Source organism: Ornithorhynchus anatinus, chromosome 16 (genome assembly GCF_004115215.2).
Source record: "Ornithorhynchus anatinus isolate Pmale09 chromosome 16, mOrnAna1.pri.v4, whole genome shotgun sequence".
NCBI lineage: Eukaryota > Metazoa > Chordata > Mammalia > Monotremata > Ornithorhynchidae > Ornithorhynchus > Ornithorhynchus anatinus.
Window position 1 is genome coordinate 14,819,105 of NC_041743.1, and position 72,089 is coordinate 14,891,193.

The 72,089-nt window shown below is 40.2% G+C and overlaps 1 long non-coding RNA gene across 1 annotated transcript; it reads right to left on the reverse strand.

The window, feature by feature from the left end:
* Positions 1-22,330: 22,330 nt before the first annotated feature.
* Positions 22,331-53,003, reverse strand: LOC114817494. Its single transcript, XR_003765357.2, has 3 exons — positions 52,929-53,003; positions 24,791-24,828; positions 22,331-22,454 (listed from the first exon to the last, which is right to left on the reverse strand). It is a non-coding gene; the product is annotated as an uncharacterized LOC114817494 (long non-coding RNA).
* Between the last annotated feature and the right edge of the window lie 19,086 nt (positions 53,004-72,089).

Consider the following 72,089-nt stretch of genomic DNA (forward strand, 5'->3'; position numbering starts at 1 on the left):
ATTTTCAGATAGTTGGAATAGGGTGAGCCTGAGATCGGCAAACAGGAAAGAAGGTGTCCAGAAACAACTATCTTTAGGTCATGAAGCTTCTATCCCACAGTGAGAGAAAATGGCAGCATTCAATCAACCACTGATGTTACATTTATTGAGTACTTATTGTGTGAGCAGAGGACTGTACTAAGTACTTGGAAGAATCCCGACTCTGCCCCTTGTCAGCTGTGTGACTGTGGGCAAGACACTTCACTTCTCTGTGCCTCAGTTCCCTCATCTGTAAAATGGGAATGAAGACTGTTAGCCTCAAGTGGGACAACCTCATTCCCCTGTATCTACCCCAGCACTTAGAACAGTGCTCTACATGTAGTAAGCACCTAACAAATACCAACATTATTATTATTACAACACAGTTGTTAGACCTATTCCCTACCTACAAGGAGCTTACAGTTTGGGGTGGGGGGGAGACATATATTAAAATCAATTATGGGTATACATGAAAATATATTTTAGATGTGTACATAAGCACTATCCCAACTATCTGAAAAGTGAAAAGTGAACATTTCTTCAAGAAAAGCACCCCAGATGCTCCACATATAGTATTTATATGTCTAATATTAGAACAAGGATCGGTCTTACATCAATTATATCCTTGGTTCCGTGCATGTTGCCTTTCCTACATCTTTCTCTTTACTTTCTCTGGGATTTTTTTTGTATTTATAGTAGCTTTTTAGGGCTGTGTCTCCATTAGTCCAAGTAAGCAGACAAAGACTGCATGTAATTGAGTTTTGTGTCTTAGAGTTCACTAAGGGAAGGAGCATGAGGTAGTTGATAGAGCAAGGCCCAGGGAGTCAGAAGGTCATGGGTTCTAATTCCCGCTCCGCCACTTGTCTGCTGTGGGGCACTGGGCAAATCACTTCACTTTCCTGTGCCTAAATTATGTCATCTGTGAAATGAGGATTAAGATTGTGAGCTGTATGTGGGACAGGGCCTGTGTTCAACCCAATTTCCTTGTATCTACCTCAGCGCTAAGTACAGTGCCTGGCAAATAGCATGGCTTAGTGGTAAGAGCCCAGGCTTGGGAATCAGAAGTCATGGGTTCTAATCGCGGCTCCACCACTTGTCAGCTGTGTGACGTTGGGCAAGTCACTTAACTTCTCTGTGTCTCGGTTACCTCATCTGCAAAATGGAGATTAAGACTGTGAGCCCCACATGGGACAACCTGATAACCTCGTATCTACCCCAGCGCTTAGAACAGTGCTTAGCATATAGTAAGTGCTTAACAAATACCATCATTATTAAATACCATAATTAGTATTACTGTATTATTATTGTTTATTATTATGTTATTATAACAAGTGGTGATTATGATGATGGAGGTCGCTACTTATTTCTCTACTGCCAAATGAAATGATGCGGGTCTTTTCTTTCTTCTTTTTTTTTAAAACTATAAAAGAACTTAGGCTTTCCAGGTATTAAGATTCAGTGATCTATTTAAAATTTAATAAAAGGCCGGTCACCAAGCAAGCACTCTGTTGTCCAAGCCTTTAGTTAGATTTCTAATGGCTAAACGGTGCTTGTTTAGATTTGACGGTTATTTTTAACCCATTGAATCACCTAGGATGAGAATCAAATAATAATGGGCTTTCCATTATTTGAAAAGGATTTCATTTTCCTGGGAGGAAACAATTTCGCATATATAAGGCATTACTACATCATCTTTGCAATTGCTTGCCTTCAGCTGCATAATATATCTAAAATCTCAGTTAAGAATTGCATATGGATTTGGTGGCAATTTTATTACCTAAACAGTAATTCATTTTCTAAGACTAAAAAAAATTAATATCAAACTTCCAACAACATTTTAGTTATTTTAGCACTCTCACAAGTAGAACGGTCATAAATAATCTGAAGATAAATGGATGTCTGTGACCTTTAATGATGAATGACTGTAACTGCAAGTTAGTTAAAGTGAATGCAAAAGATAATTACCACAAACTATCATGCTCTTTTTACCATCTTGAGCTGTATGCTGGGATAACTCTAATTACTAGATTTATCTTGTAAAATATTATCTCATTTGGGAACCCTTGCTTATTTTCCATAGTAACAACATAGATCTAAAACAAAAAAGTCATGCTTACAAAACAATTACTTTTCTTCTATCTTCAGAACTGTTAACCTGAGCTGTCAAGAATCCTTCTAGGTTCAATGTAACACAACATTATGTAAAATGACTATATTCTATACTATTTACTCTTAATCTTACAATCCCGAACTCAAAACTTCAATCCAAAATGATTTCATTCCATACTTACATGATTCCACCTTGCTTGGGGATTGGGGTGGGAGGAAGAATTTTTTTTGTTTTCTCTATGGAAATGAATGAGATTTTAAATGAGAGCTCATCAAAAATCATGAAAATGCCCTTCTGGGTTGTGAGAGCCCTTTATTTAACCTATTTCTTCTTTGCCTAACCTATTACCTTGGTTGCTTTAATCTTTAACTATCACTACTGATCTGTTTCTTTATGTATCAGAAACACTTTGGTGCAAGTTGTACTGACATGTTATTTTATGATGGAGTTGCTTGGTAAACTATAAAATCTAGGCTCCAGGCCACTAAGTGAACTAATTTCCTAGTAAGCAGGGCCTCTGTGGCAAAAACACTTGACCTGATTCATTCATTCAATAGTATTTATTGAGCACTTACTATGTGCAGAGCACTGAACTAAGCTCTTGGATTCACAAGGGAAGTGGGGAAAAGTGACTGAATCAAAACAATCTACTGAAGGAGAAGCAAAACAAGTCAACATCTGATGGATCTTGGGAAATGGCTTTGATAAGCCTATAAACATTCCTCCAAAGAAGCTCAATAAATACTATTGAATGAATGAATGAACTAGCTTATGATGTGTTAATAATCATTCTGTTATAAAGTCATTCCTTCAATTGTATTTATTGAGTGCTTACCATGTGCAGAGCACTGTACTAAGTACTGGAGAGAGCACAATACAACAGTGGACACATTCCCTGTCCACAACTAGCTTACAGTCATCCAGTCATTCCCACTTCCTTATTGGTTTTGTCTCCTCTCTGCACAGCATTCTGCTGGGGATAATGTTGGAGAACTTTCTCTCATTTCTGCAGCTCAATCAGTTAATCAGTAACGTTTACTGAATGCTTTCTGTGTACAGAGCACTGGGTTGAGCACTTGGTAGAGAGCAATAGAGAAAAAAGAGACAAAACCTGCCCTCAAGAAGCTACCTAGCTGATCCAAGCACCTTTCATATCCTGCTTTGAGTATTGCATTAGCACCCTAGCTGTCCACCCAGCCTCCCGTCTCTTCCCTCGCTATTCCATATTTCATTCTGCTGCCTGGATCATTTCAACCTAGCCGAGACCTTGTAATAACACCTACTCACCGTAAGCTGATCTTGTCTATCTTGCCGCTGACTCCTGTCCCACATTCTCCTTCTGTCCTGGAACTCCCTCCTCTTTCGTTTGAAACAGAATTCCACTCTCTCCACCATCAAAGCCTTATTAAGATCACACCTCCTCCAAGAAGCTTACCCCAGATAATCCCTCAGTTCCCTTCATCCCATTCTCTTTTACGTCACCTAAACAGTTGGATTTATATCCTGTAGGTACTTGATATTAACCCCCACCTTTAGCTCCACAGCACTTATATCAATATTGAAAATTTATTTTAACGTCTCTCCGTCTCTCCCTCTAGACTGTTAGCTCCTTTTGGGCAGGGAACATGTCTACCAAATCTGTTGTATTGTGCTCTCTCAAGCGTTTAGTACAATGCTCTGAACACAGTAAGCCCTCAATAAATACCACTGATTGATAGATTGGTTGAATTAAAATTAACCAGGAAATTGTACAGCACTATCATTAGATTTTGTAAAGCAGCAGTACAGGTGAAACAAGGTCAGCAGGAGATAGATACTGTGTCCTCATACCTAGATAACAATGTGATTTCAAGTAGAAAATGTTATTTTTCCTCCAGAAATAGCCCATGAAGCTATTAAAATATCACAGTGAAGACTATCGAGATGATAAAGATAAAAGATAAGTTAAAATGTATATAGATCTCTATTTCCTCTTCTAAACAGTGTCTGGTTTGCTTTGCTTTAATTCAAAAGTGAAAGTTTGCAAGAAATTTTTTCTTGATTCTAATGTAACATTAATTAAATTCATAGTGTATTTTTAAATGTACCACAGATTGAATCCCATCTTCATAATCTCATTTAAATAATCCCTCCAAAAGTGGGAAGAAAGCTGAAAATAAAAGAATAAAATGCACCTCTTACTGTGGCTTTTAATTCCTAAGTCATTCCATTTCTGTTAGTATTTCTATTTATCCTTATCATTTGAATAAATTACTGAAATCTTACCTTTTGTAATAATTTTTTTTTGTTTGGGGTGGTTTTTTCAGGGGTAGCCTGCTTCTAAAGCATGCAATAGTTATTTCAAAGATGGGGATTCTTTATATTATGGAAATACTTTGGAACTTGAGTGCCCTGCTGTGTGGAGTTTCAACATACACTTAATAAAATTACGAAGGTTAAAACAGCTAACTTCTCCTAAATTCATGAGTCTCACCTAAAGTATTAAAATTCAAACTGAAGGAATTCTCAGTGTTTTTGAAATAGTTTTTCCCCCAAATAAAACCAACTCTTGATGTCCTAGAATACATGTTTTGCAGTTCATATAAACAGACATTACTGGCATTAAAGTTCCAAATAAAAATAAAGTTACAAAGTTAAAACTTTAGAAATGGTACCAAGTAATTGCTTCTGACAATTCCAATAGCTATGCTCCTTAAAAATTTTAACGACTTCAGCTTAAAATCAAGTTCAAAATAGTCTATTATACTACAATTCCATTTTCATTCTTTTGGATAGGCTTTTCAAGGGAAGGACACAACTTACTGAAAAAGAAAAAAATAATAACCAATCAATATTGGTATTTATTGAGCACTCACAGGGTGCAGAGCATTCTAATAAATACTTCGTAGAGTAAAATACAATAGAGTTGGTAGACATGAAGCTTACAGTCTATGGGGGAGGTAACTATTCAAATAAATGACAAATAGGGGATATAGTAGAATAAAAAGATTACTATGAATGCACATAGTGCAAGAAAGGCATCAGTGAAGATAACAGGGACTATATTTGGCTAAATCATTAATGGAATTTATTGAGTGCTTACTATGTGCCCAGCACTGTATGGGTCCAATAAATGCATGTAGAGATGTACAGTCATCCTCTACAATATAACTTGAATTTATTGGCAGATTTGGAGGACAAGTAGAGTCTTAATAATAATGGCAATAATTGTGGTATTTATGAAGTGTTTACTATGTGGTAAGCACCATGCCAAGCACTGTGCTCAGTCCTGGAGTAGGTACAAAGTCAGATCAAACACAATTCCTATCCCACATGAGTTTCACCATTTAAAGGATTGGGAGAACAGATACTTAAGCCCCATTTTACAGGTGACAAAATAGGGACGCAGGAGTCAAGTGACTTGTCCAAGGTGACACACAAGGTTGAGAGTGTCTTCAGACTAACTTATAAGAGTTCAGTGATGAAGAATCATAATTTCATAAAGTACAGCATTTATTGAAATGCTGTGTCCAATGGGCAGTCATTGAATACGATGGCTGACTGACCCAGAACTGAGATTTTTTTTAAAAAAAAATCTGTCATTGATTTGTAAGATAATGCTGAGGAACTTGCCTTCTTAAATCAGATTTCTGTTCATGACCACCAAGGCCTCAACTTTCAGGTGCGAGGAGGGCGTAGAAAAGCATACTAAATATGACTACCTAAGGGTCATTCTGAGTAAATGTACTGAAATAGAAACTTGACTTACTTTCACCCCACTTTCCAATACAGGCTGACCCTGCCTTGTGACCACGTCACAATATAGGCAATTCAGAGATACCTCAATTTAGCCCAGTTTACATAATCCCCAATCCAACATAACAACTGATCCTAGCAGTTTCCAATACATTCCCTATTAGAATTTGTATCAAATATTTACCTTGGTCATCAGGTGTACGGTACTGTGTCGAACATCACTGACATGCTGTGGTCACACTCTCAGGACATACGTAAGGTATGTAAAATCATTTTGTGCACGTCACACCTCTGTCCGTCCACTCAGTAGTATAAAATAGTCACTCAATTAGGCAGCAGTGTTCAGTGACAATGATTCTGTATCTGGTGGTAAAAATATATTTTTGTACATTACTATACAACTGCAAAATAGTCTCGGTTTGAAGGTTAGCGTTGAATGAATGCAGAGATTATTTCTTCCTTGCATATCTAGTCTTTGCTTTGCAATCAAAATGAAATTTTCTGCAAGACTTCTTATGAAATGAGAAAGCTGGATCGCTCTGTGTGTTTGATTTCCATTTCTCTCCTTTTCCCCTGCTCTTCAAAACTGTCCCTATAAGGAACCTCAGCACAAAAGTTAAATGGACTGCAGGAATCATGATACCCGGTATAGATACTTGGTAAAATATTACATGCTATAAATGTTTTATAAGCAATCTAGCAGCCAATAACCCCTAGTGTCATTGGAGCCATTTTGCGAGGGAAGACATGTGGAACCAGATATGCATAGAGTTGTGGGAAAATATACAGCTCAAATAAATAGAGCCAATAGGATCTAGTGAATAGGACATTGTAGCAGATGAACCTTTTGGAGGCAGCTGTAACTCAGTTTAGCAACTACTTCACTAGGCCACTTTAACCCCAAAGCTTTCATTTCTTTGCCCCTCAGTTTCATTGTCGCAATATATCTATCTAGGTCAAGGAAGCTAATTGGCAACATAAACACTGTCAGTGACTCCGGCACAAGCATATCCTTTCCTGGCTCTGTTCAGAGTCCCTAAATTCAGCCTTCAAATTCTGTAGTTTCCTTTAACGATACTTAAAGTGACCAAACTTTTCCTAAACCTTATCAACATTTTAAGTGACTGAAAATCCATGTCATTGGTGGGATCATTCTACATTATAGCAAAATTGATATAGCAGGATATTTAAGCCCCATCTCTCCTAATTTCGGACAAAGATTAAAAGAAAAGTTTTTCTGTAGTTTTGGCCTGCAAAATTATCTAAGCCTCCCTTTAACAAGACCTGCTATTTAAAAGACTCGGCTTAAGGCAAACTTCATTCTGTAATTCTTCAGAATTTAATGGAAGAATTTTCCTTAATAATAAGGATAACATTAATGATAGTTATTAATAGATACTGATTAAATGGTGGTATTTGTTAAGCGCTTACTATGTGCAAAGCACTGTTCTATGCACTGGGGGATAGAAGGTGATCAGGTTGCCCCACGTGGGGCTCACAGTTTTAATCCCCATTTTACAGATGAGGTAACTGAGGCACAGAGAAGTTAAGTGACCAGCCCAAAGTCACACAGCTGGCAAGCGGTGGAGCCGGGATTCGAACCCATGAACTCTGACTCCCAAGCCCGGGCTCTTTCCACTGTGCCACAGATAATTGTAAAGCATTTTCCCTGTGCTGGGGTAGATATAAGATACAAGTCCCTGTCCCACACGAAGCTCGTGGTCTAAGTAGAAGGGAGTACCAAAATAATATCTGACCAAACTTCAACTCAGGCCAAACTTCAACTCTTACCTTCCTTTATACTCCTCCTCCATTTTTCGCTCCTCTTCAAATCAGCCCCTTCTCCTGCAAGCCCAAAAATCATTCTGCCAGCGACTATCCAGATTTAGAGAGGCCACATAGTGATGTGCCAGTCCATAGAGAACAGAATTTCTCCCCTCACCAAATCTACTGCTGGAAAAATAATAGGGAAAACAAGGCAGATAGGTAGGATTGCCAAGTTAGAGAAAGCAGTGGAAGAATGAAACAAGGCCACAGGTCCATATTGCCTTTGAGACTGTGTTACACTCCCTGCACTTCTCTGGGTAGGATTTGGGAGAAGGCTAATGGAGGAAGTAGGAGATAAGAGATGTGGAAGACACTAAGCAATCGATTGCATTTATTGGGAGCTTACTGGGTGCAAAGACTGTACTAAGTGCTTGGAAGAGTACACTATAACAGACCACCCACATTTAGTGAAGGAATCCCCGAGGACCATTCCAACTCTCTCACTTCCTTGGCTCAGAAAGAAATGCTACCCCACAAGGTGTAAGAAGGGCCCAGTGAAGTCCAAATCCACATCTGTATCCAATTTCAGAGACTCATCAAATCACACTGCAGTCACCTCTGGAAGGGCAGCACTCAGTTTTACTCAGCGTTACTTGTAGAAAGATTTCAGATATTAAATTGCAAGGCATGTAATAGAACAGGAAAGGAACCTGGATTTTTAAAAAATTGGATTCACTGCTCCACAGTGTGCTGAATTATCCTATTTAATTTTAACCTCTGTCTCTCCCGCTAGACTGTAGGCTCTGCGAGAGCAGGAATCAGTTCTACTTGCTCCACCGCATGCTCTCTGGGCTTAATAAAGTGCTCTGCACAGAACAGTTGCTCAAAAACACCACTTATGGATTGCTTGATCAATCTTTCTTGATCTCTAGAACCTGACGCTTCTAAACAGAACGCCTTCTAACATCTTGGGACCAATTAATCCTTAAAGATTCACCGTAGCCATTTTACCCAGAAACTCATTTCCTTCCTCCTTCTGATATTATGATGGAATGCTGCAGGTCCTAGCTCTGATCTGACCCAGCAGTTCTATGGATCCTGGTGGGTGGGTAGAAGGCAAAAGGTTCTGCTGCTCCAATTAAGCCACTCTCCAACTTTAAGCTGTTGCTCAGAGGAGCTCTGCTGAAACATCGTTTTTAAGTACTCCTTTTTAAATAGTAGATTCAGGCCAGGGCAGTCCCAAAGGAGGTGAGTTTGCTTTCGTGCATTTGTTTCAGGGGCAGGAGCTGGTTTATATATTTATATCCAGGTGACCGCATGTGGGTTATTTACTTTTCATTCACAATTTATCCATACCCTCTTTGATCCTGTTATTTCTGGCCTGCACCACAAATTGTATATATCTACCATGCATTGGATGACGATGGGCTTATTTTATTTGTCATAAACTTACCCCCTTCAATTATGTGCCCTAATCTTCTTTCTGGCACAGATAAGAATTGACTGTCCTTACAGAATGACACCAGAGAAAGATTTAATGGTCAACAGCAGGAGGTCCAATTTTTTAAGCTTTAAATGAACTGTTTGAGTGGGTTTCATAGTTGCATGGGGCAACCAGAAGAGTAAGTAATTTCTCAGTTTGGTATATGTGATGATTATAATTCTTTCTTTTTCATCTCTTTCTCCCCCTAAGTTTTCTCTATATTTTTGACAAATGTTAATGAGTTTTAAAGTAGAGAAATATATGAAATAACTAGAAAGGAGGTGGATTAAGTACTTAAGGAACAGATTTGGCAGACATCCAAACAGTGGACTTCAATTTGCTCCAAATGGAAAGGTTTTGAGTCTACATGAATGGTTTCTGATACTAGTTGAAATTTGATCTGAATAGCTCAAAGTGGATAATGAAATGATCTTTTATTTTCTTTGACTACTGGCAGGGAATTTTTCCTTCTTTTTGAGTGGGATCTTGCTCTTTATATGATTGTGAGAATATTAGAAATCACAAGAAAGATGTATATGCTTAAAGCTTTACAGGAGTGCTTTGAAATTGCAGTGGATTTTCATTTCAGGTGACTAAGAATGCGAATGTCAAGATTTTCCAAGTTCCTTTTAGACAGTCTATGGCATATGATCGAATGGAATTCATCCACGTTAAAATACACTGTCAAGGCTATCAGAGGAGGAGAAGGTATAAATACCTTTAATTACCTAAACTATGAGCAAAACTGTGCATGCAATTCAATATCCTAGTGAAGTCATCTACGATGGGTTTTCAGAACTTTATGGGGAGTCTCATCATTCTGTTATTAAGCCTAAAATATATTTTGATATCTTTTTTTAAAAAAAGGATAAAAATAAGATTGGGGTTTGATTCTTGTGTATTTGATTTATAGACAACAGTGTGCAACTTTGATAATAGGATGCTACTATATGATGATACTGGTATATACAGCACTGTTGAGGAAACCATACTTAATTAAAGTCAAGGACATCTGTCTAAAACCTGAACTACTCATCTTTCCTCTTAAATCTACCCTCCCTCCCAACATTCCTACTTTCATGTTGCTGGCCGTCCCTCCAGTCACAGATTGCTAAATGCTTGATGTTATCCAAGACTACTCATTGTCCTTACACTCTTACATTCGATCTTTGGCCGAATCCTGTCAGTTGTTTCTAGTAATAGTAATGATAATAGTAACTGTGGTGTTTTTAAGCCCTTACTATGTGTTGAGCGGTGTACTAAGCAATGGGGCAGATACCAGAGACTGGGTTCCCTGACCTATACATGGCTGCTGGTCTAAGAGGGAGGAAGAATTCCCATTTTATAGATAAGGAAACTGAGGTACAGGTAACTGAAGTCATGCAGCACGTAAGTGGTGGAGTCAGGATTAGAATCTAGGCCCCTTAACTCCCCGTTTCTATTCAAATTCTCCTGGGGCTTCCTTTCCATTTCACTCAAACATCTACCACTCTGGTACAAGTTCTGATCATAGCATGGTCGGAGTATTATATCAGCCTTCTCCTTGGCCTTGCTTCCTCCAGCTCCTCCCTTCTCTAATTGACGCTACCCATTGCTACATGATCATTTAGCAACATGGCTCAGCACACATCTCTCTTCTCTTCACAATCTTCCTCTAGCTCTCCACTTTACTCCACATGAAGCAAAAATGTCTCACGAAAGCTATCAAGGCTCTCCACCGGTCCATCATATATTATTTACCTGCTCTCGGCACCTGCTACTCACCAATCAGCTCATTTCTTCAATCAGTCGATCCATCAGTCATATTTATTGAGCATTTAATGTGCGCAGGACACTGTACTAAGCGTTTGGCGGAGGACAACCCAACAATACAACAGACACATTCCTTTCCCACACCGAGTTTACATTCTAGAGGGGAAGATGAACAAACAGAAACACTTCTCCAGGTGCTCATAATGTTCATCATATTGACCGCAATGAGGGATTATCTAGGGCTGTCAATCTGAACTCATCAAAAAGTAAGAGCACTCTATTTAAAAACTAGAATTAGTCCGAAAAATCCAAGCGAACATGTGTGTGTTACAAAACTCACATACTGTCAATGGCACAGATATTTTCTTGGCCATTTCTCTAGGTTCATAACTTCCAAAAGCCTTAGAGTAATTTAGGAAGCTTATCTTACAAACTGGCTAGCAGTCTTATAACTGTACCTTCTCTTGATTCTCCTACATCTGTCTGCTCATTTATCCTTCCCATCCCCAACCCCATTTGGAAACCCCCTCCTCAAATATAGCAAACTACAGCCATTCCCTCCTTGGACACGCCTTCTCCAATTAATTCCACGCCTTCCCCGAGGTTCAGCACAGCAGTCATCTCCAGCGTTAAAGTAATTATTTAGACTCATCCTTAAATCTGTGTTTATTCCATTGTCAATCAGTCACTGATTAATTTGTAAACATTTCTATGTCTGTCTTCCTCATGAAAACTACATATATTAAACACTTTCTACGTGCCAAGCACTGTACTAAATACTCTCCTGATAGAGCATATGTTCCTTGGTGACAAGGGATGTTGCTACTGTCCCATTTTGTATTTTCCAGGCACTTAATACAATATATTCCACCCAGTGGGAGCTCAATACCCTCTATCACTATTCATTCGTTACATCGTATTTATTGAGTGCTTACTGTGTCACTAGTATTTCATGAAGCTAGTTTGAATCCTGTGTCAATCCAAAAATTAATACAGTCCAAATTTTGAACTTTGTGGTGAGTTTCTCTCTCTCCCTGTCTCTTTCCTCTCCATAATTTCTCTTTGTGCCATTACAGAACCTCTCAGTTTCTGAGTTTGGTTTTCTGTAAGCCGATTTTGGAAAAACCTCTTCTCTAGGAGAGCAAGGCTTCTCATAGTTGCCACCTTCCGGGCTGGTCAGCTGGCCAGGCTCACACCGCAGTGGTGGTCTTCCATCAGGACCCTGGTCTGTCACACTGTTTGAGCCTGAGCTTCACTATGCATAATCAGGTAGGTCATCCTCAATACACACATGTAGGGTGTGTTCAAGCTCTGCCAGATTCCTCCAGCTCTCTGAGATATTCATATTGCAACTCCCATCTTATAAGTCTCCTGAGATAATAGCTTTAGACCTACAGAATCAGGATTGGGACTCTTCCGGCTATTCCCCCAACCTATACTCCAGAACCCAAAGAGAAGCATGTGGTCCTCCCTCTTCCTTCATATCCTAGAAGCTGCGCGGCTTAGTGGAAAGAGCCTGGACTTGGGAGTCGGGGGTCATGGATTCTAATCCCAGCTCTGTCACTTTTCTGCTGTGTGACTTTGGGCAAGTCACTTAACTTCTCTGTGCTTCAGTGCCCTCATCTGTAAAATGGGGATTGACTGTGAGCCCTATATGGGACAACCTGATTATTTTGTATCTACCCCAGGGCTTAGAATAGTGCTCAGCATATAGTAAGGGCTTAACAAATACCGTTATTATTATTATTATTACTGACAATCAGTCTCCCAGTGTTCAAATCCTTATTGAAATTGTGTCTCCTCTAAGAAGTTTTCTCTGCTTAAGCCCTCATTTACACTGCTGCATCACTTATGTACTTTTTTCTGTACCACTTGAGCATTTTGATATCCACCCACAGCATGCCTATACATATTGCTATATTAACTGTGGTATTTGTTAAGTGCTTACTATATGTCAAGCACTCTCCTAAGCACTGGGGTAGATTCAGTGTAATCATGTTGGACACAGTCCTCGAAACTTGTGGACCTCACAGTCTGAGTAGGAGGGAGAACAGGGATTGAATCCCCAATTTACAGATGAGAAAACTGAAGCACAGAAAAGTTAAGTAACTTGCCCAAGGTCACACAGCAAGCAAGTGGCAGAGCTGGGATGAGAACCCAGGTCCTTTGATTCCAAGGCCCATGTTCTTTCCAGTTGACTATACGGTTCTGCCATTTCCCCTCCCTGCAATACTGTTTAATGTCTGTCTGTCTAGCCTGTAAGCTCCTTGTGGACAGGGATCTGGTTTAATGAGTCAATTATATTCGGCGATCCCAATTACTTAGTACGGTAGTAAATGCTCAATAAATATCATGGATTGATTGATTGACTGGTTCTCCCACAGATATTTTAAGTCACCTAGAGAGAGGTTTCTCCATTAAATAGCTAATCTCCTTGCTCTCCCATTGAAATTTTCATCCAGTGGGAATAAGGTTGTAAACATAAATAAGACTGATTCAAATGAAAATGTATAATAATAGTAATAATAATAATGCTATTTGTTAAGTGCTTACTATGTGCTAAGCACTGTTCTAAGCACTGGGGTAGATAGAAGGGATTCAGGTCAACCCATGTGGGGCTCACAGTCTTAATCCCCATTTTACAGATGAGCTCAGAGAAGTTAAGTGGCTTGCCCAAAGTCACACAGCTGACAAGTGGCAGATCCAGGATTAGAAGCCATGACCTCTGACTCCCAAGCCCGGGGTGTTTCCACTGAACTATGCCGTGCAAATGAGTACTAAGGGTGGTTGAAGGGACATTCGGATTAAACATGGAATGGCCTCCTAGAAGAGGTGACTTTTTAGGATGGTTTTGAAGATGGAAAAATAATTGATTTGGCAGGTTTGTAGAGAGAGGGTTTTCTGAGACGACAAAAGACGTTCTCAGTTCATCACAGACCTGAAAGTAGTGTGGGCTGGCCCACAGGGACAAAAGGGTTCAGAGAGGTAAGTAAGGAATGGCAGGTGGAGAGCCTTCAAGCCAATAATTGGGATGGTTACAGCTATTCCTCCACACAGCCATAGACTAACATATAAAATGCTTTCAGGTCCTCAGTAGAACACAGAATCTAAATTCAAAGGGAATTTATTTTCTGTCGGGATAGTTGATCAAAATGAAATGCTTATACTTTAGCAACATCTGTAGTGTTCCTAAACCCAGGGAAATGATCTGATATATAAGTACAAGTAGTGTGCCACCGAGTTTGGGGAGATAGATATTGTAGACATAGTATAATCATGAATGATGCCTGTTTACATGCAACCGTATGAGAAGTAATGGACTTGTATCAGCTTTACCAGCCCCAAAAGAGGCATTCAAAAGGAAGGATCTCTATTTCTTTATCTTCTATGGCCCAAGTCGACAGCTAGAAGGCCCGTGAGAGAAGCCAACAAGTGTGGCTCAGAGAATAGAATGAAAAACAGCGTTCAGAATAATGAACTCCATGGTGTAATGCTCTTTTGGTTATTCTGTCAAGCTCTCTCCATTTGCCACAACAACGTTTTACATTATCTAGGATTTTTCAATAAGTCAACCCTTGTTTTCATTTTCTGCTTCTAGAAGGTCAAAGTAGAGGCTTCTGTTCTTTATTCATTTTTATGCTTCAAACCCAAATTATTTTTTGAGTTCATCCATGTCACTGTTTTACATAATTATCAGATGAATCCACCCAGATACATTAAAAGATAGGTTTAAATTGGCTTCAGTTGAATATCGCAAATCATATGCAATACTTGACTTTATGTGACATTAGAAAGTGGAGTGGTGAATTTGAATTTACATGGTATATTTAGTAAGTATGAATTGTTCCAAAAGATTAATTGATCGGTGGCATTTATTGAGCATTTACCATGTGCAGGGCATTGTACTGAGTCCTTGAGAGAGTAAAGAGTAGGCAAGATCACTACCCACAATCTAGCAGGCGAGACAAAGATAAAATAAATTACAGAAGAGAAGAAAAGAGAATATGAATATGTATATATGTGGTGTGGGAATGACTATATAAGTGTTTAGAGGGTGAAGTTGCATATGCATAGGTGACAAGATATTGAGGTAAACAGGCTGGGATGAGAGATTAGTCAAGAAAGGCTTCCTCTGACGAGATACAATTTTAATAGGTTTTTGAAGATGGAAAAGAGCAATAGTCTGACATGTAAATGGGGAGAAACTTTCAGCAGAACAATGGCAAAGGGGTCATATTTATTGAACACTTGTTGGTTGAAAAGTAGTTCACCGGGTTCTCGGGGTAAGTCTGGGGTATTAGTAGGCATGACTCTGGTCATCAAGTAGCTTCGAATCTAGTACGCGAGACAGGCACTAAAATTCCTTACAGATCAGAAGATGTCAGAGAACATAAATATCTGTTTCTGGGGAGGGGGATATTAATGATGCAAATGCTTTCGTGGAATGGAAGTTCAAGAAGAGGGAGGAAATAAAGTGGGAACAATAGAAATTGTGAGATCTCCAAGGAAATGGAGGCTAATTGAGAAGAGAAGGGGGACCTGATACTGAACGTTGAGGAACACTAAGAAGTAAGGGACACAGGAAGAGCAAGTTAAGGAGATGAAGAAAGATAGATCAGAGAGGTTGGAGGAACATTACGTGAGAACTGTGTCAGAAAAACCAAGGTGACTTAGATTTCAAGAAGAGCGAGTCTTTCTCAGTGCCAAAGGGGGCCAAGAGGTTGAGGAGGATTAAGTAAGAGTAAAATCTGTTAGATTTGGAAAGGAGACTTTAGAATGACTTGAGATGCCTTAGAGAGACTTTCAAGACCTTAAAGAGAGTTGTCTCAGGAGTGAGGGGTTAAACCAGATTGCTGAGGGCCAAGAAAGGAGTTGGTGAAGATAAAGTGGAGGTTGTATATACAACCTATTGAAGGAGCTTGGGTACAGAGTGGAGGAGGGTGCTGGTTTTTTTTTTTTGTTTGGTTTGGTTTGGTTTTTTTTTTAAGGATAGGAGAGACGTGTATGTTTGAAGACAAAAGAAAAATTTTCATCAGAGAGTGAGTGGTGGAAGACGGCAGTCAGGGAGGGAAGGAAAGTGAGTATGCAAGTGCTTTAAGATGGTAAAAAGGGAAGGAATTTTGAAAGTAAACTATCAATTGTATTTATTGAGCACTTGCTGTGTGCTGTGTGTACTAAACCCTTGGGAGAGTATAACAGAGTTGGAAGACAGATTCCCTGTCCACAAACCGCTTACAGTCTAGAGGAACTGTATAAAGAATCTCTTCAGCCTAGAGATCTCTTGGCCAGAAAGCTGGCAGAAGAGCTCTACTTGAGAGATGACCTCAAATAGGAGAATAAAATATAGTTTCAACTTTCTGCTTCCTGGTGTATTCAGATTCTCCCCAACTACCCTAGCAGTAGAACCCATTTTCCTAGATCTGCCCCTCATCCTCATTCCATACACCCTGGTTTAAATACTCATGACAGCACAAGAAAATTACTATCTCAGCCTTCTCTCTGGTCACTCTGTGTATATTACACTTTGCTGCCTGAATTATCTTTTAAAACTCATTGGACACATTCATTCCCACATTAAAAGCCTCCACTCGATTCTTCCTCATTAAACAGAAAATCTTTATTACTGACTTCAAGACTCTCTAACACTTTCAAAAACACAACTCCATATTAGCTCTCTTCAACAGCCCCTCATCAGCTTCTCTGACATGCTTCACTTTTCCCAAGTTCAGCTTCTAATTGTTTCTCAATCTACCTTCCTTCCTCTGATACTTACTCTGTCTGGAGTTCACTTCGCCCTGAAATATGCCAGAATAGAGCTCTCCCCATCTTCCAAAATCTATTAAAAATGCCATCTACTTTGGAAAACCTTCCCTAATTAGTTCCTGACCCCCGAATCACATTAATGCCAACAGCTACCCTAATTAATGATGCATAGATGTATGTGCAGATTCAGTTGTATATTGTAATTTCAATTACAGATGTGTTCCAGGCTGTAATCTAATGCATTCCTCAAACATGCAGCTGAATCATGAATTGGCATAATGTGGGGAACATTTTCCCCTATGCCAAGAGCTAATTAGTTCCAAACCATTCTAGAGCCATCCCCCAAATGATTACTAATCCCTAGGTGTAAGTAAAAGCAGCATTTCATATCTCCCTATACCTTTTCCTTTTCCCTCCTTTATCCCTAGGGACTATTATGATCCCTGGGCATCCTAACCTTAGTTCCCTCCACTCCAATCTCCCCAGCCTCACTTCAACTTACCTATATTTTATTTATTTATGTGTAAATGAGAGATGTGGATGGGGCCCCACCAAAACATTATACTGCCAGCAGGAGAGGGGAAGCTCAATGCTATCAGACCCTCCTTCCTAGTAAACAGATACTTGGTTTCCAATCTCTCCTCCTTACCTCAAGTAATGTGCAGGATTCTCAGTCTGAATTAGCTACCATGCCCGGTATTAAGTGGCTAGATGAGCTCCCAAAATCATGATGCTCTGGAATTTAGCCAGTCTCCTAACATCCACACTATGCTCACCGTAACACAGCTACACTGGGTGGAATGTGGGAGAAGAAAGCAGGACAGCAAGGTACCAAAACAGTTGCTCTGTAGGGAGCTGAAATTGGGAAACAGAAAGCAGGGAGGGCAGAGAAAAGTTCTGACATTGCAGTAATCCAGCTGAAAACTGGGGTCAATTCCTGAAGGTAGACCTGCCATTAAGAAGGTAGTGGCTGTCTTTGAGTAATAGCTTTGCCTGGAAAAAAATATTATTATTTAATAATTAATGAATATTAGATAAGGACTTACTATGAGCCAAGCACTCTACTAAGTACTGCAGAGAAGAAGCACGGTGTAATGGATACAGCACTGTTCTGGAAGTCAGAAAGTCATGGGTTAATAATAATGTTGGTATTTGTTAAGCGCTTACTATATGCCGAGCACTGTTCTAAGCGCTGGGGTAGACACAGGGGAATCAGGTTGTCCCACGTGGGGCTCACAGTCTTAATCCCCATTTTACAGATGAGGTAACTGAGGCACCGAGAAGTTAAGTGACTTGCCCATAGTCACACAGCTGACAAATGGCCGAGCTGGGGGTTCTTTCCCCAACTCTGCCACTTGTCTGCTGTGAGACCTTGGACAAGTCCCTTCACTTCTCTGGGCCTCAGTTACCTCATCTGTAAAATGGGGATTGAGACTGTGACCTCCACATGGGACGGGGACTCTGTCCAACCCCATTTGCCTTTATCCACCCCAGTGCTTTAGTACAGTTCCTGGCACACAATAAGCACTTAATGAACACCACACTTATTATTACTGGGATAGATACAAATGAGGAGGCTGGATATGGTCACTCTCCCTCATGAGGATGACAGTTCAAGGAGGCAGGAGAAAGGGTGTCTAATCCCTATTTAAGAGTTGAGGAAAGTGAGGCAAAGATAACTTAACCAATAACAGGTAACTGGCAGAGCTGAAATCAGAATCCAGGATGCTGAATCACGGGCCCGAGTAGCACCAGGAACTGCAAACATAAAGCATAACAACACAGTGAGACAATATTTTTGTGGTTTCATCCAAAGATACATCAGTCAACTTCACCATCAACAGTGACTTCTTTGAATATGAAGGACAACTCTACGTGTCCCTATAAAGATTAGCATTCATCTTATAAGGGTAATTTGATAAAATGTTCTCAAAATTATATTTATGCAATGAATATATCACCTACATTAATTATATAGTTATCTAGAACAACTACCAAAACTTGGAATGAAAAATCTTTTTAAATTATTTAAAGTCTTCTCTTCCGTATGTATCTTATGTCCAGATGAAGTGTATGTATAATACCAAGTCAAGTAGCCAGCAGCTAAGGTAGGCGGACAATTCTAAGGAATCACCATTTGGAAAGTTATTTCATTTACTACGAAATATGAATCTTTTCAGGGAGCTTAAAAAAGCGCAGGATAGACTCGCATTATTAATAATCTAGGTGGTTATTTTCACATAGAATAACCACCCAAATGACAAAAATAGTCATTGCTTTCAGTCCCAAATGTGGAAATCTAGATATTTTTGGAATTGATTGCAGTATTGATCAGCTCAAAGAGCTTGAATTCTAACTGTTCCTAGATGAACTGCACCCTTGGAGACAACCAGGTGCACATGACATAGAGAAATCAGGACTAGACAAATGGGAATTGGAAACTGACCAAGGAAATAGCAGGTCTAGTAAACTCACACCTCTTCCTGGAAGCCTTCCCTGAATAAACTCTCACTTCAACACCTAATTTTCCCACTACCACATGACCGGCACACTTGAGTCCTCACTTGCCAAGCTCTTAGGTAATCACCCCATCCCTTTTCAAAGCTCTTAAATACATATTGTTATACTTATTATTCTATTGAATTCTCCACTATCATTTAGTGCAGTGTTCTGCATGAAATAAGCCCTTACTATAATTGTTTTTGGCAATTTTTGTCTCGTCCCCATTCCTGAAAACTTACACTCAGAGGGAAAAGACCAATTTGGGAGGGTTTATTTAAAAGGGTGAAGCAGAGCTAATGTGCCGCTATAAGAACAGTCCTACTGAGCTGGGTAATAATAATTGAGGTATTTACTAAGCAGCAACTGTGTACCAACCACTGACGTAGATGCAATACAATACACTCAGACACAATATTTGTCCTACATGGGGCTCAAAGTATAAGAAGGAGGGAAAACAAGTCTTTAGTCTCCATTTTAGAGATAAGAACACTAGGCAGAGGGAAATAAAATGACTTCTCCATGGTTACAAAGCAGGCAGATGGTGAGATTAGAATCCAGGTCTCATGGATACCTGTGTTCCAACAACATGCTTCCACTCCTTCTGTATCTGACAGAGGTCAAAATGATCAAACAGAGGATGAAGGAAGATGTTTCCAATGCAGATTTCACAGATAAAATATCATTTTTATGGGCACATTCATCTTTGAAAAGTGATAATCTACATAACAGATAAAACAAAGAGGATGGCAACAGGGCTTAGTGGAAAGATCAAAGGACTGGAAATTAGGATACCTAGGTTCCAGACCTGGGTCTAGCACTTGTCTCTCTGCTGCTGGCCTGATATTTTGCAAGTCCTTTCTGGGTAGGACCTGGGCTGTGTCTTATCTGACTCTCCTGTACCAGCCACTTAGTAAGTGCTTAATATTATCATCTTCACATAGTCAGTGGAAATGGTAACATTGGCATTCCCTTTTTGCTATTTTTCAACTGATAAAGAAGAGGACCGGTATATTTTTTGGAATCAACCTTGGAATCCAGTTAGGTAGATTAAAAATCAATAAGGCACATCCAAGTATAGAAATTTTATTTATCTCCACTATTAAAACCGAAGCCTCCTAGAAAGGAAATAGTCCTTTTGACAGTGATGTCCTCTGGATTGATTAATGGCATTGATGATGCTGGCAATTATTTCACCATGATTGTCCTATATTGTTTGACTAAGTTTCAGTAAAAAGGAATAAATTGACAAGTGCATAATATTAAGCTTCTTTCTACCGGGCTGAACTCTTGCTCCTTAGTTATTGACTAGAATACTAGGGGAAAACATAATGAAAGCATTGTCGACAGTCAATGGTGATTATAAATGTATAAACACATGCAGCACAAGGAAAACATGATGAAGAAAATATTACTCTACATGAAATGCATTGGACATCTTTGTACAGAAGTCCTAACACAGGTATGAGGGAAAAAAAAGCCCAGATATCTTTCATCTGGCTGACACCTTTCATTCATTCATTCATTCATTCAATAGTATTTATTGAGCGCTTACTATGTGCAGAGCACTGTACTAAGCGCTTGGAATGAACAAGTCGGCAACAGATAGAGACAGTCCCTGCCGTTTGATGGGCTTACAGTCTAATTGGGGGAGATGGACAGACAAGAACAATGGCAATAGAGTCAAGGGGAAGAACATCTCGTAAAAACAATGGCAACTAAATAGAATCAAGGCAATGTACATTTCATTAACAAAATAAATAGGGTAATGGAAATATATACAGTTGAGCAGACGAGTACAGTGCTGAGGGGATGGGAAGGGAGAGGTGGAGGAGCAGAGGGAAAGGGGGAAAAGAGGGTTTAGCTGTGGAGAGGTAAAGGGGGGGTGGCAGAGGGGGGAGAAGAGGAGCTCAGTCTGGGAAGGCCTCTTGGAGGAGGTGAGTTTTAAGTAGGGTTTTGAAGAGGGGAGAGAATCAGTTTGGCAGAGGTGAGGAGGGAGGGCGTTCCAGGACCACGGGAGGACGTGACCCAGGGGTCGACGGCGGGATAGGCGAGACCGAGGGACGGTGAGGAGGTGAGCGGCAGAGGAGCGGAGCGTGTGGGGTGGGCGGTAGAGAGAAGGGAGGAGAGGTAGGAAGGGGCAAGGTGATGGAGAGCCTTGAAGCCTAGAGTGAGGAGTTTTTGTTTGGAGCGGAGGTTGATAGGCAACCACTGGAGTTGTTTAAGAAGGGGAGTAACATGCCCAGATCGTTTCTGCAGGAAGATGAGCTGGGCAGCGGAGTGAAGAATAGACCGGAGCGGGGCGAGGGAGGAGGAAGGGAGGTCAGAGAGAAGGCTGACACAGTAGTCTAGCCAGGATATAACGAGAGCCCGTAGCAGTAAGGTAGCCGTTTGGGTGGAGAGGAAAGGGCGGATCTTGGCGATATTGTCTGCTGCTCTATGTGCTTCTAAGTTTGAGGACCAAGAGCAGTTCTTAGTAAAAAAATAAATTGCAACATTTGAAAAATGCTTACTTTAAGCCAAGCACTGTAGATAGCCCCAGGGTAGACACAAGTCTCTGTCCCACATGGGGCTCATAGTTTAAGAGGGAAGCAGACAGGTATTTAATCCCTATTTTAGAGATGAGGCAAGTGAAGAGCAGAGAAATTCAGTGACTGTCCCAAGTCATACAGTAAACAAACTGAGGAGCTGGGTTTAAAACCCAAGTCTTCTCATTCCAAGGCCTATGATATTTCCACTGGGAAATGAATCCTCAACATCCTGATCAATGAGTGAGAACATTCTGTAATATCTCATTTTACAGCTGAGGGAACTGAGGCACAGAGAAGTTACGTGACTTGTCCAAGAGCATACAGCAGGCATGTGGTGGAGCAAGGATTAGAACCCATAACCTCTCACTCCTAGGACCATATTCTTTCTACTAGGCCCTGCTGCTCCTCTGGTAGTATTTTTCCTTCTACTTTCTGACTAAATTATATATGATTTTTCCAAAAGACACTTGTGGAATTAATAATTGTGGAATTAAGGGCTTACTCTGGCCCAGGCACTGTTCTAATCGCTGGGGTAGACAGAAGCAAATCGGGTTGGACAAAGTCCCTGTCCCAGATGAGGCTCACAGTCTTAATCACCATTTTACAGATAAGGTAGCTGAGGAACAGAGAAGTTAAATGATTTACCCAAAGTCACACAGAAGACAACTGCAGAGCTGGGATTAGAACTCAGGTCCTTCTGAATCCTCGGTCCATACTTTATCCAGTAGTCCAGGTTGCTTCTCTAAGATGTTTAAGATCCAAAAGGCCAAGAATAACTCCACTATATCTGAGTTCCCTATGAAATCAAGAAGAGGAACCTCTTTAACCAAGATGATATATTGCATGTACACAGAGAGGAGAATTGGGGTGATAACCTCTAGGAGGCTTTGCCATCCCCAAACTAGAAGGAAAGTCTCAGATGTTTACTGAACCTGCCACTAAAACTACATCCAAAACTCTCACTAATCCAAGAAGTCAATGTAGCTTTTTGTTAGTTCTCAGAAAGGTCATGGATGCAGGAATCAAATCACTTCCCTGACATACTCCATCCATCACGTGTGGAATTTTGGTGGATGTGGTAGCAGAAAAAAGGGTGTTGCTTTCTCTTAAAAATCTGACCCAACAGAACCTACACCATGGCATACAACAAGAAATTATCATCTGGAAAAAAAAATCCCAATTAGCACGATCCTAGCAGCAGTACCCGGAAAGTCAATCACTTGTTACTGGAATAGATAAGCCAGGAAGGTCCATTGAAAGTACTAGAGAAAAAATAACAACAAAGAATCTACAAAGAATCCACCAAATGACCTCTGAAAAAAACAGATATATACTTGGCTAGAAATGCTTTGGAAAGTTCCACCTTTCATTGTTGGGAAAGCCTTTTAGGGTATTTAGGATTGACTGATTTTAATACTCTAAACTATCCATCCAAATGGAATAATTGATTTTTGCATTAAATAGAACTGAGCAACTCTTGGCAGTAAATATAAATTGGTTCTGGATATTCTTTTCTAAAGTTTTCCAGTGGAAACACGTATTTATTTTAGTTGATCGATTCCCGCCTAAGGACAATCATAAATGGCTGGGTTAATTGTATCAGAATTAGGGTTAGGCTCATCCGTGTATCAAGAGGCTTGCTGTTGGATGTGCTGTATTAAGGTCAGTCTTTGGAGAGAACTGTTCAGAACATCGAAAAAATCCTGCTGCTGGTTGTCAAGGGAACTGAAGGAAGAAAATGAAAGAATACAATTCCCAGGGAGTGAAGAGACTGACTCATGATCTCTTGGTATTACACAAGTGCGCTGTGATCCTGGTCAGAACCAAACACCGGAGTTCTCTTGGTAGTGAAGACAAAGAGCAGGAGCTGCCTCTTTTCTCCCCAGACAGTGACCAGTAATCGCTGATCGCGGTACAGAGGAGCACTTAATATTTACTATTACAACCACTGATCTTTATCTACTGATCTGGATCTACACAGCAGGTAACTCCATATTCAATAATTAGACCAATGGGAAGATAGGCCAGGGAAATGGAGGTCCGAGATCTATTTTGTAGGTAGTCCAGTGAAATATTATTGAAGGTGGCTTTAAATCTCTCTCCGAAATCATATTTTCAATTGTATCTCCAATTCATATATTACTTGTGAGCAGCTATGTCAAATCAGAGTTTTAAAATTCTTGAAAATGCTCAAGCCGAGTTTCCTTTTGGTGTCTGGTTGGATTCCACATCTCTTTTATTACTTTTGATTGCCCACTTTGGTGAAGGATGAATAATACATCTCATTTTAGGTATTTTAGCGAGGGGCCTCTTGTTTAGCGAGGGGCCTCTTGTTTACCACTTCTGTCAGAGTCATACCAGCAGCTCAGCCACAGGTTTGGCGGAGAGCTCGCTCCATCTTACTTGCTGACTCTCCTCTCCAGAAATTGCTCTACTTAAATTAAGTCTCCACTACATTATAAACTCCTTGAAGCCAGGGATTTAATCTGTTAACTCTACTGCATTATGATCTCCCAAGTACAGTGATCTGCTCAATGAATACCACTGATAGATAATTTTGCCCCAAGCCCAATCCCTGGCTGTATCCCACTCTAATCGTAGAGGCCTCTGACCTCCCCTTGCTCATATCATCCCAAGAACTTTGAAGTCACTTCCCTTCCTTCCTGCCAGACTATAGCCCTTCTCATCTTCGAACCCATTCGAAAATTCTTCCACCTACGGGTCTTTCCTAACTAATCGTAAGTACCCCAAATGTTATCCAGCTTCCTCTTTCACTTATACATCAATTTATTTTTTTCCATTCTCAGCCCATGACTCTATATACATATTCAATATTTATATATTTTTCTCTCAAAGCCTAAGCCTCTTTTGCACAAAAACACAACTGGAGCTTGTGTGATATTTCCTAAGATCTCCATACAGTGCACTGCTCTCAGCAGGTGCTTAATAAATACCATTATTACTTTATCTACTAGAGACTTGGTCTTGGATCTTGTCAGATATGGAGGGATAGGCTCTTGAGCAACGTATTTTTTCTCTAACCTGGGTCCTGTAGAGACTGGTTATTTTATACCACAATATAAATTTCAAGAGATATTTTGCCGGCTGTAGGTGTTTCTTGAAAATACTTACTGTTTTCAGGCTCCCACACCACAGCTGAGTGGATATTCCTATTTAAGAAAAAAGAAAAACTATGAAAAGCTTCCAAATTACCTCACACATCATAATAATAATAATACTTATGGTATTTGAAAAGCGCTTACTATCTGCTTATCAGGCAGTAGTCCCTTAAAATAACTTTTATATCAATATTATTAGTAATTGTTGTACAATTAGAGCCTTACTTACTTCAGGAGATTGTTGGGAGGTGAATCAAATATTGAGTGGTAAAATGTTTTTGAAGTTTAGGAAGTAACATAGCAACATTACAGTCCGTATTTCCCCCGTTAGATTGTAAACTTGAGCACCAGAATCATGTCTTCCAATTCTATTATGCTCCTTTAAGTGCTTAATACAGTGCTGTGCATACTCTAAGCACTCAAATAATACCATTGATTAATACCATTGATTGATGGACTGCCTTCTATCTCTGTTTTTATTCCTTCAGTCAATCAATCAGTGGTATTTATTGAGCACTTACAGTGGGTAGAAAACTGTATTAAATGCTGGGAAAGTACAGTACCACAAAGTTGGGTTCAGTCGTAGTTACCAATATATGCAGTTATACACCTCCTTATTAAATAGTAATAAGGCAGGAGCTGAATTATTAGGTAAATTTGTTAGGAGCATCTATAATTTTATACATTAATAATAATAATAATGCTGGTATTTGTTAAGCGCTTACTATGTGCAGAGCACTGTTCTAAGTGCTGGGGTAGATACAGGGTAATCAGGTTGTCCCACGTGAGGTTAACAGACTTAATCCCCATTTTACAGATGAGGTAACTGAGGCCCAGAGAAGTGAAGTGACTTGCCCACAGTCACACAGCTGACAAGTGGCAGAGGCAGGATCGAACCCATGACCTCTGACTCCCAAGCTCATGTTCTTTCCTCTGAGCACGCTGCTTCCCTACAATAGAGTTCGTAGACTCGAGCCCTGCCCTCAAAGAGCTGTGTGTGGTTTTTCAACCAAAGCATGCCTTTCCATTAAAGTAACCAGTGACACCGAAGAAATGATGGAAGAAAAGACGATTTTTGAAAATGAAAAAATTCTCATCCTTTGAGGCAAAACATTAAGTGCTATTAGAAAGTTTTCAGTGTAGGAAATCACATAGAATTGGAATTTCAATTAATAAGTCTCCCTGTTGTTTCACCATTAAAATCCTATTGTAATTCAATTGGATCCATTTTACAAACAATTGCATTTAAATGGATAGTTTGTGGGGAAAGCATCCACTTTGTTGCATTTGCAATCTAAATGTTGAAGCTGTCTCCTCTCTAAAAATGTACATTATACAAAAGAGTATTTTAAATGATGATCTATTGTTGGTGAACAGTTAAATTCTATTCTTTAGCTCTGAATTGAGAAAACACACTTAAAGTCGTTTATTTTTAAGCATAAAAGGGGTAATGAATTATTATAGAGTGAATTCATGTTTAAAAATTGGGCAAACATGTCTCAGTGGTATTGAAGGAAATTAAAATATCGACATTCATTACCTCTCAAATTCATACTCACAAAGAGAAAAACCAAAGAAAAATCAGGTATTTAATGATACTTGATTATATGACATGACTGATATTATGATAATTCCCTTGGACTGCGAGCCCCCTGTGGGACAGGGACTGTACCTATTTTTTTTTTTACTATGCTGCAACATTTGGCACAGTGTTTGTCAAATAGCAAGTGCTTGGTAAATAGTTACCATCATTCTGATTAATGCAGGAACAATACTCTTGATACCCTCTACTATCTATAATATTTTGATGAAAAAAAGTTGTTTCCATTTCATTCTTTTAGAAGAAATTATGTACTTCATATTCCTTCTAAACAAACTACTTGTCATGTCAGTCAGTAATAACTACTGCACATTACTTTCCTAAGAAAAATGATATAGGATCTGATCAATAAATGCAGGGAATTAAAGTAACTGTTGCTTAATTTGATTTCGAAAAATACTAGATTTTTTTACTGAAATTAGAAATGTCACAAATGAACATTAACTCTTTTCTATTCATCTTGTTGGTAATTTAGTTCAATTCATTCATTCAATCCTATTTATTGAGCACTTACTGTGGCAAAGCACTGTACTAAGCACTGGGGAGAGTACAATAAAACAATAAACAGACACATTCACTGCCCACAGTGAGCTTGTGGGACCCAATCCGTGTCCCACAGGGGACTCACAGTCTTAATCCCCATTTTACAAATGAGGCACAGAGAAATTACGTGACTTGCCCAAAGTAACACAGCGGACAAGTGGCAGAGCCAGGATTAAAACCCATGGTCTCCTGAATCTCAGGCCTGTGCTCTACCTCCTAGACCATGCTGCTTGTCTTGTTTCATTACTTCTCATTACTTAATGCATTTTGGGACTCGGTGTTTCATTCTCCCTTGTTATTCAGGTAGTGTCAGTTCGGGTTCGTTTCTGTGTGTCCCTGCGGGTGGTAACCTCTGCGTCTGTGTATTCCGTTTTCTGTGTATGCGGCTGTTTCCTTTACTAACGATGTTTATGATGGAATTAGTAAGTGGCAGGCAATCTGCTACAAGACAAAACTCACCTGTGCTGGGCAGCAGCGGCATGGGAGAGAATCGAGGGCGGACACTCAAATTTACTGATGGAAAGAGGCAGTGGTAGACCATTTCCAAATGTTTACCAAGAAAACTCTATGGACCCACTACCGGACCGATCGCAGATGAAGGTGGGGCGTTCCGGGAGCTATGTGTCCGTGGGGCTGCTATGGGTCGGACACGATCGACGGCGTAAGACAAGATGATGCAATTATTTATAATTATGGCTTTCGTTAACTGGCTATTATATTCCAAGCAATGTGATAAATGTCAGGGTATAAACAGGACAATTAGATTGGACATAGTCCCTGTCCCACACATGCTTTACAATCTAAGAGGCAGTTAGACAATATAATGTACTATATGTTATCTACATTTTACAGGGGGAAAAAAATGAGGCTCAGAGAGGCTAAGTGACTTGTCTAAGGTCACACAGCAGGCCAGTGGCAGAGCTGAACCTGGGTCTTCTGAATCCCCGTCTGCAGCTCTTTCTAGTAGACCACACTTGTCCTTGTGCACGTACCGTGTATTTGCCTGTTGGTATGTTGTTTTGTTTGTGGTTCTGTGTCCATGTGCTTATATGATCTCTTGGTGACTGTTCACACATGCCTATCTGTGCAAATGTACGTGTGAATTCGGCCTACGTGACTTTCGGGGAATGGATGTTTTCGGAGAGTTTGTCTACTGCGTGAGTGTTTACTTCAGTGGCCGCTAAGAAGGGCCCCGTTTCCTCTGCCCACTGTTACAGCTGGAAACTTCAAGCTGAGGCTTTTGTTCATTTCCTAATGCCAAAATCAGGAACTACAGAGAATTACTGTTCTTTCCAACAAAACTAGGCTTCCCCAGTGGCTTTTTCAGTTCGTACATGGGGAATTCTGCCAAGACCAAATCTTTAAAGCCAAATCTGATAAATCCTTGGCAGGAGCAACATAAAATCTGCACCCTAGACAGCATCTGCCAATGAGATAGCTCCCAGGAGAATTGGTTGTATATTGGTTTATTTGTTCTACTCATGAATTCACTGACTTAATTCCTTGGGTTTTTTCATTGGTAGAATTCAGCAGTTTTAGAATTAATAATAATAATAATAATGTTGGTATTTGTTAAGCGCTTACTATGTGCCGAGCACTGTTCTAAGCACTGGGGAAGATACAGGGTAATCAGGTTGTCCCAGATGAGGCCCACAGTCTTAATCCCCATTTTCCAGATGAGATAACTGAGGCACCGAGAAGTTAAGTGACTTTCCCAAAGTCACACAGCTGACAGGTGGCGGAGCCAGGATTAGAACCCATGACCTCTGACTCTTAAGCCCGTGCTCTTTCCACTGAGCCATGCTGCTTCTCTAGTAATGCTGGTATTTGTTAAGCGCTTACTATGTGCAGAGCACTGTTCTAAGCGCTGGGGTAGACACAGGGTAATCAGGTTGTCCCACGTGAGGCTCACAGTTGATCCCCATTTTACAGATGAGGTAACTGAGGCACAGAGAAGTGAAGTGACTTGCCCACAGCCACACAGCTGACAAGTGGCAGAGCCAGGATTCGAAACCATGACCTCTGACTGCCAAGCCTGGGCTCTTTCCACTGAGCCATGCTGTAAATGTATTGCAAAATGGTATTCTTCGTGCAAAATTCCAAGAAAGAAACACATGGATGAGGTTATAGATGAGAATTATGAATGTTTGTAGGTTACCATTTGGTGCCTATGCCCATCTTCTTCTTTCTTTATGCATAGAGTACCATCTCCCTACAGTAAATTTTTAAGACTTAAAGGAAGGTATGGTGTTCTGCTTTTCATGTGTAGACCTAGGCACCTGATACACCAAAGAGATCTCCCACTGATCATGATTATGATAATGATGATGTTTTGAAGCTACGTCTGTATACATAGACTTACAGGAAGGATTAGGAATCTGGTGAATTGCATCTTTAAGTTTTATTTTATTGGGGATTTTTTTGCTTTTTCTTCCTTGACATTATTTTTCTTGGATCCATTTTTTTTCCATAGCATAAAAGGTATGAAAGTAAAACCTTTCTAATTCTGTTTAATAGTGAAGAAATTAAATTCTATTTTCTACCACTGAGAAAATCCTGGCCAGTGGCTATAATGGCTATAAAGGATGGAATTTTTTTTAAAGAAAAACCTATAAAAATGACTACCTTGAAGATAGAAGCAACTCTAACCCAGCACCGTGATATAAATGCTAATACATCATTACAATTGCATACTCTCCCATATTAAAGTGAATTTTAAATTCATGCATGCTACCAATATTCCATCGCCTCCTTTTCTGTATGAACCTCAAATACTTCAATCTAAACTTGTATATTTATTTCCCTTTATCTTGAGGCAGATTTTTGGATCTAACACTGCTCAACCCTGACTCTTGACTCCACTTTCCAGGAAAGGTAGAGCGATAGCTTGGATAAAAACCCTTTCCAGTTTTCAAAACAACAATGCCACATATCATAGCCATGATAGGGATCAGTAGGAGAAACAGTGACCTTAAGGAACCTGTGAATTTGCAAGAAGGATTGTGTCCTAAAGTCCTAGCGTTCTACTGGGTACTAATGAGGGATGAAGGATTAAGCAGAATTGCCCAGAGTTATTTCTGCTTCTGCAGAGAACAACCTGCATTCCCAGATAGGTTTGTTGCTGCTGTGTTTTGGTACTTAAAAGAGAGGCAGTGCTTTGCAGACATGACTTATTGGGTCTGAAATAACCAAAGAGTCCTTTATCTACAGATATGGAAGCTTCAGTAAGATAAAAAAAGAAATGATGGTGTTGGTCACTTACCATATACTCTGGCTTCATCTCTAGCCCTTTTCCAAGCACAAGGTTTGGGTTGTCCTATTAATAATGTTGGTATTTGTTAGGTGCTTACTATGTGCAGAGCACTGTTCTAAGCTCTGGGGGAGACACAGGGGAATCAGGTGGTCCCACGTGAGGCTCACAGTCTTAAGTCCCATTTTACAGATGAGGTAACTGAGGCACAGAGAAGTTAAGTGATTTGCCCACAGTCACACAACTGACAAGTGGCAGAGCCGGGATTCGAACCCATGACCTCTGACTCCCAAGCCCGGGCTTTTTCCACTTAGCCATGCTGCTTCCCAAGGCTACCTGCCCTTCCCTCAAAGATTTGGGGATGAAGCGTGGCTTGGGAAGCAGCTTGGCTTAGTGGCTAGAGCACGGGCTTGGGAGTCAGAGGTCGTGGGTTCTAATCCCAGCTCTGCCACTTGTCTGCTGTGTCACCTTGGGCAAGTCACTTCACTTTTCTGGGCCTCAGTTACTTCATCTGTAAAATGGGAATTGACTGTGAGGCCCACGTGGGACAACCTAATCATCTTGTATCTATCCCAGTGCTTAGAACAGTGCTTGGCACATAGTAAGTGCTTAACAAATACCGTTATTATTATTACGGTTAGTTACTTTGCCCAATCATCGCCAATGCCATGAGGCCCATATCACTCGTCTCCCCCATAGCGTTGGTACCTATGGCGTTGGGCAAAATTTCTTGCTGGCAAATCTGTCTAGCAGGGCCACTCTTGTGGAGGTCTCTAGAGTTGAGTTTCCTTCTGGGTTTAATTCCTACTCCTGGTAGACCCATTACACAACCACAGAACCTACTCTGGCATCAGGGAGGCTGAGTTAAGGAACACAACAGGACAATTAAATACCTTTCAATCCCACTCGGACTCCCTGAGAGATAATACCAGTGGCTTCTTCCTGAGAGCACAAACAAGCAACAAAATGATGCTGCCGTAATCTACTTGACTTTCATTCAATCGATCGATCAATAAATGCCATATTGAGCACTTACTGTGTGCAGAGCTTTATACTTTGTGTTTGGGAGAGTACAATACAACAGAGTTAATAATAATTAATAAGAATTATGGCATTTGTTAAGAGCTTACTATGTGTCATGTATTGTTCTAAGCTCTGAGGTAGATACGAGGTAATCAAGTTGGACACGATCCCTGTCCACCTGGGGCTCACAGTCTTAATCCTTATTTTACAGTTGAGGTAACAGAGAAGTTAAGTGACTTGCCCAAGATCACAGAGCAGGCAGATGGCACAGCTGGATTAGAACCCAGATCTTCTGACTCCCAGGCCCTGCCTCTTTTCCGCTAAGTCTTGGTGCTCCCCTCCTCTTCCCCTCTTCCTCACTTTCTGTCTTCTTTTCTTCCCCTTCTTATCTTTGCTTCAGCCCCTCAACGTAACACATCCAGTCCCAACTGCCTCAGTTATTAACCACCACAAATGTCACCTCAGCCCTTCGGTCAAAAGGAGTAGCTGGCAACGCTGTTTACTCCCTACAAATTCTGCTCATACTAATTCACTTTGAAGAAAAGAGGAGTCATATTGGAAGGCTCAGATTTTTTTATCTTTTTTTTTTCATTGGGAAATTGTTTACCTCCCTGAAGTTTTCTTCTTGATAAATCACCTTTTTCCACAATATGATTTCTTAAAATAGCAATTACCAATCATTCAGAAAACAAATGAAACAAATATAATGTTCAGTAATAAAGATAATGGTTCAGCTTAAATGAAAGCAGTATAACACACATTTGCTAGAGGGAATATGTTGGAGAGAAACTCACCCTTCTCAGTTATAAAGTGTCAGAGAAGGAAAAGTTGGAAGGTATTTCAGTTACTTTTCAAGGCCCCTATAAAAGGTGGGTCTTTTTTTCAATAAATGCCAAAGATTCGACTACATACATAACTTGGTTGATTAGTTGAGGGTAGTTGGGATTCATCTCCATTCCTACTTTATCTCAATTCTCAACTATCCAGCCTACTAGGGGATGAAGATAACAGACAACAGAAATTTACAGATAAAAGGAAACTTTACCTTCCTAAAGTGCTTTAACCCTCTCCTCCTTTTCTAAAGCTGAGTTGGAAAATGATGCTATTGATGGGGGGCATTCTCACTGATGTGTGGGTCAATATGACATATTTAATTGTACATAGTTATAAAGAGAGTTCTCTCTTGAATATGATACCAAAGCATCGAGAAGGTGGGGACTTGTGATCCAGTGGAACCTGAGTTTTAACTTTTATCCAGCCCTGCTTTGTATATATTTATGACTATATTTGAATTTATATGGGTGTATATATGGGAGGTCTGGGTGTGACGTCACATGCAGGTATATGTGATGCCATCATGGTGGCTGTATAGAGCGCCATTACGATCGTGGATCGCATATGGCACCCTACAAGTTCCAGACTTATTCCAAACTTAAATAAGTTCCAGACTTAAAATCTAGCTGAAGGGGCAGACACTTAAATCAGTTACAGGCGCGTTAAAAATCAATTAGAGAATAAAGATATGAACGTAAATGCTATGGGGAAAGGGAGCCTGGTGAGTAGTTAAGCACTTAAAAAATGTCATTCAAATAGTGCTTAGTACTGCGCTCTGCACACAGTAGGTGCTCAATAAAGATTTTTGAATGATTGAATCCCCTTTGTTGTTTCATGAATCCTCAAAAGTCTCTATTCCAAAACACTATTTCTGACTGCTAGGTCAAGCAAATGGTGAATAAATACACACTCAGTGAAATTGGAAAATTTCACTGTCAGAGTTCCGTAAAAACAGCATAGCTCCCCAGTAAGAGTTCCTCCGGGGTAAGAATTGTTTCTGCTATGTTAAATTTCTAAGAATGCTTACCTCTACTTTCAATCGTCTTGCAAGAAAAGAAAAATTCTTAATAAAAGCCCAACTCCTCCCTTCTCCCATAATTTATCAATCATCTTGGATGGCTTTTCCTCCATGTAATGCATTCCTTCCTTAATCTACATCCTAACTAGAATTTAAGACCTTCCATGTTAGTGCATTTTGGGCAGTTGTAAAGAGTTCTTTTGATCACCTTATCAATGGTACTTATTGGGTAGGTACTATTTGCAGATCACTGTATTAAGCTATTGTCAGAATACAATGTAATAAAGTCAGTAAACATGTTCCTTGACCACAATGAATTTACAACCTCACATCAGTAAGCACACTGTTTGCACCGTAAATAAGACACATTAGCTGAGCACATTTTGGTTTTCCTTTTGGCCACCGTCCTAAGTAATTTCATGGACATGCAAATGTTATTTGCTTAAAATTCCATGACATTTAACTTTTTTTTTCTAGAAAACTGTATGAAATTTTCACTTTTCACATCAAATTGCAAAGATGAGTTATTTTTATTCATCTACAGATTTAATCTAAAGACTCTAGCATGTGCTGCTAAACATTTATGAGGTTTTGAAGTGCTGTGAACACGGGGAGTACTGTTGTCTGGGAGATTTGAAAGAGGAGGGAGGTCTAAGCAAGGGTGAGAGGTGGGAAATGGGGGAGAGGAAAAAGGTGTAGTGGGTAGGTTAGCTTGAGATGATGACAAAAGAAAGCAAGAGTGGAGTGGGAGAAGAGAGTAGATAATTAGGAGGGTGTGAACTGATCGAGGGATTCACGTGGCCTGGGATTCGGAAGGACGTGGGTTCTAATTCCAGCTTTGCCACCTGGCTGCTGTGTGACTCTGGGCAAGCCACTTAACTTCTCTGGGCCTCAGAGGGAGCTTCTCTGTAAAATGCAGAGTAAATCTCACCCACTCCTTTTAAATTCTGTGAGTCCTATGTGAGTCAGGGACTATGTCCAACCTGATTTGCTTGTATTAACCCCAGTGTTTAGTACAGTGTTAGACACATATTAAGTGCTTAACAAGCACCAGAATTATTATGAAGCAGCATCTCCTAGTGGATAAAGCATGGGCCTGGGAGATGGTTGACCTGGGTTCTAATCCCAGCTCTGCCATGTGCCTGCTCTGTGAACTGAGACGAGTCAGCTAAATTCTGCGTATCTCAGTTAACTCATCTGTAAACTTTAAATTACATCTTACTCCCTCCTAATTAGACTGTGAGCCTCATGTGGGACAAAGAGTGCGCCCAGACTGATCAACTTGTATCTTTGCTAGAGTTTAGAACAGTGCTTGGCACATAGTAAGTTCTTAACAGGTACCATAGTGCTTAGTACTGCGCTCTGCACACAGTAGGTGCTCAATAAAGACTTTTGAAAGATTGAATCTCCTTTGTTGTTTCATGAATCCTCAAAAGTCTCTATTCCAAAACACTATTTCTGACTGCTAGGTGAAGCAAATGGTGAATAAATACACACCCAATGAAAATGGAAAATTTCACTGTCAGAGTTCTGTAAAAACAGCATAGCTCCCCAGTAAGAGTTCCTCCGGGGTAAGAATTGTTTCTGCTATGTTATTAAAGCCAACGGTCAAGAGTTTCTGCTGGATGCAAACAGGACTGAGTAATCGTTCAATTAGTCAGTCAGTCTTACTTATTGAGTGCTTACTGTGTACAGAGAATCGTACTCAGCTCTTGGAAGAGTATGATATCACAATAAATGACACATTTCTTGTCCACAGTCCAAAAGGAAAACAGATATTAAAATAAAGAAATTACAGATATGTAATTTATAAGTAACTATTGAAGACTTTTGAGGAGCTGAGAAATATGTACAAATGATGTATTAGAGTAATGAACCTGGGCAGCAGCGTGCCATACGGACTGGAGATGGGCGAAACAGGAAGCAGGGAGACCAGGGAAACCATAATTTGACAAATGCTTGGACCAGGGTCCTGGTTTTCTGCAGAAGGAGATATCAGGATATTGTACATTTGCAGATCTCAGAGACAGGGAGGATGGTGACGCTGTCAACTGTGATGAGAAAGTTAGCGGGATTACAGAGGGGAGATGAGAAGTTGGGTTTTAGGTAAACTGAGTTCAATGTGCTGGTGGCTTAGCTACGTTAAAATGCCAGGAACCAAGAGGAAATCTGAGATTGCAGTAGAAAGGAGGGGGTCAAGGCAATCAAAGCCAATATGGGAGCTACTTGCAGAAAGATAGTAGTTGAAGCCGATGGAGTTCTCCTAAATAGTGAGTGTTAAGTGAAAAGAGAAAGGGAACCAGACTGAGGGTGGATAAGTAAAGAAAACGAGTGGGGGATACCAGAGAGGTAGAGTTGGATCTTATTAATGATGAGGAGGAATAATTGGATTGGGAAAAGGTCAGAGATTTCCCAGGCCACAGGTAGCCAGGGTTGGAGGACCAAACCAGGAGTGTAGAAGGCCAATGTAGATTGTCTGGAGAGGAGTAAGCCGATGGGGTGTGTTGCCGGGATGAGTGAAACACGATAACATGGCTTTAGGTCACAAAGGAAATTGAGAAGGAACTAGGTAGCATGGCCCAGTGGAAAGAGCATGGGCCTCGGAGGCAGAGGACCTGGGTTCTAATCCTAGTTCCGCTGCTTGTCTGCTCTGTGACCCTGGTCAAGTCACTTAACTTGTCTGTCCCTCCCTTATCTCATCTGTAAAATGGAGATTAAAACTGTGAGCCCCATGTGGGGCAGGGACTGTGTCCAACCTGCTTATCTTGTATCTACCCCAGTGCTTAGCACAGTCACTCATGAAATATCATTAAAAATAAGTCTTTTATGTTGTTTTGTATTTATATCAGTTCATCTTTCCAAACTTTTTTCATCAACCCCTTAATCATATTATTTTTGGATTATGGGTCCCTGCAGAGGCAAGGACTGTGTCAAACTGTTACCTGTATTTCTTTTTTTACCAGTGCTTAATATAAGGTCTTGCACACAGTGCTTATTTAATGATTACTCTTCCTATAACTAGAGCAAGAAAGAAAGTGATGTAAGGGATGGAATGTCATCTGACCACATTCAGTCTGAAGACCATAACCATCTTATAGCACGGGAAGAGTGGATTGGGCACGGACCTGAAAGTCAGAAGGTCATGGATTCCAATGCCAACTCCACCATTTGTCTACTGTGTGACCTTGGAAAAGTCACTTCTCCATGCCTCAATAACCCCCTTTCTAAATTGGGGATTCAGACTGTGAGACCCACCTGGGACAGGGACTGTGTCCAAACCAATCAGCTTGTATCCACCCCAGCGCTTAGTACAGTGCCTGGCACAGAGTAAGCACTTAACAAATACCCCAATTATTATTAATGCTATAATCATTATTATTAATCATTTTTATTTCTTGCAGTTTATAGTTTTAAAAAATATTTATTTTAAGTCTATATATTGAAATATATGTGGAGAGCATAAAAGGAAAACATTAACTTTATAAAGTGCATTGCATCACTTTAGCAATGCTGCTGACATTTGGGTTTGATGGGAAAATGTGAATTTTGAAGGTAGCATATTATGGGGAAGTTAACCTCTTGGGATCTCAGAATACCTCTCTTAAAGGGGGAATATTTAAAACACAAAACTGCTTAGGGCTGACAAATACAATTACCCACATTAATGCTAAATAATAAAAATGATAATAACTCATATGAATTCAATGGAAACACATGAAAAAACTCAAATCATGTAAATTCTGCTTTAATGAGGCATGCAGAATGGGGACAGGCAGACATTAAAAATCCTTCAAGAGAAGATTTGAAATGATAAATTATGTCTGATGAAAATATACAATTCCAAAGCATGCATACCATGGAATCCAGTTATAGGTTTTAAAGGATTTGAGAAAACTCATATTTCATTGAATATATATATATGTATATGTGTGTGTGTGTGTGTGTGTGTTTTCAGTTAAATTACACCTTTCTGGAACATTTGTCTCGAGTTTATGAACAAAAAGCATAATTACTACATCAATACTCTGCACTTATATACCAGTCTAGAAATGGTTCCAGAAAGAAACACGGTAAAAAATAAGGGGTAATAATTTGAAACTTCATACCTCATGACATACTTTGGGATGGTAGTTATAGAATTGTCCACTCCTAATCTAAAAAAAATGGGATTTTCTTTTAAATCGGGCCCCAATATGCTGGGATTGCACTTAAGTTTGTTTGGAATATACAGGAAAATTGGAAAGGTAATAGATTGTTTCCCTGTTGTTTGTCACATAGTGATGTCCGGGTAAGGTTAAATATTCTACTTAGATATTTACATCTGGATCTCCTGGTCGTCATCTTACCAGAGTAGCCTTTACTGACTTTAGATCAGTAAAAGCACCCAGGGTTTGGGGTATCACTACAAGAAGGGACCACAGGAGAATCTGCTCACTGTTCTTTTATGGCTCCTGGACCACACTCCACATTCAATGGATCATTCGATTGATCAGTGGCATTTACCGAGCATTTACTGTTTGCAGAGCATTGTACTAAGTCTTTAGAAGAGTGCAAAAGACGAAGTAGACATGATCCCTGCTTTCATGGAGCTGACAGTTTAGCGGGTTACAAAATACTTAGGGCCACAACTTCATGGCTAGTTGGAGAGTTTTGTTGGTGAAAACAGTAAAACAACAGATTCCAACTAAAGATGACTTTCAGGACTACTTCCATTTTCTTTTTTCACTGAGACAATTTCCACCAAGTGGTTGCACACCTTGGAAAAAGGGTGAGCATATAAAATAGGGAGAAAAAAAGGGAAAGGCACTAACATATGACATCTGTAGGGAAAACTGCTGTTATTAAAGCTGATGTCACGTGTTGTGGAATTCCAGGTATGGGACCCCTCTGTAGGTTTACCACCCACTAGGCAGAATTGCAAAGGCAATCTCCTAATTGTCTCCTCCTATCACTAACTTTCATGATACCCACATTAAAATTCTCATCATTTCCCTGAATCCCGTATCAATACTGCTGGAGCGAGGCCTAGATACACCCTGGTCCCTAAATCATGCTTCTGCCAATTCTATAAAATGGAGGCAAAACAAGGGAGGGAAGGAAAGTAGATATTTAATTTGCTAGTCATCTCGCTTGCGATATAGAAGAATATTCCCTGGAACTCTCGGGAACTCCCTCCCATTTCACAACTAACAGTTGCTCTCCCCATCTTCCAAACCTTTCTGAAATGACAACTTCTCCAGAAGGTCTTCCCTGGTTAACCTCTCATCTCTCCCCACTTTTTACTTCCCTAATGCCACTTCAACAGTTCCAAATCACCTAAGGATTTGAGGGCTCACTTCCCCACACCTCTCTTCAAATAGCATTTATGAACATATCTTTAAACTCTATTTCTTCTTATTTTGTCTTATGCTGTTGAGTCATTTACAACTCATAGCGAATCCATGGACCTACTTGTGATTATGGTACTTAAGTGCTTATTATGTGCCAAGCACTGTTCTAAGTGCTGTGGTAGATACAAATTAATCAGATTGGACACAGCCCGGTCCCATATGGAGCTCACACTCTTAATCCTCATTTTATAGATGTGGTAACAGAGACCCAAGAAAGTTAAGTGATTTGCCCAAGGTCACACAGTATGTCTTCCCTACTACGTGGTAAAATCCTTGAGGGCAGAAATTGTGTCTACTAAGTATTTTGTACTCTCCAAAGTTTTTTAGAACAGTGCTCTGCATGAAGTAAAAAAATACTACTGATTGATTGCTTAATATTCTTCCTTCTCATACAAATTATTTAATAATTGATTCAAATACCTGAAACAAAGTGTAGAGAACATGTCTACCAAGTCTATTGTATAATACTCTGCACACAGTAAGTTTTCAAAACCATTGATGATAATGATGATAAAATCATCAACTTCATTTCAACACATTTTAATGATGTGGGCCTAGGTATTATTTTTCATTGTTTTTATGTTATTTGATGACTAGATTAACCACTTGAAATAAGCCATGATGATAAAATGTCCTTTCACAATCCAGAGCAATTGAAATTGATGAAATTGATTGAAATCGGTGTTCCTTTGGTGGCATGCCATTCTATATACTTAGCCAATTGATGTTAGACTGCCATACTATAATTTTCAGAGATGGAAATGGCAATCTGGAAAACCAAATTTTAAATTTATGTGAACGAAAATTTGTTCAAGTGTAATTCAAGTGTAACCTGAACAATCAGAAACTTGAACTCATAGGCCTAATTTAGAGCTCTCTTGTGGGTATTTGACATTTTTACCTGAAGGTCATGAGCTCACTGAATTCTTTGAGGTATTATAATTCATCTGGGTTGCTGTTCACAGACAACATTGTTCTTGCCCACAGAATCTATAGTAACTAAAATGTGAAAAAATAATATTGTTTCAGTAGAAAGCATGACCCACTACAGTTCTCGTCTCTTAAAAATTTCACAATCACACACTGGTCACAAAACTGACTAAAACATCCTAATCGATCAGCTATTAGTTATCTGACCATAATGCTGGTTCAGTCAGGAAGGCCCTGGATTTCCTTAAGCGACCAAACAATTTGAGAAAAATAAAATTATCCCTGAAAAGAGGCCACCATAGCTGATCTAATTAGCCTACTTTGCATGATGCTAGTTACTCTTGCTCTCTGTAAAGACCTGATCATCTATGTTTGGGCACAGTATATGTCAGATTTAGTTCCTGAAGCATTCGGGGTAAGGCAAATCAGATATCTCAAAAGGCTGGCAATATTCAATACTTTAGCTAGGTGATGCGATGGGGAGTGCTGTTGAAGCAGTCAAGCTGAAGGATTGGAGAAATTGCACAATCACAACCCTGACCTTTTTGACCTTAACAGAACTTCCCCTAGCTCTGTCAGAATTGATGGACTCTTGTTTGGCCTTTACTTTCTATCCAGCATATTAAGCAGGATTGTAGAAGAATTTCCATTTGGTTTATTTCTATTCTAGAGGATGCAGCTGATGATCTGTCAAGTTTCCCCTCACTCGCAGTGTTCTGACCAGCACTGGCTGAGTCCAGATGGGGCTGAAAAGACCCAAGTTGGTGACTTTCTGGCCTGTTGACTCTTAAAAGCCAATTCTCCGAATGTCTGCTCTCTTCTATCCCTACACTGAAAATGAAAATTTAGCACATGCCTTGATACAGTGCTCTGCACACAGTTAACTATCAATTAATAGGACTGATTGAATGACAGGATCTAACTATTAGTACTTATCTCAAAAAAGGACAGCTAGATATTCTGTTACAAAAACAAGAACCAAAGACTAAATAGGAAATTGGATGGGCACCAGTTTAGTTCTCCCCTGTGCTTGGTACAGTATTCTGCACACACTAAGTGCTCAGTAAATACAGTTGATTGATTGCAAATTGTTTTGCAGAATGAGGATCATTTGTTTCACTTGAAGACTTACTGCATTTCCCAAGCTAGAGAGGTTGAAACATGTCATTTGATGCTGTTTTCCTGATATTTGTTGAATGCTTCCTAAAGTTCAAGCACTATTCTAAGCACAGGGGTAGATACAAGTTCTTCATGTCAGACGTAGTCCCTGACCCACATGGGGCTCACAGTTTAAGCAGTGGGGTAACAGGTACTGAATCCTATTTTGCAATTGATGAAACAGGCACCGAGAAGTTAAGTAACTTGTCCAAGGTCACACAGCAGGCATGTGGTGGAGCTGGGATTAGAACCCATGTCCTTTGACTCCTAGGCCCACAGTTTTTTCATTAGAGAGTTTATGAGGACTGTAGGACTCCCTCTGAAATGATGCTTCAGTGTAATATGGAAGAGTTTGCTTTGCTGGTTTACTCTGTAGAAACTGTTTTTACACATTTCTTATTTATAATTGTAACCCTGCGTGAGTCAATCAGTGAAGGTTTTGTTTTGATTGTACTGCCTTATTTTTTCTCCTTGAATTTATTGTTTTCTTGCTTTTTGGTTATTAGTGAGAAATATTTCAGTAGAAGTCCAGAGGTTTTGAATGTCAGAACAATATAACACTTTGCTAAAATTTTCAATTTACAATGGCCCACAAAGCTTGTACCCAAATCTGCTTTGTTGTACTGTGGCCAGAAATATATATGAAAAGGAAAATGAAAAACCTGTTTATACTTTTCTGGTTTTTCATTTTGGAAATAAAACCAAGAAATTGTTATATATTAAGTTTTTCTCTGTGGTTCTGGTATTATTTTCAAAGGGAAGAAAATAGTTTCCTATGTTCTTCGTGTCAGTGTAAGCATGCACTGAGGCAGGTGTTCAATTACTCTCTAGATTATGGGGAGTGGTGGGGGGGACTTCTCCCCCCAGTGTTTAGTACATATTTGACTATGGGCAAGTCACTTCACTTCTCTGTGCCTTAGTTCCCTCATCTGTAAAATGGGGATTAAGACTGTGAACCTCATGTGGGACAACCTGATGACCCTGTATCTACCCCAGCACTTAGAACAGTGCTCTGCAGATAGTAAGCTTTTAACAAATACCAACAATGTTAGTGTTAGCAAATATTCTCCTGGGGAACAGTTTTCTGCTGTCCATGGATCTAAAGGAATGTTTAGGATAACAGCAGCATTCCTAGCTGAATTTTCTCCTAGTTTCCTTTCCACTGGGCTAAACTAAGACTGATTAAATAAATGCTAAAGCTCCCTGCCGATGCTTTCAATTTATAATTTTCATAATGAACAATATCACAGTGGCATTCAGTAAGACCTACTATGTGCTAGTTGCTGGTATAGTTTCTGAAATTGGATACAATACCTGCCCCACATATACCTTACTCTCATTTTTCAGATGAGGGAACTAAAGCCCGGAGAAGTGAACTGACTTGCTCAAGGTTATAGTAGGCTGGTAGTCTTCTGAATCCCAATCCCATGCTCTTTCCACTAGCCTACACTGCAGTTTGTTTTGTTATTAAATGGTAGTTGTTAAGTGCCTACTATTTGCCAGGCTCTGTACTAAGTGCTGGGGCTGATAGAAGCCAATCAGGTAGACACAGTTCTTGTCAGATTTGGGGTTCACAATCTCAATCCCCAATTTACAGATGAGGGAACTGAGCCACAGAGAAGTTAAGTGACTTGCCCAAGGTCACACAATAGACAGATGGCGGGGCCGGGAATAGAACCCAAGTCTGTGCTCTACCCACCAGGCCATGTTGCTTCTCCTACCAATTTGTATTTTCATGTTTAAAGGAGATCTGTCGTAGACGAGGAACTGCGGTCCCCTGCCGTGATGGTGACTAACATAGATTGCCAAGTTATAGTGAACAAATCACTGGAGAAGCAGCGGGGCTCAGTGGAAAGTCCCTGGGCTTCGGAGTCAGAGGTCATGAGTTCGACTCCCCGCTCTGCCACTTGTCAGTTGTGTAACTGTGGGCAAGTCACTTAACTTCTCTGTGGCTCAGTTCCCTCATCTGTAAATTGGGGATTAAAAGTGTCTGAGCCCCACGTGGGACAACCTGATGACCCTGTATCTCCCCCAGAGTTTAGAAAAGAGCTCGGCACCTAGTAAGCACTTAACAAATACCAACATTATTATTATTAAGTGCTAGGTTAATTCAGTGAGAATCTCCTCAGGGTCCCTAGCCTGACGAAGTCTCACAATCTACATGGAGGTGGCTGAACACATAGAATTGGAAGAGAATCCAAGTGATAATGAAACTAAAATTCAAATCCCGCCATCACAATCATAAATCCCAGAGGCAAGTTCTCTCCATTAGGCCACGCTGTTTCCCAGCTGCTCTCCCAAGCACTTAGTAAAGACTTCCACACAAAATAAACAATCAGTAAATAGTGATGGATTATTGGTTGATTACTCATAGCTCCAAAAAGTCAATCCTCAGGAAGAAACTCCACACCTTTCCCAAGATGACAATATTGGGTGTGTGGCTCACCCAAAGCACCTATTGAGCATCTTTTGTAGGCAAACTAATTCCTGAATAAGGCACTTAGAGAAGGAGTCTGACCTATTGGAAAGAACACAGGACTGGGAATCAGAGAGACATGAGTTCTAATCTCAGCTCCACTAATTGTCAGCTGTGTGACTTTGGGTAAGTCACTTCACTTCTCTGGGTCTCAGTTCCCGCATAGATAAAATGAGGTTTAGGACTGTGAGCCCAGTGTAGGATAGGGACTAATCATCTTGTATCTACTAGAGCACTTAGTACAGTACCTGGCACATAATAAATGTTTAAGAAATACCATTAAAAAATTAAAAAACCACAGAAATTGAGTAAGCTCGTTATGGGCAGGGAAGGTGTTTGCTAATTCTGTTCTATTGAACTCTCCCAAGCACTTAGTATAATGTTCAGTACATAGTAAGTGCTCAATAAATACAACTGATTGATTGAAAGCGCAGACCCAAATATCCTGTGTAATCATTTTGGGAAAGAGCTGACTCAAATATTCTTTTCAATCACCTGTATTTTCATAGACCTTTCATTTTTCCAATATGAATGATCACATTTCATCCCTGCATCATCTCTGGGAAATAGGAAAGGGCAGACATTATATTTCCTGCTTTACAGATGAGAAAACTGAAGCCCAGAAATATTAACCCACACAACAGGGTATGAGACTGGGCTCGGACTGATATCCAGGCTTTCTGACACCCTCTCCTATGACCTTTGCTCTGAACCACCTTGATTCCCTTAATTAAGAGCACAAGCAAAGAGCTAAACAGACACAATGAACAAAGTAACTCAATAAGAAATAAGCAGTAAAAGTGGCATACAGTTCTTTGTGAAGATTGACCCTTGTTGCATCTCTTTTCAGATCCTCTGAAGCTTTGCCATGTTTGTTTTCTACAACAGTTACACCGACATTATCTTCCATTCACTCATTTCATGTATTTATTGAACGCTTACTTTGTGCAAAGAACTGTGACTGAACGGTGACTGATGGTTGTGATGATTCGGGAAATACATGTTTCTGTCATTTTTCAAAAAATAATTCTGAGATTTTTTGAAAAGAGAGCATTCTCTGGTCCAAATGATCCCCAAATTCAGAAAGTGAGTTCAAATTGATTCACAGTATCTAAAGCCTATGAACCACTTGTAGTCATCACCATTTATTCTCTTGAATGAAGCTTCAAAGCTAATTACTTGGCTTATTCAGTAACATAATACGTTCCAATTAAGTGAGGGATATCAGTGTCGCCCATCAGTAACTAGAAAAATGGGTTCAGTGCTGACGGTTACAAAGCTGTGAAGATTAGATCAAAATCCTTCCCTCGGTTAAAATAAACAAAATGGTTATGATATATTCCATTAGCAACAACAGTGAAATAACATTAAAATCATTTTTCTAGAATGCTCGCCATGTGCAGGGAGCCCAGACTTTCTGTTACATCTCAAACTTTATATCCATATGTTCAGTGTGAAATTGAACTAGGTTTTTTTTTTTTTTTTTGCATGTGTGCATTTTTCTGGCATCAACAAGCTGGAATGAAATCACTTCAGACTTAGAGATGTGCTGTAGTCTGATTACAAACTTGCAAAAACCTGACTTATAAATCATATTAAAAATTAAACACCGTTTAGAAGAACCTTTAATTTGAAATACTCAAAATGATACAGAGGAATTCAAACACATCGGTAGGAGCTACTTGGCTCAGTTTCCATGTGATTTCAAGTTTTTATCATCTTGTATCTGCAGCCAAATCCCCTTAGGAAACAGGTTGAACAAAATAATAACACCAACCTAACCTTGGCTTCCATTCTGTATAATAGCTGTCATCTATGTACCAGCTGATTGTCAAACCAGGGTGTAACTACTTCTACTTAGTTACGGGAGATGAATTTGAGAAAGGATTAATGCTGTTTAACAACAAACGCGGTACTTTAATGCAGAAATGGAAGTACAGAAATACGCAAACCCAAAGTTCATTCTTGGCTTTGACTTGAAACTTGAGCAGCCTATTGTGCAAGGAAAAAGTGGGGAAGGAAACTGAGGAGGGAAATGAAAATGAAACGGTGTCGCCTAAAGGATAGAGCACGGGCCTGGGAGTCAGAGGGACCTGGGTTCTAATCCTGGCTCTACCACTTGTCTGTTTTGTGACCCTGAGCATGTCACTTCACTTATCCGTGCCTCAGTTTCATCACCTGTAAAATGGGGATTAAGACTGCGAGCCCCATGTTGGACAGAGACTCTAAGGGTATCTACCTCAGTGCTTAGTAGAGTGCCCGGGAACAAAATTTATAAGAAATTAATGATCACAGGCTGTCAGACAGGATCTCTAAGGAAAGCCTCTAAGAACTGGTGCTCTTCAGCATGGGAAAAAAGAAGTCAGGAAGGACCCTTAGCAGAACATTCAATACTGATGAATGTATACTACAGAAATTATATTGACCAAGTTGTTTGTCTCTATGGCATAAAGAGTAGTAGAGAATTGACCTAAAGCTGAGCCACGGAACGTTTAGATTAGCTCAATAAAAATTGTCCTGAGGGAGGCTGTCATGAGTGAAGCACCTTAGCCGTAACACTGCTTCACTTTGCTGAACCACAGGTTAAAAAACTCTGTGTGTGTGTCTATTACTTCTTCACGGATTCTGTTTAGATTGTGTCCCAAGGGGAATGAAGCTCAGTGTTCAGGAATGGTGTCGAGTTTGATTAGCTTCTATGCCTCCCAGTGCTTAGAACAGTGTCTAGCACATAGTAAGTGCTTGGCAAATACCATAAAAAAAAGAGGCTGATGAGTTGACTGGATGACAGGAACTCCAAGGTAATGATCTTGCCCTGCCGGTGCAGGTTGAGTACAATGCGAAGAAAACCCTTGTGAAAGTGCTCAAGAGGCTGGATGTCTCTTCTATGGCAAGAAGGGATGGACATGGGTTTTTCACTTTCATTATCAAAGATGCTGATGGTGACATCCCGTCATGTCTGAAAAAACTGATGCAGGAATAATAATAATAATAATAATGTTGGTATTTGTTAAGCGCTTACTATGTGCAGAGCACTGTTCTAAGCACTGGGGCAGATACGGGGTAATCAGTTTGTCCCACATGAGGCTCACTGATAATCCCCATTTTACAGATGAGGTAACTGAGGCACAGAGAAGTTAAGTGACTTGCCCACAGTCACACAGCTGTCAAGTGGCAGAGCCGGAGTCGAACCCATGACCTCGGATTCCGAAGCCCACGCTCTTTTCACTGAGCCACACTGCTTCTCAGGAAGAACACTCCCTCTGATTGCGCATCCGTAAGAACAGATAGACCCTTGTTACGCTGAGCGGTTTTGTTCCATCCAGAACTTACTCCTGATCTCTGTGAAGTCGAAGAAGAACCAGTCCTCTGATTGCTGCTTGAGAGGTTTGCAATTTTGCATTGCTGCTACTGTTTTGGTCTAATTCTGTCGGGAGACGTGCAGACAAAATAAACCAAAAAGGACACAAGGATGGTTGTCCATTTAAGAATCTCAGAGACCTGGGTCCTAATCCTTGCCCTGGCACTTACCCACAGTGTGACCTTGGGTGAGTCACTTAATTTCACCATGCTTCAGTTTTTTGGGCTGTAAAATGCAGATTAGTACCTGTTCTCCCTCAACCTTAGATTGTGACTATGCATGAGACGGACCGTGTCTGCCCTGTTCATTCTATATCCACCTGAGTCCTTAGCACAGTGGTTGGCACAAATACCATTACTGTGTGCAGTGCACTCTATGAAGCATGTGAGAGAGTACAATACACTAGAGTTGGTAGGCATGTTTTCTGTTCACAGACTAGAGGAGGAAAGATACATAAACATAAACAAATAAATTATAGATCTGTACATAAGTGCTGTGGGGCTGAGGGGTGGAGTGAATATCAAGTGCTTAAAGGGCTCCGATCCATGTGTAGATGTGATGCAAAAGAGAAAGGGAGTAGAAGAAATAATGGCTTAATCAAATAGAGATGTGATTTTAATTAGTTATTATTGCATACTATATTGTATATAGCACTAATAGAGTCAAGCACTGTTTTAAGCCCTGGGGTGGATCAAAGTTAATCAGGTTGGACACTGAACCCTGTCCCACATGAGTTTCAGTCTAATTGGGAGGGAGAACAGGCACTAAATCCCCATTTTACAATTGAGAAAACTGAAGCCCTGAGCAGTTAAGTGACTTATCCAAGGTCACAAAGCAGGCAACTGGCAGAGGTAATATTAGAACTCGGTTCTTCTGACTCCCAGGCCCATTTTCTTTCCAAAAGACTATGCTGCTTCTCCCTATCAATAAGGGAGACTTCTAGAGACTAATCCTTCTTCAGGTTTATGAAAATCAAATGTAGAAAATGAGACACCCTGTTTCTGAGTACTTGGATACTACTGGAATCTGGCAATAATATTTTGGTAGTTCAGTACTCTCTTTAGTCAAATAATTGGCTCTTGCTGAAAATCCCAAGGGTATTGTCTGAGAAAGATCATAATCCACCCCTACTCCTCTCCCAGAAATGACTTGGTTCAGAGTGGGGATCTGGATTTCAAAGGAATGATGTGAGAAGTGTTCAGAGTATTCATTTCTCTATTATAGACTAGGGAGAAAAGTTTTCCCAAATGCTTCAGTGGGAATTAATGACCCAAGGGAGATGGGACAGTAAACAACTTAAAGGCCAGGGATCATGTCTACCATCCTTATTTTATTCTACTCTCCCACGCATTGTGTACAGTGTTTTGCACACAGTAAGTGCTCAAAAAATGACACTGATGAAGTGATTGGAAGAGGGGGCAGAGCTATATTCTGAAGTGGCCATTTCTAATGTCAGAGATAGTACCTGTTTTTTTAAAACCTTTCAAGAAGCAGCATGGCCTAGTGGAAAGATTTGGGGATGGGGATCCAGAAGATACAGATTTTAATCCTGGTTCTATCTCTTGCTTCCTCATCCTGTTTACTTGCTGCTCTGTTTTACAGTCTCATCTCTAGACTGTGAGCTTGTTACAGACAGGAAATGAGTCCACTATCTCTTATGTATTGTAATCTCCCAACTGCTTGTCACAGGGCTTTACAAAGCGCTCTGCAAACAAAAAGCCGTGTGGTCTAATAGAAAGAGCATGGGCCTGGGAGTCAGAGATCCTGAGTTCTAATCCTGGCTCTATCATTTGTTTGCTATGGGACTTTTTCTGTTTTGTTTTATGGTATTTGCTAAGTGTTTACTATGTGCCAGACACTGTTCTAAGCACTGCGGTACAGTGTAATCACGTTGGACAAAGTCCCTGTCTCACCTGGGGCTCACAGTCTCAATCCCCATTTTACAGAAGAGGTAACTGAGGCACAGAAAAGTTAAGTGTCTTGTCAGGCAAGTGGTGGGAACAGGATTGGAACCCACTCTTTCTGACTCTGAGGACCTTGAGCAAGACACAAATTGGGCAAGTCACTTTGACTTCACTTTATTTCATTTTATTTGACTGATTAACTGGCACTTAACATCTCTGGGCTAGTTTCCTATTTACAAATGAGGATGAAATACCAATGGTTCCTTACTCTTAAGTGGGACAGGAATTGTGTTCTGAATTACTTTGTATCTACCCCAGTGCTTGTCACATAGTGAGCAACTTAATTAATGCAATAATTATCATCATTATCTCGTGGTTTAAGGTTTAAGAGCTTTCCCCAGAATAGATAAATCGCTCGGTCATTTTTAGGGATGACCACCTCCTAATTCATGACTGCGATGGAAAGATGGCTTTGGTGGTAATATGTTGTCTTATAATTCTGAAAATAATAAGGTTTCTGCAGTTGCATTAGTCTACATCTCCCAATTTCCGCAAGTGTTAGGAAAACCTTCTGACTTTTGTAAAATGAAATTCGACTGAAACAGCCTGGATAGTGAACTCTACTCTAATAGCAAAGATTGCATTAGCCCCTACTGTGGAAGTGAATATTACTTTTAACACTGGTGTGTGAAGTAGATGACACCCAGATATTTTGTTCTTGGCCACTGCATGAACCCACAAATCATTATTAATAATAATCAATCCTATTTATTGTGAGCTTATTGTATACAGAGCACTGGAGTAATTGCTTGGCAGAACAATAATAATAATGATAATTATGGTATTTGTTAAGCAGTTACTACATGCCGGGCACTGTAGTGCTGGGATGGTTACAAGCAAATGGGGTTGGACACAGTGCCTGTCACATAGGACTCACAGTCTCAGTCTCCATTTTACAGATGAGGTCACTGAGGCACACAGAAATAAAGTGACTTGTTCAAGGTCACAAGGCAGACAAGTGGCGGAGCCGGGATTAGAATTCATGACCTTCTGACTCCCAGGACCTTATTCTAGCACTACACCACCGATAGGTTCCCTGCCCAAAATAATATTCACAGTAATATCAGTCTTTATTGAGTTCTTATTCTGTGCTAAGCACTATACTATGAACTATAGAGGACACCCACAGAAGGGGAAGAGGGTGTGGAAACATGAGAAATTCCTGGGAGTGAAAAAGTAGTAGAAAGGAGAGAGGGAAAATGATGGAGAGAAATGAAGAAGGCCTTCAGGAACCTTTCCCCAATTAATTTTTCACCTTCCCAAGTTACACCCCCTCTTCTTTGACCTCAGGATGTTGCTATTCACAGTCACCCATCATATTTTTGTCCATATTAATCTACTTATTGTATTATTTTAGCACTTCTTCCTCCTATTTATAAATGATTTTAGGTCTTCCCCTTCAGATTATGTCCTCATTGCAGATGGGGATCCCGTCTTCTGCCTTTATTGTACTCTGAAACTCCTCAGGACAGTGCTTTGTATATGGAAAGTGGTCAGTTCATATTATTGATTTTGTCAACAAGCATTCCTCAGAGACACGGGGGTGCTGATGGGGAGATGGGAAGGAAGGTGGATGACACTCTTGGGTCGTGCTCTGGTGTCTGAGTGCTTTTCCTCCCTGGGGCATTGGTGGTTTGGAATATCGATCAATAAGCTTCCAGAAATGAATGCAACCACTTTGTTTTTCTTCTGGGGCTTGCCCCTTAATAAATTCAGTGGCATGCAAAACACACTTCTCTCTGACTCTTTGCTCTTTGTGAAAATTTCAAGTAGGGTCGTGGAAGGGGTAGCTAGTGGAGAGAGATATCGGCGGAAGAACGATCAAAAAATTAAAGAAGATAAACATAATTAAGATTCATTTTTCTTTCATTTGAATGAAAGAATTAATCAAATACTCAATTAGAGAAGATTAATGACAAGATGCAAAAACTAAAAACTATCACCAAATGATCAGAACTGAATCACGTTAAAATGAACTGTGTTCCATGAATTAAAGAAAATCACAGCGTTTGTCATTTAAACTGACCGTAGCTTGAAATTAATGCACATGAATATAGAAGCCTCCGTCCCTTTCTCTTGGTTTCCATTTTTACTCCTTCCCTCTCCACACTGCTGTGATGGATATTTTTGTTTCTTTTCCTTTCTCTTCTCCATCTCCCCACCGCTGAGACAACTCACCCTCATCAGATCACTGCTCTCTCGCTATCGAGGCTTGAGGGAGCAGAAATCAGCTGGAAACAGTAACCAAAGGCTCAAGACTCCTGGGGAGCCTTTCTTTTGATGAATTAGCAACAAAATGGATGCGATAGAGAAGTGTTCTACACAAAGTAAGCACTCAGTATGAGAGCACTGTGGGCTAGCCGAAAGAGCACGGTCTTGGGAGTCAGAAGATCTGGGTTCTAATTCCCGCTCCACCACCTGTCTGCTGAGTAACATTGAGCAAGTCACTCAACTCCCTTGTGCATCAGTGACCTCCTCTGTAAAATGGGGATTAAATCCCCCTCCCTCTGCTTAACACTGAGTCCAACCTGACTCTCTTGTATCTACCCCAGTGCTGGGCACAAAGTAAGCTCTTATAGAGTACCATGAAAAATTTAAGAAGTAGAAAAATGAAAAGATGGAGATTTTGAATGGTATATGAAATCTGGATTTGGCTTTAGCTAATACCTATTCCTTTTACTGAACTTTGTAATTAAATTCCTCTATGTGCTTCAGGTCTGAGTATTTGAGAATGTATAGCAGGTCTATGAATCTTGCACAGACCTCTCTCTCAGTAACTCTTGTAAATCAGCAAATGAGCAAATCAGTGAGTGTCCGTCGGCAGCACTAATGAATTTCAGGATATCTCTTTGTTAACCCTGTGTTGCATAGCAACGCATTTCATTACATAAGCCAAGGATGTCTTAAGGACACTTATAAAAACATCCTATGTGAAATTTGCAGAATCTACATGAATAATCAATCTGGGATATTTTTGCATTTATTTTAATGGCATTTGTTAAGTGCTTACTTTGTGCCAGGCACTGTAATAAACACTGGAGTAGATAGAAAATAATCAGGTTGTACTACCAAGTGCTTAGTACAGTGCTCTGCACACAGTTAACACTAAATAAAAGTGATTGAGTGATTTCGGTGAATGACAGCTCCTGTTCCACAGAGGGCTCCCTGTCTTAATTCCCATTTTAGAGATACGGTAACTGAGTTCCAGACACACTGAGTGACTTGTCTAAGGTCACACAGCAGACAAGTGGCGAAACCAGAATTAAAATTCAGGTCCTCTGTCTCCCGGGCCAGTGATCTTTCCAGGAGATCATGCTCCTCTTCAACTGTACTTACTGAGCACTTAGTGCAGAGCACTATACTGAGGGCTTGGAAATGGTAGACATGATCCCTGCCCACAAGGAGCTTACAGGATAGAGGAATCTGTGCGACTGGGAGGAAAACCTCTCCTTTCTTTTCATTCAATCGTATTTATTGAGCGCTTACTGTGTGCACAGCACTGCACAAAATGTTGGGAGAGTTAAATATAATAATGAACAGACACACTCCCTGCCCACAACATGCTTACAGTCTGTGCTTCTTGTTGCATGAATTTTCTCCCTCAGACCCAGTAAACCGTAAACAAGATTCAGTGGGCGAGAGTTGACGATAAGAGAGGATGAGCATTTAAAAATTAAAATACCTGGCAAAATAAAGTATTGATTGCCGAGTCAGTACTGGGAAAGGGGAGCCAAGTAGAAAAATACAAACAAATAGCTGTGGTATCTGTTAAGAGCTTATTATATTCCAAGCATTGTACTAAGCATTATGCTAGGCACAATATAAGTCAAATGGACATAATTCTTGTGCCACTAGGCATCACAGTTTAAAAAGGAGAGAGAACAAGTAGGTTATCCCCATTTTTCAGGTGAGGCAACTGAGGCACAGAGAAATCAAACCCTTGGCCAAGGTACCACAGTGGGCAAGTGCAAGATCCAAGATGAGAAACCAGGTCCTCTGAATCCCAGGCCCAAGCTACTTTCATGAAGTCATGCTGCATTGAAAATGGACTTTCTCATACAGAATTGGAAAACTAGTGACTCTAGCTGAACATCATTTCCTCCTTCATGATGGATTTACGGCTACTGACTATTGGTAGTTATTTCAAAATGTTTAGAATCTAATAATCCCCTTGGGAAGGGCTGTACATTCATTTGGAATGCAAGCTATTCCTCTCTCAACGATCTAACAGATACTGCAATCATCTCAAAACTACTTGGAATTGATATAGACTAAGAAAATAGTATTTGTGGGGTAGACGGGAGACATAAACACCCAAGTTCAGTGGCAAGGGAGGGGTAAAAATATAGAAAAATAGGAACATTGTTCTCACATCATCTTTTAGCAGAAAGAGTGAAATTCTAGTTCCTCTGACTGTTACAGCAAATAGAATGAACCAGATGGGGAGATATTCCAACCCTCCAAACAAGGCAATAAGTGCTGTCAATGATAATCAAGGAAAATATCAGAGAAATAAAAGAATCATTATAAACAGTCACACGGAGCCTTACAAAGTTAATTACAACCTGAAGGTAGATGGCAGAGAGTTTGTGAGAGAGAATTCTTACCTTTTTAAGTCACCTGGCAGAAAGAGCTGCTACAGAGCCATCTCCCTCCATTATGCTGACACTGATGTTCAAGAGGATCTAGAAAGTTCTGAAACAAATGGAAGAAAAATGAAACTTTGGGAACAGTTTCCTCCCATGAAGCCTGAAGGTTATTACAACCCCATAAAGTATTCAGATAGAAGACTATTACCATAAATACTACCAATGATTTTCTTGAAATCCAGTTTGGCAAAATTCTTGAGATATCAGAGACAATTAAATTTCTGCAGAGGAAATGGCCCGGTAATCTCATTCCCCATATCGGGAGGGAGGGGCACTGAATTGGCATAAAGAGGTGTAAGGACTCCCAGTTCCTTATATAAGCCAGTGTATGAACTGGTAGTAGGGGAAGAATAATAATAATGTTGGTATTTGTTAAGCGCTCACTATGTGCAGAGCACTGTTCTAAGTGCTGTAGATCCAGGGTAATCAGGTTGTCCCACGTGAGGCTCACAGTTAATTCTCATTTTACAGATGAGGTAACTGAGGCAAAGAGAAGTGAAGTGACTTGCCCACAGTCACACAGCTGACAAGCCGCAGAGCCGGGATTCGAGCCCATGACCTCTGACTCCCAAGCCCGGGCTCTTTCCACTGAGCCACGCTGCTTCTCAATAGTTCCCTTGACCCAGATGGCAGAATCAAGGCATAAGTGTTGGGCCAGGGAATGGGTTTAATCCAGTCTTGCAGGGGGAACAAGCCCACGACAACATTTATTACTATACCGGCTTCCTCAAACCACAGAGTTTTTGGTTCCTTAACATGCAGCTGGTATCAAAATATCCCATCTCAGGTTGAACCCAGTCCCCAACTCACATAGAGCTCCAGATCTTAATCCCCATTTTAAAGATGGGGTAACTGAGGTGCAGAGCAGTTAAATGACTTGCTGAAGGTCACACAGCAGAAAAATGGTGGAGCCAGGATTAGAACCCAGGTCTCTGCTCTTTTCACTAGCCCGGGCTGTTTTTCGGGTACCTGGACCGAATGACTCCCTAGTGCAGCTGCAGCGAAGATCATGCATTGAATTAAAGAGATGTTGGGAGGAAAAGCTTGTGGCAGTTCACAGGCAAGTCTGCCCTGGTCTAGGTCTGGTAATGAGCTTTAGACAGTGGAGCAAATACGAGAGAGGTTGATAAAGTAAAGGCAGAGTGTCTTAGTCGGGTTTAGTGTCAAAAATCACCTTAAGCTAGCGGACCTATCTGTATTCTTTCACACCTGAGAAAAATGCTGATCATTCCGGCAGAACTGTACATACTGAAGAAAGCCCGTGCAATTTTTCCAGGTCACAGAAGACACTTTAAATTTCCTTTTAATTTTCTATCCTTATGAAATTAAACCAGGAGCCTCTAACCATTAGAAAATCTGTTTTTGGCAAAGGAACAGATTTTTTAGAAGTTGTCACATCCACCCTTCTTCTAATCTCTCTCCTACTTGTACAGAATAAACCCCTTAGAGTGGACTTGACTCTTCTACCAATCTAGATCTACTCTGAACAAATGATTTTTCTTTGAATTAATCGAATCTTCTCTGCACTAGCATTTCAGAGCCAATGGATTCATTCTAGAACATTTCAGGCTATCATAGTTCCTTCAAGGAAGCTATAGAAGGTCCTACTCCCTGGGTAGATTTTGTTAAAATGTTGCTCCACAAAGGGGTGAGAGATGGGAGCCATCGTAACCCGAGTGTTCTTGTCCTCTGAGGTAACGATAATAGTAATAATGGTAGTTGTTAAGTGCTTACTATGTACCGAGCACCATACTAAGCGCTGGAGTAGATAAAAGCAAACCAAGCTGGACACGGTTCCTGTCCCTTGTGGGGCTCATAGCCCATTTTACAGATGAGGTAACTGAGGCCCAGAGAAGTGAAATGACTTGCTTAAAGTCCCACAGCAGATAAGTGGTGGATCTGGCAGCAATCGGCATGGGCCTGGATGAAGCTTCCATCAGGGTAGCCCCCGATTGAGTGCCATCCACCCGCAGAAACTCAGAACCCACAAAGCAACACCCCCAAACCTCCCTTTGTGGAACAATCTTGTCATGTGAGTGCACTGGGAACAGCTGAAAATTGTTTTGTGCCTGTCTTTTCCTGCTAGATTAGAGAAGCAGTGTGACTTAGTGGAAAAAGCAGGGGCCTGGGAGTCAGGAGGACCTAGGTTCTTATCCTGGCTCTACCACTTGTCTGCTCTGTGACCTTGGGCAAGTCACTTCACTTCCCTGGACCTCAGTTCATTCATCTGTAAAATGGCAATTAAGACTGGGAGCCCTATGTGGGACAGGGACTGTGTCCAACCCAATTGCCTTGTATCTGCCCCAGTGCTTAATACAGTGCCTGGCACATAATAAGTGCTTAACAAATACCATAATTATTACTACAATTATTATTATTATAGATTTTGAACTCTTTGGGAGTACAAAGATTGCCTTTTGCCTTTATTGAGTCCTCCCAAGTGCCGAGTACAGGGAAGTGCATTGGAGATGCCATATTAGTCAACCAATCAGTAGTTCTGATTGAATGTTTACTGTGGGCAGAGAGCACTGTATTAAATGCTTGGAGAAGTACAGTACAACCCAGTTTATAGATGCACTCCCTGCCCACAAGGAGCTTACAGTCTACGGGTGGAGACAGACATTAATATGCAAGAGTGTATTTGGGCAAGTCACTTCACTTCTCCGTGCTTCATTTACTTCATCTGTAAAATGAGGATTAACTGTGAGCCTCCCGTGGGACAACCTGATTACCCTGTAGCTACCCCAGCGCTTAGAACAGTGCTCTGCACATAGTAAGCACTTAACAAATACCAACATTATTATTATTATTGTTAATATATACCTACTCACTGAGTCTTGCTCTCATCTCTCTTGCTACTTATCTCTTGCTAATTTCCTACCTTCTGCCTTGAATTCCTTTCCCATTCACATTCCACAGATCAGCACAGTCCCCACCTTCAAAATTAAAATCACATCTCCTCCAGGAAGCCTTCTTTGAGTAATTGTTCATCTTCCATAATAATAATGTTGGTATTTGTTAAGCACTTACCATGTGCAGAGCACTGTTCTAAGTACTGGGGGAGATACAGGGTAATCAGGTTGTCCCACGTGAGGTCACAGTCTTCATCCCTATTTTACAGATGAGGTTACTGAGGCACAGAGAAGTTAAGTGACTTGCCCTCAGTCACATAGCTGACAAGTGGCAGAACCGGGATTCGAACCCATGACCTCTGACTCCCAAGCTCTTTCCAATGAGCCATGCTGCCTCCATACTATTTTCCTCCATTCTTTTGACTTGATTCTTTCCTCACTGCTGCTTCTCCTACCTGAAATGTATTTCAATGTCTGTCCCCTGTTGGACTGTACAATATTTGAGGACAGGGAGCATTTCTATTTATTCTACGGTATTCTTCCAAACTCTCAGTACAGTGCTCTTCACAGAGTGAGTGCTCTATAAACAGCACTGACTCAAAGACTGAGAGGTTCTGAGGAAGGGTAAAAAAAATGCATCTATTCTCCATTTGCAGTACAACGTAGCAGGTCAGAGAAAGAGTTCAGAATCTTTCAAATTTGAGAAGTTTAGAGGACTAAGGAATCACCAGCTGTCCTTACTTCTAGTTAGACGTCTAAGTTTCATATACTACTAATCTGTTCTGATTGAAGAAGTTATCATTTTAGGCTTCTCATTTAAATTACTTGATTCTTGAGTAGCAATTTCAGAGAATAAATTTTTATACAGTTTCCTAAGGCAAAGCTGCTATTGGAAATACTTTTTAAATTTCAGTAATCGTCACAACTAGTCAATTTTCTCTGCCATTGATAAGAGTAAAATAATTCTTGGTATTATATTACATATTTTTCATGAAGGAAAGGCAGTAAATCTACATAAAAAAGAAAAAAGTCTTAAATATATTAAATTTGAAACATTAGTCCAAGTATCTTTTTTTTATTTTTAGGTCAGTTTTAAGATTAATGATAACAATTAAATGCTAAGAGTTGGCTAGTCATTATATAAGATAAACTGTATATGTGAGAGTATATATATATAATATATGTGTATATTGTTTTAAAAATCTACAATCTAAATTAAACAGTTGGGTTAAACTTTCCATTTAAGAACCTGTCATGAATTTCTCTGTAAAACCACTGTATTTTCCCCTTTTCTCTTTCTCTCCTTTTGTATTATTTCTATGGAAAAATTGACTTGTCCTCTGTTGAACAGCGAGGACCATATACACTTATATTTTTAAAGAACTGAGCTTTCAACAACAGCTTTTCAAAACAGCTTTTAAAAAAAAAAACTAACATTTTATGAGACAGTTTCAACATTAAAGGCAAACAATTAATCATTGTTATCTGAACGGTGTTCTTTCAATCTGTATATCTATATTTTTACAAACTTCTTTCTGTCAGGTTTATTTATTCATTCTTTTTCTTTACCTGCCCTATAAAAGTCAGAGGAGAGGGAATCATCACAGTATGATTGGTTGAAGATCAGGATAGGCAAAAAAAGAGAATGCAAATGTCTTTAAGAGGTGTGAAGAGATTCAGACAGTGGCAGAGGATTTTGAAAGGAGTTGTGAGGCATAGCCGGGTAGGATGAATGTTGGGGAAGAATGAAAATAAGATAGTCACTGGGTGACTCATGGGGAGCTCCTACCTGGTGAAAATGATTGTGACTACAAAGTAATTGGCTAAATGATCAGGGGATCAAGCTAAGGACGGGTCTGATGCTAAAGATCTGGTGGATGCCAGAGAAACGGAAGTCAGAGAGGGAGAAGTCGGGTGGCCGAACGGATGATTGAGCAAAGTTCCAGCATGGATGTGTGAATTTGAAGTGGCTGAGGTCCTGGGTCCTGGATTTCGACCACCTGAGATTAGGAGTGGAGGAAGCAAACTGTGGAGGTGTTCTTTAGTCTGGTTCAGTTTGGGGGGGGTCAACAGAGGGACCGAAGGACAAGTGAGCTGAGTTCAGCTGAGAGAGGGGTGTTGAATGTTTGGATTTGGAGTGGGGAGGTACGGGACCTAGTCAGGATGGGATTTGCTGGACTGGGAAAAGTGGATGGCGTCTAGAGATCAGAGGTTTTTGTGTGGGGAGAGAACAATTTAACATGATGTTTAGTAGCTATGATGGCATGTGAGAGGAGATCGTGGTTGGAAAATGATAAATCTGTATTTCTGAGGTGAGAAACAGTATAGCAACAGTGTATGTTGAATTGGGTGTCTAATTGAGGTGGCGTGTGTATTCGACAAAGGAGAGGAGGCAGGTGACTCGGGGAACATTCTCGCGGAGTTCCGGAGGATCGGTGTTAAAAGAAGAGAAGGAACAGAAGGCATCAGAGTCACATACAAAAGCAGAGGCAGCAACTGAGAAGCAGTAGATGACTGCAACAAATAATGGGTAGAGCTTGAGCTTCAAAAAGAGAAAAAACAAGAGATGGAAGGAGTGGGATGCTGAAGGCCCATTCCTCCCCTTTACCTCATACTTTTAATTCCACCCGATTAGTGGGGCCCAGTTTTCCTTTGCAAAAGTCAGTTTTACCCCCAACTGATTATGTTTCTGTCCGTGTAATCTGCCTTGGCTTGATAATGAGGAGAGGAGAACCTTTTTTAAGTGCAAAAACACCAGAGAGAACAAAATCCAAAGGGTTGCATCCAGATCAGCAACAGCCAACACAAAAAATAAACAGGACCACAAAAGACCAGTTATTTGTGAGCACAGTTCAAAAGGGAGTGTCAGACACTGATCTTTTCAGCCTCTTTAACCCACAGGAATAAAACGCCACCGTCAGTAGCATCATCTTCAATGTGCTTTTCATCTCTGTGTTCAAACATGATATATTTAGTGTATAATTATAGGCAGATCATGAACTATCCCTGTAAATTAGAAGGTGATTTGATTTAGTCTACTCTAATCTCTTACCCCAGAATCAAATGTTACTATCAGATTAAAAAAATGAGTTTTGTTAATTCAACATCTGGGAAATATTATCTTCATTATTTTCACCTCCCTTAAATCAGAAAGGAACTTGAGAAAATAATGATTACAGTTTCCATATCTGGAAAGTAGAAGATTTAACTGATGGCATACAATTTTGAACTCTAGGATTAAGTATGGCTCTACGCTACTTTTATCAATGACAAATGGAATGAAAATTTCAATAAAAACATTATCTAGAATGAAAATTCACAACTTTTAATTTTGTCATCTAGGAAATAAGTATAAACTGTTTCAAATGATAGAAGAATTAAGATATTAAAATTTGCCCGTTTCAGAATGTAAATCTGGATTCAATTTAGCTTAATAGAATTAAAAGAATTACACATATATATATGTAAAGCAGCATGGCATAGTGGATAGATCACAGGTCTGGGATTCAGAAGGACACAGGTTCTAATTCTGGATCTGCCACTTGTCTGCTGGGTGATGTTGGGCAGGTCACTTCACTTCTCTGTGCCTTAGTTACCTCATCTGTAAAATGAGGATTGAGACTGTGAACCCCAGGTGGGACAGGGACTATGTTCAACCCAATTTGCTTGTATCCATCCCAGCACATAGTAAGCACTTAAGAAATACAGGAATTATATTTATACAAATACATGTTTGTATACATACACATATAAGGGATTTCTGAAGTCAGAAAGCATATTAAGCATATTAAGGAAAAATCTAGTGCAAACTTTAATTTCAAATTCAACAACAGATAGTCTAAGTAGGAAAAGTATAAATCCACTCATTACCCTAATATTGGCTACCTCCTAACAAGCAAATTACCATTTTTTTAAGAAGTAAAGGTCTAAAGGCCCCAAGGTTTTCAGGATAAACCTAACCAAGGAATGAAAGAATTCCATTTTGTCCTATAACTGTCATTTGCTTTTCTATTTCTTCCTTCCTTTTTCTATTTCAGGAGTGCATTACTGGACAGGTGTGTTGCTTCATAGTGGAATACTTCGATTGATAGCAATTTTAGTTGTATGTAGAATTTCCCCACATAGCCATCATCTTAATTCAGGCTTATTTTCACTATACCTGAAATGTGGTTCACATATCTTCCCATTCTTAGGATACAAGAGACCCTGGACATCTTTCTAAAATCATTTGCTTCCATTTGTGGGCTACTTACATTTTATAGAGAACCAAAACCATATGGATATTTTCTCATTTCCTCAATTATGGCTTCATCAACTAGAGTGGATAAAATTGGTCACATTAATGCCACAGGACTTCTCTTGTTTCTGATGGACAAGGAGTTGAACAGAAGGCTATTGACTCAAACATCATCAATCATTCCACAGTACCCTGAATGTGTGCTGTTGAATGTAAGAGCAATATTGAAACTTAAATTTTACTTAATATGTTTTCACCTCATAAGAAGTGGTTGTCTTTTAATTATCCTTATATAGCATCCTTGGAAATCTGGGGAAAGTAAACTAACCCTTAGCGGAGAGCAAATTCCCCCACTCAAATCTACTTAGTTATTTGCCAGCCTAGGGGTTTCTGTCCTTGAGCAAATAATTTGGAAGATTAGGATGGATGGATACGGACTTGAGAATAGACACAGGTAATGTTGGAGACCAAATTATTATTATTATTCATTATATTATTATATATATATTATATTACTAAATGTGTGTGCGTATATACATATATATGTGTGTGTGTGTATGTATATATGCATGTATGTATATGTGTGTGTGTGTGTATATATATATATATATGTATATATGTATGTATATATATGTGTACACACACAAATATTTATCTATATATAAATATACATATACATGTCCTATATCTACCACTGTACTCTATATTGACTCTCAATCAGTCCATCAATAAATGATGTTTATTTAATGCTACTATGTGCAAAGCATTGAACTAAGTGCTTGGGAAAGTATGCTACACCAGAGTTGAGTAGACACATTCTCCTGCCCCCAATGAGCTTACAGTCTAGAGACATTATATATTATATAACACTATTTTGTATTATGGTATAAATGTAGTTTATATATAGACAGCAGGCTCCGTAGACTGTAAGCTCCTTGTGGTCAGGAATTGTGCTTAGTAGTGCATTCTCCCAAGAGCTTAGTAAATGTTCTGACACACTAAGCACACAATAAATACCAATGACATATACATGTGTTTATGTGTGTATGTGCATGTATGCATGTAGATTGAAAGATAGATAGAAAGATAGGTGGACAAGGAACAGGTCTACTAATTCTGTTGTATTGCACTTCCCCCACCAAGTGCTACGTACAGTGCTCTGCACATATTTGACACTCATTAAATATGATCAATTGAGAGATATATTGATGCTGTGGGATATTCATTCATTCAATTCATTCAATCAGATTTATTAAATGTCTACTGTGTGCAAAGTACTGTACTAAACGCCTGGGAGAGTACAATGTAACAGCAAACATTCTGCGCACCATGGGAATATTCTGGAAAACCCAGCAGGAAGGATTAGCCATGCAGGAGCAGGCAATCTGTTTGACCTAGGACTTCTCTGTGCTTGTTTCCTCGTCTATAAAATGGGAATTGTTTTGCCTTATGCCATCGTCTCCAACCAATAGCCACCCCAACAGAGCTTGGCACATAGTAAGCACTTAAATGTCATCATCATCATCATCATGTCTTCCAGAACACCCCACCTCCATCTGCAATTGTTCTGGTGGTGTATCCATAGAGCTTCCTTGGTAAAAATGCAGATGTGGTTTACCAGGCCTCCTTCTGTGCAGTAAACTTGAGTCTCTGCCCTCGACTCTCTCCCATGCCGCTGCTACTCAGCTTCATGGAAAGAGCATGGGACTGGTAGTCCAAAGGATCTGGGTTATAATCCCAGCTCCACCACTTGCCAGCTGTGTGATTTTGGGCAAATCACTTCACTTCTCTAGGCCACAGTTACCTCATCTGCAAAAGGGAGTGTGCCATTATTTGAGACAGGGACTGTGTCCAACCTGTATCTACCCCAGTGCATAGAACAGTGCCTGGCACATTGTAAGCACCTAACAAATACCATTGACAAGATTAAAAAAATTGAAAAATGAATTAGGAAAGAAAAAGGGGGGGGATGAGGAAACCATTCTATAACTTGAAAGAAAAATGGAGGCCAGTCTTATTGTCAGGAGGGGCTATTATGCTCTCTAAACCAATAAGACTTTAAACAGAACAAAGTGTGTAATGCATGTGGTTACTCCGCCACTAAAGAGAAGAGTTTTGGATTCAAATGTTATTGAAATCAGGTGTTTGCTAACTGTTACATGCAGCTGCATTCGTTAGAGACAGCAAAAAGAAACCTCAAGTTCTGTCAGCAGAAGAGCCTAAGCCATGATTGCCACACAACAATAATAATAATAGTGGTATTTGTTGAGCACTTACTATGTCCCAAGCACTGTTCTAAGTGCTGGGGTGGATACAAGCCAATCAGGTTGGGCCCAGGCCCTGTTCCACATAGGGCTCACAGTATCAGCCCCCATTTTACAGATGAGGTCACCGAGGCACAGAGATTTGAAATGACTTGCCCAAGGTCACACAACAGATGGATGGCAGAGCCTGGATTAGAAGCCCAGATCCTTCTGACTCCCAGGCCAGTGCTCTCCCCTCTGGACCAATGGCAACCATCGCCTGACATACCCTCCGCCATTTATTAGACAAGCTGGAACCAAACAGGCCAATAGGGTGCTCTAAGTTTTATATGGCTTGAGTTAGAAATAGACATTAACCAGTAAGTGCTTAAATTATTTTTCATTTTAGTGGTCCCTATATCAACCAGGGCAATGCTAAATTGGGACAAATATTCACCGCAACTCTTCACCTATTGCCACCAGATTTCAAAGAATCCTAGTGTTAGCCAATTTTCTTTAATCTAGGTTTTGTTTTATAACTACTCATAAAGGAAGCCATCCAGAGACATAGAGAACTTCCGAGGACTAATACGCCTTTACCTGTGACACCCAATGAATGAGACTTAATTGAGAATAAAATGTTATGGTGATTGGGCAAATATAACCTTATTAAAATGATGTAATAGGACTTCTCTGAGATAAAACTGGGCTTATGTACCCTGCCAGAATTCTGCAAAAATCACAAGTAAATGTAGTTAGTACAATTTCATGTCTTTTTAAAGCTTGGGTTGTTTTGGTTGCTATGGAGATCATTTGCTTCTCCCTCCACTGTCATGAAAGTTGAAAGGAATGGAAGAGTAGTCGAATGGTATAAGCGCTGGCTTGGCAACAGGAGTTCAGATACTAATTTGCCATTAAGCAGTACAAAACTTGGGCTAGGGTGGAAAAGATGACAGCTATCCAATTTACGACCCAAGCAACCACTAAGAATTCCAATTTTCTCAGCACCATATTTGAAAGAAATTCAGTGTTTCATGCATCATCACATTGCACTATCCCCTAACCTGTGATTTATCTTGGTGTCCATCTTCCCCACTACACTACAAGTTCTTTGAGTGCCAAAATCATATATACTTACTCTGTTGCATTTTCCCATGTGCTTATGATGCTTTGTTGACAGTAATGCTCAATTAATACTACTGATTGATTGAGTCATGAAGGTAGAAGCATAAATGATTATCCCCAGAGTAAATTTGGAGAAGTCCAAATTCAGAGAGGCAAAGTGATTTTGCCAAGGTGACACACTTAGTGGCTTAGCTAAGAATTTTATCCCGGCTTTCCAACTGTTAGAAGTCAAAGTTGGGAAATTTTAGGGAATTAGGGAATTTTTCTTGCTTACCCAAATCTGAATTTGTTGGCATGGAGCTACTTTTCTGAATTTAGTTAAGCTTCTTCTATGCTAGCGAATTTCAAACTTGAGTTTTCTATTGTGTGATATCTGGAAGTGGGGCACTACAGCCAAATATATCTAACTAGATAGCATGGTTCCACAGGAAGCTGCTAAGATCCTTCTAGGGCCTTTTTCACGGTATTTGTTAAGCACTTACTCTGTGCCAGGCACTATTGTAAGCTCCGGGATAGATACAGAGTAATCAGTTTGGACACAGTCGATGTCCCACATGGGCGCTGGGTTTTAATCCCCATTTTCAGATGAGGTAACTGAGGCAAAGAGAAGTGATATGTCTAAGGTCACTCGATGAGTTGCGGAGCCGGGATTAGAAACCCTGTCCTTCCGACTCCCGGGTCCGTGCTCTATCCACTAGGCCATGCTGCTTCCCAGTGACTTGCTGAGAGCTGAATCTGTGTAAATAGCAAAATCCAAAGTTTACCCCAAAAACCTGGCTAACTGGACACTGAGCTAATCAGAACCTTCTTAATAGCAGGAAAGCCTGGGAGAAAAGGGGAGTATCATTCATTCAATCAATCATATTTATTCATTTCATTCATTCCATTGTATTCATTGGGCCCTTACTGTGTGCAGAACTCTGTACTAAGCGCTTGGAAAGTACAATTTGGGAACAGATAGAGATAATCTCTTCCCAACAACGGGCTATGGAGATCATATTCCCTTGTTAAAACCAGGATGGTGTATTTCTGGGGTATGAGTCTGCAGACAAGAATCTCTGAACCTCTCAAGAAATCAGATATCAGGTCAGGATCCACCTGTATGACCATGCTCTGGATTGCAGGTGGTATTTGTTACTTATCTGTACCATACACTTTACTAAGGGCTGAGGCACATATTTCCCTATTTATTTTCTTAATAAGGTGTACCTCCCCTCGATTCTATTTATCGTGATTATGTTGTCTTGTTTTTGTCCATCTGTCTCCCCTGATTAGACTGTAAGCCCGTCATTGGGTAGGGACTGTCTCTATCTGTTGCCAAAATGTATATTCCAAGCACTTAGTACAGTGCTCTGCACATAGTAAGCGCTCAATAAATACTATTGAATAAATGAACATACAAAATCATCAGGTTGGGCACAGTCTCTGTTCCACATTAGGCTCATAATCTTAGGGAAATCTTAGGGGAAAGTTGGCAGAGTGAGGTAGGGACTTGAAAAGCAGCTGAGGACATCCAAGCAAAGACCCTCAGATGGTCACAGGTCCCGAAGACCCGGACTGGTGGGACCAGCCCTAACTCAGTCAATCAATGCTATTGATTGAGCACTTACTGTTGTCCACAGACCACTGTACTGAGCTCTTGGAAGAGTACCATTCAACAGAGTTGATAGACACAAACCCTGCCCTCAAGGCACTTACAAAAACTATTGTTTCCTAAACCTGGACCCTAGACCAGTTCTCTAGATTATAAGATCATTGTGGGCATTTTATTTTATTTTGTACTCTCCCAAGTGCTTAGTACAGTGCTCTGCATATAGTAAGTGCTCAATAAATACGAATAACTCACAGACTGACCCATGGTCAGCCACTCCCCTAGCTCACCCTAAATAAGGAAGGAATAGAGGTAGAGATAAATGCACGTGAGATCTCTACATGAAAGAGTTGCCTATACGTTTCCGTGTACTTTGTACTCAGTTACTGAAGGACTTCCCTGACTAAAATTTCATTTCCTCTATCTCTCCTCCCTTCTGTGTCTACTCTGCACTTGGTTGTGTACTCCTTACATAATTTGATACTTGAACCGGTACTTATGTACATAACCTTATACTCTATTATTTCTCCTATCTGTAATTTATTAAAATACCCTTCTCCCCTTATAAGCTCCTTGTGGACAGTGATCATGTATATTAACCCTATTTATTCACCCCCACCTCCCAGTCCCAAAGCACTTATGTACATATCTGTGATTTATCTTTTGTTTGTATATTTAGATTAATCTCTGTCTCCCACTCTAGACTGTAAGCTCATTGTGGACAGAGAATGTGTCTGTTTATTGTTATATTGTGGCCTCCCAAGCACTTAGTACAGAGCTTTGCACACAGTAAGTGCACAATTAATATGATTGAATGAATCAATTACTGCACTGGGCTTTCCCAAGGGCTAAATACCATGCTCTGAGCTAAGAAAGTGCTCAGTAAATACCACTGATGGATTGACTTACTGATAGTTCGGAGTCCCACTACAAGGGTCAGGTACTTCGCATAGAGAAAACCTAACTCAGTTTCAATTTTTGCAGCCTTTAGCTTTTCAAAGAGGGCATGAAGCTGTGAAGGATTTGAAGGTCTGCCAGCACCCTTGGGCAACAGCTATTAATCAGCCAGACTCTTGGGACAATCACAGATCATGTCCCAAGACACAGTTCAGCAGAAAACAGCCTTTCTCAAAGCCTCAACCTATTTTGCCTTTAGCTGTCCTTTAATGAATTGTGGCAAAATCACTGGCATCACATCTCTTTAAGAATAAATGGGGACTCAGTCAAATGTCATTTAGGGCTGTTGGAAAATATATGGATTCCATAACTCTTGTTCAACCTCACATTAGGTTTGCCATATTTAGACTATCTTTCTTCCTTTTTCATTTCTATCTACTCATCGTTCAATCTATCATCAATCTATCATTCATCAAAGGACAAAAGACTGGGGTTCCAAACCCGGCTCCACCACTTGCCTGCTGTGTGACCTTGGGCAAGTCACTTCATGTACATTCCAAGAGCTTAGTACAGTGCTCTGCACATAGTAAGCACTCAAGAAATACTACTGAATGAAATTCTCTGTGTTTCAGTTTCCTTATCTGTAAGATGGGGAATCAATACCCGCCCTCCCTCCCACTTAGACCGTGAGCCCCATGTGAGACAGGGACTGTGTCTGATCTTATTAATTTGCATCTACACCAGTGTATCAGAACACTAGTTGACACACAAATAAGGGTTTAACACATATGAAAATAGTGATCATGATAATAAGTTATCATCTTTCCATCTGCATCTCTGCCCTTGTGTCTCTCAATCTTTCACATCCTGTTTGATATCCAAAGTGATCATAAATTTTAAAGTTCTTTCTGCACCAGGAATATTTGTTTTCCAATCATAAGAATGTAATGGTAATAAACATTAAATCCCTGTCATACATCAAGCACCGTACTACATGCTGGGGTAGATAGAAGATAATCAGACTAGACCCAATCCATGTCCCATATGGATCTCACACTCTGAGAGACAACGGGTATTGAATCCCATTTTACAGATGAGGAAATTGAGGCACAGAGAAGTGTTAAGTGACTTGCCCAAGGTCAAACTGCAGGCAAGTGGCAGAGCCGCGATTAGAATGCTGGTCAACGGTTGCCGTACCTAACATCACACTTTTTTTGAGCTGCATTTCTGTCCACAGCAGAGTGCTGACTGCTGTAACACAGTATTGGTTTTCATTATGAGCAGTGGAATTAGACAATGATATGCTTGGGATGGGCCAAAAGGAAACAAACTGAGCAAAGAGCAACTAAGTGAAAATCAGAAAACGTAAAGACCAGATAACTACATGCTGTTCAGAAGAAGCAGAGTGCAATGTTTCTGTCTCCTCCTTAATTCAGGACCTCTCAAGTAAGACACTGAACACCTCGTCCAGACACTGTTTTTAGGGGCAGATTCTGAGACGGGCCAGAATACAAAGGTTTATATCCGTCCTAGGGAAATGGCATTGGTATCAAGCAATTTACCTGAATGTGATGTTTAATTCAATTACACTGCCATTGTGGAATTCAGTGGCAGTTTCCTTCTAGAGTTGAAATTTATGGCAGAAAACTCAAAGCAGGGGTAGAAATTATGTGGACTAAGCTGCCAGGCATGGCAGGGTTAAATTTCTCTGCAAGACCTTTTAAGATACATTGCATTGCATTTTATATTCATTTTCAGAAAAAAAAAGGGCATACACAATTCTCATTTTAAAATTATATTTATGTGGATTTTCTGTACCCATCTGAAATGTATTTATTTATTGATCGTCGGTCATGGGATGTAATTTATGGATCATTAAATTACTGTATTGTTTCACAAACTCCATTATCTTGATTAAATGTATTTGTCTATGTCCATTCTAATAGCTGGGCCTTTTAAGAAAAGTTTATGACCATTAACAAATACTGCTTTGATCTTTCCGTAATACAACGTGGAAGGGTTTACTAACACAGAAAGGGGATTCAGCAGGGCCGTGGCTGAACACTGGGTATTTCTAAACTCTCCTACCCATCTGCAATATTGTATTGGATGCTTATCCTCTGTCTGCTCCTTGAGGGCAGGAATTGTGTCTAACAACTGCATTTGTACTTCCCCAAGTGCTCAGTACAATCTTCTGCAACCCAAGGACTCAGTGAATATCACTGATTGATTCAGAGATTGAGAGGCAGTAATCATGAGGAGTGGAAGGCAGCATGGCTCTTCATGCTATTTGCTCATCAGATCTTCTGTCATCATTGAAATCACCAAGGAGCAATTTAAACGGACGCCGAAACACAGAAACTGTATATTCATTCATTCAATGGTATTTATTGAGTGTTTACTGTGTGCAGTAGGTACAATTCCTTCTACCTCCTTCAGTCTGTGAAGTTAGCAACTGTCTGGTAGTTTTAAACTGTGCCATTCCCCACTTTTGGGTCCAGTTTCCCAGCTCCGGTGAATGACAGTGTCAGCCCCTGGGTCACAAGCTACCAAAGGCCTTCTGGGCGGCTCTGCTTTGAGACACATCCTATCTCTGGCCAGTTCTCGGGTGTGATTTGGCCTGGTGTGGAGCTTCCAGCTTGGAACATCCCCAGTTGAGCCAGTTACTAATACTTGGGTAATAGTAATTGTAAAAGTTGTGGTGTTTGTTAATTTTTTACTATGTGCCAACCACTCTGCTAATAATAATAGTAATAATAATAATAACGATGGTATTTGGTAAGCACTTACTATGTGTTAAGCACTGTTCTAAGCACTGGAGTAGATACAAACTAATCAGGTTGGAGACAGTCTCTGCCCCACATGGGGCTCACAGACTTAATCTCCACTTTACAGTGAAGGAACTGAGGCCCAGAGAAGTGAAGTGACAGTAGTATACACCAGACAAGTGGCTGAGGTAGGATTAGAACACAGGTCCTTTTGCCTCCCAGGACTGAGCTCTATCCCCTAGGCCATGCTGCTAAACTGTGGGATAGAAACCAGATAATCAGTTAGGACACCGTCTCTGTTCCAGATGGGGCTGACAGTAACAGGTATTGAAACTTCATTTGAAAGATGAAACTGAAGCACAGAGAAGTTAAGCGTCTCTTCTAAAATCCCACAACAGATAAGTGGTGGAGCCAGATCAGGACACAGGCCCTCTGACTCCCAGGCCCATGTTCTTTTCACTAGGACACTTTGCTTTCAGGTTATCCTCATGGGTCAAACCATCTGTGTTGGGCCCCACATAGGGTTCTGTCCCAACCTAGTTTATTATTATTATTAATAACAATAATAATGATATTCATTAAGTGCTTACTATGTAGCAAGCACAGTTCTAAGCACTGGGTAGGTACCAGTTAATCAGGCTGGACACAGTTCCTGTCCTTGTAATAGTAATAATAATTATGGTATTCATTAAGGCTTACTATATGCCAAGCACTGTTCTAAGCACTGGGGTAGATACAAGGTAATCAGGTTGTGTCACATGGGGATCACAGTCTTAATCTCCATTTTACAGATGAGGTAAGTGAGGCCCAGAGAAGTTAAGTTACTTGTCCAAAGTCACACAGCTGACAAATGATGGAGCCGGAATTAGAACCCTTGACCCGTGAAAGCCTGTACTCTTTCCACCATGCTGCTTCTGGGGCTCACATGGGGCTCATACTCTTAATCCCCATTTTACAGATGAGGTAACTGAGGCCCAGTTCTCTGGATTGCCCAAGATCACACAGCAGACACGTGGCAGATCCTGAATTAGAACTCAGATCCTTCTGACTCCCAAGCCCATGCTCTATCCATTAGGCTACAAAGGCCTCTATTGGATTTGTAGCCTGCAATTTTCTCCCTTTATTCATTCTTCCCTCAGCTCCATAGCATTTATGTATATATTTGTAGTTTATATTAATATAAGAGCCCAGACTGAGCTCCCCTTCTCCCTCTACTCCCTCTACCGCCCCCCTTCACCTCTCCGCAGCTAAACCCTCTTTTCCCCTCATTTCCCTCTGTTCCTCCCCCTCTCCCTTCCCCTCCCCTCAGCACTGTACTCGTCCGCTCAACTGTATATATTTTCATTACTCTATTTATTTTGTTAATGAAATGTACGTCACCTTGATTCTATTTATTTGCTATTATTTAAATGAGATGTTCATCCCCTTGATTGTATTTATTGCTATTGTTCTTCTCTGTCCGTCTCCCCCGATTAGACTGTAAGCCCGTCAAAGGGCAGGGACTGTCTCTATCTGTTACCGATTTGTACATTCCAAGCTCTTAATACAGTGCTCTGCACAGAGTAAGTGCTCAATAAATATTATTGAATGAATGAATGAATGAATATCTGTCTCCCCTTCTAGACCATAAACTCGCTGTGGTCAGGTTACGTGTCTACAACTCCGTTACGTTATACTCTCTCAAGTGTTTAGTATAGTGCTCTGCACACAGTAAGTGCTCAGTAAATATGATTGATTCTTTCTGACTCTGCAGTACAGAAATGATTAAAACAAAATAGAGACCCAGCTCAGGCCTAGTCAAGAGCTATAAGAGTGATTCCATAATGGTTTCCTTAGATTGTAAATTCCTTCAGGGCAGGTATCATAACTACTTACGCTATTGTACTCTCCGTAGTATACTATTCTAGGTCTCTATACACAGTAAGCGCTCAACAAGTATTACTAAGTGATTGATGGAATCTACAACAAACTAGATGGAGGACGGTGGAAGAGTCAGTGAGAAATGAACCACCAATCACTTCCTGAAGCCTCTTCTGTGTAAGCCCAGGATGCTGATATCCATGTTCATTTCCAATAGAAAACTCAAGCCAACAACAACTATATTTTTGCAAACCAGCTTTCTTTCATTTGTCCAGGTCTGCTGGACAAATACGAAGGTGTTTGTGATTGATTTCCAGGGGAGGAGGGTGGGGCTAATGTGAATTTATTGCTCTCCTTAAAAATGGAATCTATTTTCTAAGCACAAATCATGCACCATTTTAAATTCAGTTTTTTTCTAGTATGTTCAGGGAAGGCATCTTAAGGACATGCAAAGATATCTGCCCTTCTCTGGAAGTATCTCATCCAGGGCCAGGAAACACTGTCAGAAATCTTGGGAAAATTAGCTATACTGACATGAAAAACCCAGCAGTGGGCTAAAACTTCTAGCAACTCACGTGGGGACTGGAAGAAAAATTTGCTGTCTAATTACACAGGAAAGTAATGTTTCCCACCTGACACTGTTTAATTATCCTTGAGAAAGAAAATATGAAATTCAATGACATATATGGGCAATCCATCAGTGGTATTTATTGAGCACTTACTATGTACAGAGCAATGTACTGAGAACTTGGGAAAGTAAAATGCAACAGAATTAGTAGATAGGTCCCCTGCCCATAATATGCCCAGGCTTCTAGCAGCTATGACAGGGTCCCTGAGAAACATATATTTCAGTCTTTATGGGGAATAGCAATACTCAGGACGTTGTTTCTATTAAGACAAAAATATTCCACTTGTTGACTTTTGGATGGGAGGGGACTTCTCAGATCACTCTCATCTCCACTGTCTACTTCAATCAGTCAAACATTGGTGTTAACAAAGTGCTTTCTGTGTGCCATGCACTATATTTAGCATCTGGGTGAGTACAATAAAAGAGATGATCACCACCCTCAAGGAGCTAAAAGTCCAATGTTTCATCTTCTACTGCCACTTCCCCATTACTTTTGCACCTGTGCAGTATTTGTTCATTCAGTAGTGTTTATTGAGTGCTTACTATGTGCAGAGCACTGTACTAAGCGCTTGGAATGGACAATTGGGCAACAGATAGAGACAATCCCTGGCCAATGACGGGCTCACAGTCTAAACAGGGGAGACAGCAAAACAAAACAGAAGAAAACAAATACAAGACAACATCATCAAGATAAATAGAATCAAGGAGATATACACCTTATCACCAAAATAAATAGGGTAACAAATAATATATACAATTCACTGCACTTCCCTGAATATATTTATACTCTGTTACTATCACTTATTTTAGTGTTTCTCTCCTTAACTAGACGATAAACTTCTTGAGGGCAGAGATTGTGTCTGTTAACTCTGCTGAACTCTCCAAAGGGCAAGATCAATACCCTGCACAGAGCAAATT